Source organism: Populus nigra, chromosome 12 (assembly GCF_951802175.1).
Source record: "Populus nigra chromosome 12, ddPopNigr1.1, whole genome shotgun sequence".
In the NCBI taxonomy this organism is placed as follows: Eukaryota; Viridiplantae; Streptophyta; class Magnoliopsida; order Malpighiales; family Salicaceae; genus Populus; species Populus nigra.
This window is the reverse complement of record NC_084863.1, coordinates 13,216,841-13,288,929: the sequence shown is the minus strand read 5'-3', so window position 1 is coordinate 13,288,929 and position 72,089 is coordinate 13,216,841. Positions and strand designations below refer to the sequence as shown.

Here is a 72,089-nt window from a genome sequence, read left to right as displayed (position 1 = left end):
GTCAGACTTTCAGTGTATGCATTCACCAAGCTTTATAAGTGATTTGCCTCATCCCATTCTGCATGTTGAACTTTACATTATAAGCTGAAAATGTTCATTAGTAGTGTCATGTATTGAAGATCAAGAAATGGGTTGTAGCCTTGTTGGGTCCCCTGTTAAGGTGACTTTGGTTTGACTACAAAGTCACTACTTCTTACGGTGGATAGTTGGCCAGAACTCAACACACGGTCCACCCTTGAAATGATGCTAAGAAAAATGGCCTCCTAAGTTTGAATTGGTGGTGATTTTGTGTCATGTTGCAAAAACATGTGAGAAATTTATGGAATTCTACGTAATTTTCTTAGGAAAACTCAAAACTTCTGCTACTTTTTTGGTCATGTTGAGCTGATGGTATCATAGTTGTTTTCTGTCAATGCTGGCTCCAGCTATTTGAATGTGGCTGCTGTGCATGCTAGTGCACTTACTCATGTGTGATCCTCTATTGTTTGCACTTGTTCATGTTGCTGATTCCCTAGTTTCTTTGCTCAACTTTTGTCCTCTCAGTTGCTGTTTTGGCACTAGAAAACCTTAGATGTTATAGGATGGAAATGCAACCACATACCCAGGACCATCGTTTTTACTCTTAAATGTCCATGGTAATCTATGTAGCCATGATACTATGCCATTTATGGTGTAACATAGTTGATCTATACACCATGTAATGGTAAAAAATTCGAGAAAAATCATAGATCAGAAAATATAATGCCAAAGAAAATAAAAAAATTGTACAACTAACCAGGACTTTACCTTCACAATAACCTAAATAAAGGTTTCCTGCAAAGCCTGCCATACTAAAACATTGAAGTATACTCACATGGAGTGTTCATTGAGCACTATTATACATTATTCATCAGAATCAAAGCGACTGCCTTGTTTGTGACGTGCCGATGCTACTGACTAGCCTCCTCAGTTTCTAGAATCAAGTCATACTTTTCTTTCTTGTTTGTTGTATGTGACTGAGATATCATGACTACAAACTATGGTTACTTGCATAATGTTCACGTGGATAAAAATTTCACACCCATTTTCTACAGGAGAAATGCCATCAATGAAGCCGAGGAGTATGACAACAAATTATGTAACTAACAAAGTTTAGAATAGACTAAGAGAGGAGGTGAGCATTTAGGTTTTTAAAAATCACTTTTCCATACTCCCCTTTTCCTAGCATTTACTTTTAAGCATGTGCTAGTGCGTGCATTCACTTTCCAAGCATGCATATAATAATAAATTGTGTTGAATAATTTCTCAAGTGAATTAAGAATCTTCTATTGTCTGAATTTTTTTCATGTCCTCTTCAAGCATGATGTATCTGTTGTTCAAAAGAAAACAATTATCATGGATATCAAGTTTGGTGTTTCAGTATAATTTTTGCATCTGTGGATAAACATTTCAGATCCATTTTTTGCTAGCATATATAATGCTATACATCTAGAGGAAAAAAGAAAAAGAAGGCGAGATATCAGATCATAAGTGGCTTGTTTCACAATGTTAGTTATACCACTTTTATAAGTGGCTTGTTTCAGGCAGGGAAAGTTTTGGAAGCAAAAGAGCTTTTCAAGGATATACGTGCCCAAAGCCATTTCCCAGATTTAATGACCTACTCAACTTTGCTTGATGGCTTAAGAAAACAAGGATATCTTGATCAAGCGTTGGGACTATTTTATGACATGCAAAAAAATTACTTGAAGCCTCATGATTTGGTGATCTATGATATCATAATCATTGCCATGTGCAGATCTAGAGAGCTTAAAGATGCATTGGAGTTGTTTTCAGAACTCAGTCAAAGGGTTGCAGCCTGATGCTCGGGTTTGGACTTTAGTAATCAATGGACTTTGCAGAAAAGGATTGCTAGATGAAGCATACAAAGCTTTTAGACTAATGAAAGAGAATGGCCGCCCACCAGATAATTGTTCTTATAATGATTTTATCGAAGGATTTCTCCAGCACAAGGATCCAAGGGCAATGCAACTTATCAATGAGATGAAATGCTGAGGATTCTCAACAGATGTGCAAACAACAAAGTTGGTAGTAGATGATGATCAAGCCACCAATCACTTGCTTTTCTTTTGCGTGGTTGTTAGTTACGTGTTTGGGGACTAGCATTTGATTCTTGTGGGTTATAAATCGATACATGCGGATTTATGAGTCTGTCAACATGTGTTATGATAGATTTAATTCATGAAAGATATTCTAGTTTTCTCTTCATCGTCCGAATCAAGACGCCGCTTCTTCAACCAAATAAGAATATTGGTAAATTATTATTGAATCATTTCTTCATTCCATGGTTATTTGTCATGGTGCATTTCTGCATGGAATACTACCCCTTCATCTTTTTTCTTGGTTTTTGGATATTTTGTTCTGTTCATTTGGAAATAAAGATGATGTAGTTGTTTGAAAGAAATGTTAATATAATTGCTTGTTATATATATTTATACTAAATTGAATTATATGAGAATTTTATATAGAAAAATAACATATGTTTATAGAAAGGCTCACATGACGGTTGTTTAAATGATTCTTAGATTTGAGATCACTAAATCATCTTATATAAAAAATGTTATGCTATGATCTTGTTACATGTTATCTTATCTTGTAAATGATTTATCATTCTAGATGAATTTGAGAAAATGTTCCATCTATTCTCAAGAAATCCTTGGCCAAGATAGAATAAGATTTGAAAAAAGTTTCAAATTTTAATCAAACGATCAATGACTATTATGTAGAGAACAAACACGGTTTAACATGATAGACATACTCCATGCTTTAATGTTAAATCAGAACATTATTGATGAAAAGATATTAATTACACTAGGAAATCGGTCACTGAAAGGTTAAGTCAAACCACTGATGATTTTTCTAATATTGAGGGGATCATGACATGTTGTTAGATGATATACCTAATCTTTAAATATAAATTAATCAATTGTTGAATTGATAATAAATTAAATTGTTTCACTTATTCAATTCTATTTAGTTAGAATTGTAATTTATATTTGGGCCAACATATTAGGAACCTAATGAGTCATACACATTAAAAATCATTAGTCAGAAATTAAACTGTGATGATTTAATTAAGTATGACTTGATTAAAATATATTTTAGAAATTAAGAATTAGAATATAATTAATATAGAGATTATATTTTTAGATTTAGAGAAAAACAAGTAAGGACTTGATTGATTAAAATTTTAAAATTATCCTTAAATAATATATGTATATTATTTAAGGGAAAAATAGAGATTTTATCATTTATAGGGTTTTTAGAATTCCCTGTAAATATAAAGCTAAGCCTATTATTTTGTAATGAAAAAGAGGAGCGGGTGTCTGTTAGACATAAAAACTATGTAAATACAATATTAGAGCTAGTACTCTAGACATAAAAATCTCTCCCTTAGGGATTTATGAGATTTGTCACGGGTGGTTTCAGTGGATTATCTTTGGAGATCGGACAATTGAACGACTTCTGGTTTGTAACAACCCAATCTTTAACGAATTATTCAAACTTGAAAAAAATCAGATTTCAGGTAATAAATCTCTAAAAAACTTTAGATGTATCTAAATAGATCCTAGAAACTCCCGAATAATTTTATTTTATAATTTTTATTGCGTGTATAATATTCAGGAAACCAATAGTTGTATCAAAACCATCATTAGACAATAGAAGTTGTTGATTGCATGTTTTAATTGTTGTTGGTATTAATTTCAAAATAATTTTATGTGAACAAAATTAATTTTTTCCTTTTGATTTTGTTTTCAAAAACAATTTGATTATTGTTCCGGTAAATTTTTCCAAATCTTCTTCCTTATCGTCAGGGAAAATCTTTCAAGGGTATATAGGTAAAAACCAAGTCAAGACTGATCCAATTTTCAACCTTTTAGAAAGGATTATTTATATGACCAAGTGCGGTCTTGCTTCTCGAGCCCTAAAGAAGACTTCTTATTTAGGGCATGACCTCGAACCTTCAAACTTAAGCAGGGAAGACCAGTTATAATTTTCTTTTTAAATGGATGTACAGATATATTGATGAAGAGTATTGCATTTTTTTTTTTATAATATGGGTATAGTTAAAAGAAACTTCATTACATCTATATGAAAATCAATTTTTATATTACTTTTATAAATAAAAGAATTGAACTACTTATATTTTTATAATAAAAATCTTTATTCTCACCGCCAAAATTTTAAAACTCTCGGGTTTTAAATCACGAGCTAGGAGGAGAGGATTAATTTACATGGACATTATATATATTAAAATAATGTTATTTTAATAATTTATTTTTAAAAATATTAATAGAATTTTAATTGAGTTTTACCTAGAACAACCAAGTCTCAAATCATTTAAGCTTTTTAATTAGGTCAAATTAGGTTAATTGTTTTTTTATTATTCAATTTAAATGAATTTAAACCCAAATCATACGAGTCTCGATATGTCTGCTATGTAGGGGTGAGTAAAAAAATCAAAAAACCGATTAAACCAAGAAAACCAAAAACAAAATAACTGAAAAAACTAAAGCATGAAAAAAACCGATTAAATCTTTTAGAATATTTTAAAAAATATTTGGTTTTGTTTGGTTTCATAAGCTTGAAACTGAAAAACTGAATCGAACTGAATCGAAACCAAACTCATTAGCAAAGTCCAAAAAACCCTAAATAACAATATAGTTTTTTATTTTTAATATAAAATAACTGAATCGAACTGAAACGTAACCAAACTGAAACCGAAACTGAACCGAACCAAACCAAAACCGTTCGGTTGGGTTTTGGTTTTTAATATAAAATAACTGAACCGAACTGAAATTGTTTGGTTTGAACCAGTTTCAGTTTTATTTTTGTATTTTATAAAATTTTAATTTGGTTGTTTTTTGCAAGTAAAAACCCAAATTAAACTAAAAATAATCACCCCTCAGCTATGCATCATAAAAGATACGAGCAAAGGAAAACATTGTTTCATTAAACATGTAATGAAGACAATTTTTTATTATAAAAAAATCACCCAAGGCAACAATATATTTTATTTATGTTCATGAAAGTGATTGGAGCGAGTTTTCCACACGGCAAATGAGAGCACCCAACTCGATCTTAACTACGGTTGAGATGTATTGTTTTACTAATCAACTAGTGTTATTTATCTAATACTTCATATCAAACATTAATAATAAAATATTCTTAATCAACAATTTGAACCATTATTATGTTTAAAATCCGTTTTACATGATTTATGACTTCTAAAACCGTCGTTTTTAACTCTGAATCACAATTTAATATTATCTTTTCATAAATAAATTATCAAAAAAATTTGAGTTAAATTGATTAAAAGTATGTTTGACAAAAAAAAATTATATTAACTTTTTTTTTGTTTCTTTAAGAGAATTGATTAAAGTAAAATTTTGATTTTGATTTTATATATTTTATTTATTTAAATCAAATAATTATTTCTAATCAAATGTATTTATAATTAAATCTTCTTTCAATTAAGAGTTAAAAAATGAAATTTAAATACCTTCAAGAGAATAATGATGAAAACCAATTCACATACATGTAACAATATCAAGAAATTAATAGCCAATGGTAAATATTAATATGAAATAATATTTTACAAGAGTTCTTGGCTATGTGGCCTTTCTTCCATGTTGACCAACCTTGAGTCCCCAGTCCTCTCTCTGGTCATCACAAACCATTAATTGTCTTTCACATAATTCAATTTCGATCTCTTGAAGGTTCCAAGATGGAACTTTGAATTTTCCTTTCTTGGCACGAGAATGACTTTTTTATCATAAAAAAATCACGCCCACTGCATCTCAAATGATGAAAGGTGTTTTGGGAGTTCAGTTGAGTTTTTTTTTTTTAAAAAAATGTTTTTTATATAAAAATATATAAAAATAATTTATTTTATTTTTAAAATTTATTTTTAATATCAATATATTAAAATAATCTAAAAATATAAAAAAAATTAATTTCATAATTTTTTAAAATTTTTTACTAAAACTCCGTTGCAATGCAGCCAAAAGAACACTAAATATTTATTAATTAAAAAAATTAGAGACACATATTTACAAATTAATTTGTCATTTTCGTTCTAATGAATGCATCAACCACCGCATGTAAATAATTATAAATGACAAAATTTGATAGATATTGAAATATAGGTTTAACTTTAATTTTAATATATATAAATAATTTGGATTTAAATGAAAATTGATTGAGAATATCATATGGTAATAAAATAAAATAAAAATGATGGGGAGATGGCATTAGGAAAATGACGCTGAATGTGTCCAAAAGAAAGCTCGGTTGACTTATGGTTCAAAACAACAGTCTTTGAAGTTGCCTTTTCAAATGCTTACGTAGCATATTGAGACCAGGTCTTGTTTTCTCTCTTTCAGACTCTATTAAACTAGCTGTACATTCTTGCACCTCCAGCATCACAATCTTGCCTGCAAAATTCTTTGGCAGCGGCCATGGATGTCCGAAACAATCCATGGATCATGTTTTTTGTTATCTTTTTATGTTTTCCTCTCAACTCCCATGTCTCCTTTGGAGCTGATACAATCTCTGCAAACAGTTCTCTCTCTGGAGACCAAACTATTGTCTCAGCACGAAAAGTCTTTGAACTTGGTTTCTTCCATCCAGGTTACTCCTCAAACTACTATATAGGCATGTGGTACTGTAGAGATAAATTGTCTGAACAGACCATAGTTTGGGTAGCAAACAGAGACACACCCGTTTCTTATATATTTTCTTCAGAGTTAAGGATTTCTGGCGGTAATTTAGTTCTCTTTGATGAGTCCAAGATCCCAATTTGGTCCACAAATTTGATCTCTAGTAGGTCAAGTTCTGTGGAAGCAGTTCTTGGTGATGATGGGAATCTTGTTTTGAGAGATGGGTCTAATTCATCAATGTCACCACTATGGCAGTCTTTTGATTTTCCAGCTGATACATGGCTACCTGGTGCCAAGGTTGGATTGAACAAAATCACCAAAAGGAAAACACTTCTCATTTCATGGAAAAGCAAAAATAATCCTTCACCGGGTGTTTTCTCTCTTGAGCTAGACCCAAATCAGAATCGATATTTGATCTTTCGGAATAGGTCTAAATACTATTGGGATAGTGGATCATGGAATGGACAGATTTTCAGCTTAGTTCCTGAAATGAGATCCAACTATATTTACAACTTTAGTTATGTTAACAATACTAATGAGAGCTATTTCACCTATTCATTGTACAATGAAACACTCATATCTCGGTTTGTGATGACGGATGGAGGACAGATTCAGCAAAAATCATGGTTGGAGAGTACCCAGCAATGGTTGTTGTTCTGGTCTCAACCAAAGACGCAATGTGAGGTTTATGCTTACTGCGGGGCTTTTGGAAGCTGTAATGAGAATTCACAGCCTTTCTGCAACTGCTTGACAGGTTTCAACCCGAAAAAAAGGGAGGACTGGAATTCGGAGGTTTTTTCTGGTGGATGTGAGAGGGCAACAAATCTGCAGTGTGGGAGTTCTAGAGTTGTTAATGGGAAGAGTGACAGATTTTTCTCGAGAAACAATATGAAGTTACCTGCAAATCCACAGACAGTGGCAGCCAGGAGTGCACAGGAATGCGAATCCACTTGCTTGAGTAACTGCACTTGTACTGCCTATACTTATGAAGGCAGTCTGTGCTCAGTTTGGTTCGGCGATCTTTTGAATATGCAACAACTTGCAGATGACTCAAATGGAAACACTATCTATATCAGGCTTGCAGCATCTGAGTTTTCAAGTTCGAAGAATGATAAGGGGATAGTTATTGGTGGTGTTGTGGGCTCAGTGGTGATAGTGTCTCTCTTTGGCCTTGCTCTGATTGTATTTTTGACAAGGAGGAAAACAGTCAAAACGGGGAAAGCAGTAGAAGGTTCATTGATAGCTTTTGGGTACAGGGATCTACAGAATGCGACAAAGAATTTCTCAGAGAAATTGGGAGGAGGAGGTTTTGGTTCTGTTTTCAAAGGGGTGTTACCTGATACGAGTGTCATAGCTGTGAAGAAGCTCGAAAGCATCATCCAAGGAGAGAAGCAATTCCGCTCAGAAGTGAGCACAATCGGGACAATCCAGCACGTCAATCTTGTTCGCCTTCGTGGGTTCTGCTCGGAGGGTAATAAGAAGCTGTTGGTCTATGACTACATGCCGAATGGTTCTCTTGATTCCCATCTTTTCTCTGAGGACTCAAAAAAGGTCTTCGAATGGAAAACTCGGTACAGTATTGCTTTGGGGACAGCTAGAGGATTAAATTATCTCCATGAGAAATGCAGGGATTGTATCATACACTGCGATATAAAGCCTGAGAACATCCTTTTAGATGCTCAGTTTTTCCCTAAAGTGGCAGATTTTGGCCTGGCGAAGATTGTCGGCCGGGATTTTAGCAGGGTGCTAACAACCATGAGAGGGACAAGAGGTTATCTTGCACCAGAGTGGATTTCAGGTGTGCCTATAACTGCCAAAGCAGACGTTTACAGTTATGGAATGATGCTTTTTGAAGTTGTATCAGGAAGGAGAAACTCTGAGCAATCTGAAGATGGAAAAGTGAATTTCTTCCCAAGTTATGCTGCAAGCCAAATCAATCAAGAGAATGGTGAAATCCTTAGCCTATTGGACCACAGTTTGGAGGGCAATGCTGATCTTGAAGAGCTAACAAGAATCTGTAAAGTTGCTTGCTGGTGCATCCAAGATGATGAAGCCCAAAGGCCATCAATGGGTCAGGTAGTTCAGATCCTCGAAGGGGTTGTGAACGTGAACCCACCTCCGGTTCCAAGATCTCTCCAAGTGTTTGTTGACAATCAGGAGAGCATAATTTTCTTCACAGACTCATCCTCTAGCCAAAGTTCACAGGCACAGAGCCACACCTCCACTGCTTCTTCTCAGATCAAGAGCACCACATCAAACACAAGTTCCAAGTCTTAAAAAAGAGAACCAAGAAGGCATCTCGAGAAATCGGGTTTGAGTAACTGTATTGCTGCAGTCATATATGAGAATGCAAGAGTCTTGGGTGATTGTACTAGTTAAAATTATCCTCTTTAAATGGTTTGTATATTATTTGAAAGCTAATTTCAGAATATTTCTGAGAATGGAAAAAATGATATGGCTTCTACTGTTGTGAAAGCCTGCTTCTTAATATATTTTATGTTTCAAGCTTCATGACATCACCTTCAGCGTGTAACTGGTTTTTGAGATATGTAGACACAGGTATTTATATACACAATCTTTGACAAGGGCAAGCAGCGGCTGTTTGCAAGTCTAATCTGACCATTTCATCATCCTCAGTCCACATCTTACAAGCCTTAAGCCAAAACAATGCAATCCCGCAGGCTCATGTACCTTCAACAAAACCCTTGGTCTAGGTTCCTATACAAATGGTACTCTTTCAACTGAAACTCTCACTTCATCTTCTAGTAATGGCAAGCTACAAGCTCTCGAAAACATTATCTTGGGATCTGCTATTGATACTAGGAACACAGATGGGAATTCTCATATTGCAATCAAAGAAAATAACACCTATAATATCTATTCAAGGTTTGGGAAAGATGTAAGGCCACCAAAAAATCCACAAACTACTAAACTACTACCGGTTTAAACCTCCTTGGCTTATTATGTGAATTTGCTTGGCATTTGTTTTAATGGGGTTAAGCCCAACATTTCGAAAACCGATTTCGATGTGAAAAGTGATGAAGCCTTGTTGTAGAAATGCGTCAAAAAGCCCTTGCACCATTTTACTTTTTTTGCTGAAGAAACACGTCAAAAATGTTAGAATCCATGAGATTAATTTATGAGAATCTGCTTGAAGATAGAAACTTGTGACTTAGTCTTTAAAGTCACTGTTTTATAACAGATTCTGCTGCAAGTGTTACTGATTTTGTGTTATTAATAGTAGTCCAACAATCTCTCATAGTTGTTGAGATTTTTCAGTATTTATTTCAGTATTTTCAATTTGGTTGTAAATCTTTAAGTAGATATTCTCAATTTATGAAATCATTATCTTTCTGCCTCAACTCTTCTCTTTCAGAATTCTCTATTCTTTGCTGCTATTGTTATATATTTATTTGCAGCTTCAACAGTGCTATCAGAGCTTACTTCCTACGAGCTGTAAGGCACTTTTTATTTTTTTTGAGATTGAGTGCTAAACATAGTAAGGTTGAGTGCTAAACACAGTGAGAGTGAGTGAAAGTACTATTTAAGTTGAGTGATTTATTTTAGGAAGATTGTTGCGCAAACATGTCTACTTCCGGCGTAAGTTCATATGCAATTCCACTGTTTTATGGTGAACAGTATCATATTTGGGTTGTGAAATATCTTTTATTGAAACCTTGATCTAGTTGAAGGTTGTGTCTTCGGTGCCAATTTGATGAGAGTATTGATTAGCACAAAAGATATGGCCATTTCAACTTAAAATAATTGAAATTCATTCATGCTGCTGGTATGATGGAAGATATGTCTGAAATTCAAGTTAGTGTCCAAACTTGTGAAAACTGTGAACTTAGGAAGCAATATTAATAGTAGTCATTTCCTCAAAACATATCCAAAAGAGCTACTCGCAGGCTAGAGTTAGCTGATTCAAACATCTGCGAACATCTCGCATGTGCTTGCATGGTGTTGATGGCGGTTTCGTCGTTTGATTTGTTAGAAGTTATGATCTAGTTGTTTAATTCAAAGTCACTAAGAAAACCCAGATATACTAGTCTTGTCAAAGATTCAAGAGTAAGATACTAGTTATGGCTATGAAAGATATTAGCACCCCTATCCTACCTAAAGTAAGTTGCTCTATGATTTGATGTGGTTTAAAGATTTTGAAAGTTGTCTTGTCACTAGCCTATATTAAAAAAGAATAAAAAGTTCTTCTCAATAAGGAGATTCTTATCTTATCAAGTAAATAAAATCTAATAGTTCTAATGTTAATATGAAAACAAAATGAAAGTACCTTTTTATTTATTATCAGAAACATATCTTACGTATAAGTTTATGATTCTAGATATTAAAAGAAAACAAAATATTTTTTGGTATTTTTAAAAAAATTAACCAAATTCTCAAGGCTTTAATAAATTAGTTATTATATATATATATATATATATATATATATATATATATATATATATATATATATATTGAATTTTCATGTGAGAATATTACATCATATTCTTTATATTTTTAAGACACTTGGCCATATGTAAATCAAAACATTTAATTTTATCTTTTTAATTATTTTTATCTTTTTAATTTTATCATTTAAAAACATATAAAAAAAAGGACAAACACATGCACATAACTTTTCACTATGATTACTCGCACCTATAATTACATATTTAGAAGGTACCAAAATTTAAAATAAATCAAATAACACATCAAACAATTTAAATTTACAAAATAGACCTCTAAAAAAGTACAGGAACTTGGCGTCAAGGTGGCAGAAGGAAGAGCAACCTTGCTTGGCCGGAGGTCAAGAAGGCTGAGGGCGTTCCTGGTGTTGCAGAGAAGATATTTCATGGTGTCCGGAGGTGTTGGCGTGGCTAGAGGTGGAGAAAAAAAGGGAGAAAGTGAGGTTGGCGGAAGGGGAAGAAAAATCTGGAAAAAAGATGATTTTTGTCCAACTTTGCATATTGATTTCTTTCTCTTCTAGGAATGGAATCAACTTTTATGTAAAAGGGGTGGAAGAGGGACATGTGTTCTTTACTTTTGTCAAATATTGGACCTTCATTCGACATGAAATGATCCCAACTATTAGTTTAATATTGCTATTATAGCCTGAAAAAGTTCACTGTTAATGTGTGCTCGGGTTGGCTATAGGGAATGTTTCAAGGGAGTTGAAGGAAGATAAACCTTGCTTGGCCAGACATGAAGAAGGTTGGGGTACTTCCTGGTGTTGCAAATGTCATCACCCAATTTTGGATGATTCTCCAAAATTCACTTTTCTTTCAAAATAAAAAATAAAATAAAATAAAGGCTGGCAATGCGGAGAAAGCTGACAAAGAAAGGCTGCAAAATAGGCAAAAATCAAGCTGCAATTTTCGAAGGAATTTCAAGGCCTAATTGTACGTTGTTATGCCCAAAAATAAAAAAATGCAAATTCAAAGGTCAAATTAAATGAGTATTGGACGAATTTGCATAAAAATTAAATCCAATGACATAATTAAATTTTTAATGGGCCAATTTGATTTAATCATGGGCCGAATTAAATTTTAATTATGTTCAAGAATTAATTTGGGTCCAATTGAAGGAGTTAATTAAGTGCAAGGACTTAATTATACTTTAAGCAGGTCAAATTAATTTGAGGACTTAATTGGTGAAAAATTAAGTTTGGGAGCTTAATTTGGACTTAATTGAAAAGATCGGAATTTTAAGAGACTAAATTTAATTTTTACCAAGTGAATTGATTGAAATTAGGGGGCCAAACACAAAACTTGAGGGACCAATTTTGAAGCCCGAAAAAATATTTTGCCTATAAATAGCCTACAATTTCAGCTAAGAAGGGGGGGCAATTTTGACAAAAAAAAAAGGGGGAAGAGAAACCCTAAACCTATCTCTTTCACACCCAGCCGCCGCCGCCCACCAGAGATTTTTTTTCTTCTCTGCAAACAACCCCCCGGTGGCCTTCATTTTGCTGACCTGGCCGGTTCCACCGTTTCCTTCCCCTCTCCATTGTTATCCCCCTCACAGATCAACACACACCCGACCAAAGCCTCTCCATTTTCCTGTCAACCCGCAGCCAATCTTCTCCATTTCCCTCTGGTGGCTCCCTAAACACAGCCAGCCGCCCCTCCTTTGGCAAAGAAGAGAACTGGAGAACCAAGGGGCGCCGCTGGAACCTTCCCCTCTCTCGGCCGCTCACTCCCCTACTCCCAGCACCTTCCTTCTTCTTCTTGCTCTCTCGGCCAACCACCGTTCTTCCCTCTCTCGGCCGACCCAGCTCCAGCAGCAAGACCCACAAGACAACCCCGAGTCTCTTCCTCAGTCGCGGCCTCCCTCAGCTCTTTCCTCCTGAACCATTTTCCGGCATACCGCGGCGGCGCGTGGAGCAACGCGCCGCCACTGTTTCAGCACTGTTGCTGCTATTCCAGAAGTGTTCCTCTGCAATTCCTGGAGTTTTGGGAGACTATTTTGTAAATTTGAATTATTTAATGTAATTTTTATTTAGTTTTGAATTTTTGTAATTTGTATGATGGATGTAAAAAAAAGAAAAAAAGAAAAAAGAAAAAGAAAAGAAAAGAAAAAATATAGTAAAAAAATGTACATGTTTGAATGTTTTTTTGTATGGATATATTTTAGGATGAGATTGCAAAGAATAAAGAAGGATTTAATATTTTGATTGGATCACGGTGTAGAAGTACAAACTTGTACGGAAGTTGTATTTCTAAAATCCGGTGAAAAGACAAAAATTTTAAAACTTCTTTAACACATCATAGCCACGAAGCAGCTTACCTCAGGTAGGGTGCGTTAAGGGTGCTAATACCTTCCTTAACCACAACCAGTCCCTTACCCGCGAATCTCTGACAAAGACCAGTACACCTGGGTTTCCTAGTAACCCTCAATTAAATACTAGGTGGCGACTCCTAACAAAATCAATCAAACATAATAGAGAGAAAACTACCATCGCCAGGACAGGCCGACGCTGCGCGCAGATTTTGACGTGCGACAGAATGGCGACTCCACTGGGGAGGTACTGTTTCTAACAACATTGGACTAAGCTTTGTGTATTTGATGTGTTTAAATTTTGCCATTTTTGTCTTGTTTTGTTTTATCCATGCATTTTTAGAAGTGTTTCATGCATCACTTGTATTTATTTTTGAAAGCACACACAAGCTTCTAAGTTAGGTGGGGAGTAGCGGTCTGCCTCATGACTTTCAGTCAGGGTTCAGATTTGTGAAACATCCAACTATGAGCTGAGTGTTTACTCGGTAATGGCGGTCACATAGTGCCCCAACCATTCCTTGTAAACCCATATACTGCCTTTACGTGAGGTGGTCACTGGGCAGTTCATAGACCCTTTTGAGACCAGGTAGAAAACCTACCCATGTTCACATAATAAATAGAACATGTCCTTAGGTTGTATGTGCTATCATTTATTTGCATTGGGGCGAACCTTTCTTGAAGCATCTTGAACTCAAGACTTGTGGGTGACAGAATGATCGTCACTCCGAAAATTTTCATTGTAGAGTTTGGGCAAGAATCAAGATTCTTGTTTCATCATACAAAAGTTACGATCATATGTCACCCCTCGAAGGGCGAGCTCATCATATAGGTTTCATGTTCATACATTTGTCATGCATGCACCAGAATAAAAAGTGGGTCCCCTATAAGTCTACAACACCTAATGTTGAGCGAAAAAACATTGGAGATAAAGAACGTGCTCGTCGCAACACCTATTTTCAAAAAAAAAAAAAGAGTTTGAGTCTCTGAACAAAAGCTTGACTCACCTCTAGCTTACTCGAGCAAATATCGAAAAATATCTCTAGGGAAATTCCTTCCAACTGACCTATCATCTTTGTTCAAACCCCAACAACAATTCAACCCGAAGAAATTGGGGACAAACATGGTCAAAAGCCTCAACACAATTCGAAGGGGAATTGCACCACCATTGCAGAACAGAGCCTGTTCTTGTTCTGCCAAAAAATAAATACCTCTGTTTGATCATGCCTGCAAAAACTTCTTGATTTTATCAACCTATTCCAGTTTTTGTCGGTAATTTGGCTCAAAATTCCACAAGACTTTCCTTGTCCACTGAGCCTCACTTGTTAATAAGATCATGTGTTTTCTAGTGTCTATGACATGTCTTCATTTTGTTGTTGTTTTATGTAAATAACACATTGAACATACCCTTTAAACATGAAACCATTACGCCAAGAATCTTTGGGCGTGTTTCCCCTTTCTTCCAAAACTATGCATGTTTTCACAAGGATTTTTGGAAATTCAAAGTTTAGTACAAAACAGAAATCATGTTGGTGTTTGTTCAAACAAACAAGTTCTGAAAATTCTGGTGATTCCTTAGAGAGGTAACCATACACCTAAAAAACCTAAAAAAAAACAAACACCATGAAGTGACTCTAAAGCTGAGTTTTGGTTACATGAATAATGAGAAATCACTTTGCATATTTGCATGAAAGCAAGGCTTACCGATCCTAAATGCATGCATTTGAGATGAAGAAAGGCCATCTTTGATAATCCTCTCACAAGGCTGAAATATATCCTTTGCAGTCCCTTTTTTAGCCTGGTAATGTTTTTTGGAAATAACCTTGGCTAGGATCACACCCTACACTGGGGGGCAAGTGCCAAAAAAAATCCTTAATGATTGAAAGTGCCCAAATAACTCATAGGGGGCACGAAAAAGTCCTCAATGATTGCAAGTGCCCAAACAATACTGGGGGGCATGAATGAAAATTCTCAATCATCGAAGATGCCCATACAAAGCTGGGGGGCATAAAAAAAAATATCCAAAGGATCCAAAATTCTGAGCATAAAAAAAAAGCCAATGCAATGATGCTCAAGACCGAATGAGAAAAACAAAAACAAAGAGAAAGAGCCCAAACCCAACATTGGGGGGCACCGCGGACCATTTTACAAATTAATTCCAAGGTCCAGAAATGCACGAACAAAAAGTTTGGGATATAAGCACCAGTGATCCTTAGTCTTAAAGTCCCTTAAACACCTTTTGAGCCTATGAATATCCTTTTCTTCATAGCCAATAGCCCAAGCCTACATTACATGCCTAATCAAGCCCTTTCTGATCAAAGGCAAGCTATCTGGATCGGTAGGCAACGCTTTCTCATGCAAGCCAAATCATTATTCATGCAAATTAAATGGATGCTTTGAAAGACGATTCTCAATAACCCTCAAATCAAAATTTCAACCTTTTGTGACCAACCAGACGTCACCCTGTGTTCTTCACATTTTCGTCCAAAGACGGTTCTCAATAACCCCCAAATTGAAATTTAAACCTTTTGTGACCAACTAGATGTCACTTCGTGATCTTCACATTTTCGTCAAAAATCAAAACAAAAAGTTTTCAACACATCTGAAAACCTCTCCATAGGAATCACTTGAATTTCTTCAGAATGAGTTTGCTTTGAATCGATGTCAAAATGATTTCTGTGTCTAGAATAGCTTTGAAATTCCAAAAATTTTGCATGAAAACAACTCCTTGTAAATAGCCAAACCTTCTTTCACATAGCCTCATCCCCAATACTTGGGGGCATGATCAAGCTGGAGGGCAATTCACCAAAACACATAGGGTTGGCTCCATAATCCCCCTTCTAAGAAAATAGAAAATGTTGGGTTGAGCTGAAGATCTCTTCAGATAAAGGTTTGAGGGATAAGATGTATGTTGATGTCATATCCTGCCCGAGGGTCAAGATCACAAGATGTGACTCGAGTAAGCAAGAGTGAAAAGAGCCATCAAAGCTTACTATCAGAGACTCAAACTTTTGAGAAAAGGAAGACACCATGAAGAAAAAGGGACCTATATTTCTCAGGTAAGTATACATGCATATAGATCATGATGCATAACCTTCATCTTGACAGATTAGTGTCTCACAAGCACCTCTTTTTGAGTGGGCCTTCGAGCCCTCACACCTTAGGTAGTGTGTTTTCTAACCCTGCCTCTATTTTTTAGTGGGCTTTCTAGCCCTCACATCTTAGGTAGTGTGCTTTCTAGCCCTATCCACCTCTTTTTAAGTGGGCCTTCGAGCCCTCACACCTTAGGTAGTGTGTTTTCTAACCCAGCCTCCATCTTTGAGTGGGCTTTCGAGCCCTCACATCTTAGGTAGTGTGCTTTCTAGCCCTATCCACCTCTTTTTGAGTGGGCCTTCGAGCCCTCACACCTTAGGTAGTGTGTTTTCTAACCCTGCCTCCATTTTTGAGTGGGCTTTCGAGCCCTCACATCTTAGGTAGTGTGCTTTCTAGCCCTTTCTATCTCATTTTGAGTGCGCCTTAGAGCCCTCGACCACCTCTTGGTTAGTGCGTTTTCCAACCCTGCCTCTTCTTTAGTGCGCCTTAAAGCCACCAACCACCTTAGGTAGTGTGTTTTCTAACCATACCTCTTTTTAAGTGCGCCTTAGGGCCATCCACCACCTTGGGTAGTGTGTTTTCCAACCATACCTCTTTTTTAATGCGCCTTAGAGCCATCAACCATCTTAGGTAGTGCATTTTCCAACTCTACCCCCTTTTTAGTTCGCCTTCGAGCCACTAACCACCTTAGGTAGTGTGTTTTCCAACCCTACCTTTTTTTAAGTGCGTCTTAGGGCCATCCACCACCTTGGGTAGGGTGTTTTCCAACCATATCTCCTTTTTAATGCGCCTTAGAGCCATCAACCATCTTAGGTAGTGCATTTTCCAACTCTACCCTCTTTTTAGTGCGCCTTCGAGCCACCAACCACCTTAGGTAGTGTGTTTTCCAACCCTGCCTCTTTTTAAGTGCGCCTTAGGGCCATCAACCACCTTAGGTAGTGCGTTTTCCAACCCTGCCTCTTTTTTAGTGCGCCTTAGAGCCACCAACCACCTTGGGTAATGTGTTTTCTAACCATACCTCCTTTTGAGTGCGCCTTAGAGCCTTCAACCACCTTAGGTAGTGTGTTTTCCAACCCTGCCTCTTTTTAAGTGCGCCTTAGAGCCCTTACCTCTTAAGTAGTGTGTTTTCCAACCCTGCCTCCTCCTTTAGTGCGCCTTTAAGCCACCAACCACCTTAGGTAGTGTGTTTTCCAACCCTGCCTCCTTTTTAGTGCGCCTTCAAGCCACCAATCACCTTAGGTAGTGTGTTTTCCAACCCTGCCTCTTTTTTAGTGCGCCTTAGAGCTCTTACCTCTTAGGTAGTGTGTTTTCCAACCCTACCTCCCTTTGAGTGCGCCTTAGAGCAATCAACCATCTTAGAAAGTGTGTTTTCCAACCCAGCCTTCTCTTTTGTTAGTGCGCTTTCTAGCCCTTAAGAGGATTCATCATTCCTCAACAAGATGAGTCAATCATATCTCATCCTTTTTTTCTTCTTTACAATGCTTACTATCTAAAGCCTCTTACGAGACTTTTTACCATAAGCATTGTAAAGAGGGGGCCAACTGTCATCACCCAATTTTGGATGATTCCCCAAAATTCATTTTTCTTTCAAAATAAAAATAAAATAAAATAAAGGCTGGCAATGCGGAGAAAGCTGACCAAGAAGGCTGCAAAATAGGCAAAAATCAAGCTGCAATTTTCAGAGGAATTTCAAGGCCTAATTGTACGTTGTTATGCCCAAAAATAGAAAAATGCAAATTCAAAGGTCCAATTAAATGAGTATTGGATGAATTTGCATAAAAATTAAGTCCAATGACATAATTAAATTTTTAATGGGCCAATTTGATTTAATCATGGGCCGAATTAAATTTTAATTATGTTCAAGAATTAATTTGGGTCCAATTGAAGGAGTTAATTAAGTGCAAGGACTTAATTATACTTTAAGCGGGTCAAATTAATTTGAGGACTTAATTGGTGAAAAATTAAGTTTGGGAGCTTAATTTGGACTTAATTGAAAAGATCGGAATTTTAAGAGACTAAATTTAATTTTTATCAAGTGAATTGATTGAAATTAGGGGCCAAACACAAAACTTGAGGGACCAATTTTGAAGCCCGAAAAAATATTTTGCCTATAAATAGCCTACAATTTCAGCAAAGAAGGGGGGGCAATTTTGACAAAAAAAAGGGGGAAGAGAAACCCTAAACCTATCTCTTTCACACCCAGCCGCCGCCGCCCACCAGAGATTTTTTTTCTTCTCTGCACACAACCCCCCAGTGGCCTTCATTTTGCTGACCCGGCCGGTTCCACCGTTTCCTTCCCCTCTCCACTGTTATCCCCCTCACAGATCAACACACACCCGACCAAAGCCTCTCCATTTTCCTGTCAACCCGCAGCCAATCTTCTCCATTTCCCTCTGGTGGCTCCCTAAACACAGCCAGCCGCCCCTCCTTTGGAAAAGAAGAGAACTGGAGAACCAAGAGGCGCCGCTGGAACCTTCCCCTCTCTCGGCCGCTCACTCCCCTACTCCCAGCACCTTCCTTCTTTTTCTTGCTCTCTCAGCCCACCACCGTTCTTCCCTCTCTCGGCCGACCCAGCTCCAGCAGCAAGACCCACAAGACAACCCCGAGTCTCTTCCTCAGCCGCGGCCTCCCTCAGCTATTTCCTCCTGAACCAGCGGCCAGCTCGCCGAACGCCGGCAGAATCGCAAACGGCAACCACCCACAGGCCGGCGAACCCAGCATCACCGAGGACACCGCCGGTAACCCATCTCCGGCCGCCAGCCTCCAGCACTCCTCCTTGGCGCCAGATCCTTCACCGGAAGAAGGGAAGAACAGAAGACCATAACTAAAAAAAGGGACCCGAGAACAGATCTAAAAAAACAACAAAGAAAAATAGCTAAAATCAACTGCCTGTGTTGCGTTTTTGGTTGATTTTGCAGGTCACCACCAGCAGAGAAGAGGAGAGGAGCAGAAGCTGAGCCGAACCCACCATTTTCCGGTATACCGCGGCGGCGCGTGGAGCAACGCGCCGCCACTGTTCCAGCACTGTTGCTGCGATTCCAGAAGTGTTCCTCTGCAATTCCTGGAGTTTTGGGAGACTATTTTGTAAATTTAAATTATTTGATGTAATTTTTATTTAGTTTTGAATTTTTGTAATTTGTATGGTGGATGTAAAAAAAAAGAAAAAAAGAAAAAAGAAAAAAAAAGAAAAGAAAAAATATAGTAAAAAAATGTATGTGTTTGAATGTTTTTTTTATGGATATATTTTAGGATGAGATTGCAAAGAATAAAGAAGGATTTAATATTTTGATTGGATCACGGTGTTGAAGTACAAACTTGTACGGAAGTTGTATTTCTAAAATCCGGTGAAAAGACAAAAATTTTAAAACTTCTTTAACACATCATAGCCACGAAGCAGCTTACCTCAGGTAGGGTGCGTTAGGGGTGCTAATACCTTCCCTAACCACAACCAATCCCTTACCCGCGAATCTCTGACAAAGACCAGTACACCTGGGTTTCCTAGTAACCCTCAATTAAATACTAGGTGGCGACTCCTAACAAAATCAATCAAACATAACAGAGAGAAAACTACCATCGTCAGGATAGGCCGACGCCGCGCGCGGATTCTGACGTGCGACAGCAGAGAAGATCTTTAAGTGGTTATTGGTGGGAACGGTGGCTGAGGCGTGGTGGTGGAGCTAGCCAAAGTGGTGGTCAAGAGGGGGAAAAGATAGAGAAATGACAGAAATATCGGTCAGAGATGGTTTTTTCTCAACTTTGGCTTATGTTTTCTTCCTCCTCGTGCCATAAAATCCATCCTTATTTATAGCTGTCGCGGGTGCGCGACGTCGCGGCGATCGTCCACCCTCAAAGGGGTAACGGGGGGATCTATATATATGGTAAATATGGGGAGACAAGGAATTCTTTGCCTCTTAGCAATGAAAAATGGTGTGGGAGTCGCCACCTAGTATTTTGGTCACTAGGAACCCTAACTGGTCTCAGAGATCGGGCACGGAGACTGGTTGCGTAAAGGGAAGGTATTAGCACCCCAAATACGCCCTACCTAAGGTAAGCTGCATTGTTTATTTGTCTGATAAAATTCAAGGTCCCGTTGTGTTTCCTAGTTATTGGTCCGTGTATGGTTCAAGAAAAGTCCTCAATAAGGAAGTCCTTATCTTATCGGGAAAAACCTAACCGTTCTAATGTCTATGTAAAAAATATATTTTTAATATCAGGAATACGTTTTATGTATAAATTCATAATCCCATATAATAAAATAAGACAAAAAGATTTTTTTAGAATTTTTGAAATATTGGCCTAGTTCTCATGGCTTGAATAAACTGGTTATTAAAGCCAAAATGCATGCTAATACATATATCGTTTTGAAATTTTCTTTGTTGTGTGAAAAATATGATGTTGTAATATATATATTGGAGAGACTAGGCCGTATTTTAAAACAAAACATTTTTTAATTATGTATTTTTTTTGGATGTTTTGACGCAAATCGGGTACTTTAATACTGGGTTGGTATTCTTACGGTATAAAAATACAACCAAATATTAATCCACTTTGATAAAAATATGCAGAAAAATCAACAATATTTTTTAAGATATTTAGAAAATTTTTGAAAGCAAAAGACATTTTTTATTTTGAAAATCTTTGTTGTTTTGATGAAAACCGGGTATTTTAATACCGGATTTGTATTTTTACAGTATAAAAATACAAACCGATATTAATCAAAATACAATAATAAAATTACAGAAAATCACATATTTTTGAAATAATTTTTGCAGAATTTTCTTAAATTATATATATATATATATATATATAATACAAAACAATATAATATATAATATTAAATGGGCTGGGCGGGTCCGGCCTACCCAACTGGGCTGGGCCGGACTCAGCCCCAAAGGTGTTGGGCCGATCTCGGCCCAAAATGGATTGGGCCTATCTCGGCCCGAAAAATTGTCCTCTTCTGGGCCAGGCCCGGCCCAGAAGAGATGGCTGGGCCAGGATCCGCCTGGCCCAGCAACCCAAAACGGGTGGGGGGAATTAATTTCCCCCCACCCCTGCATGCAAAACGCTATTCGTTCTGCATGCAGATAAGGAAAAAAAACAAACGCCGAAGATATAAGGGAAGAAGGGTCACCTGGCGGGGCTGTGGCGGAGCGTTGTTGTGGAGGCTGCTCTGCTGGCGGTTCTGCGGTGGAGGCCGGTGGCGGGGTCAAGTAGCGGTGCTACCCTTTCGGCCGGCGGTGCAGGGGCTGTCTCCTTTCAAGTTTTTTCTACCCGTTTCTAGCTTTCCCTTCTCAAATTTCGGTTCCTCTCCCTTTCGGTTCGTCCACTCCTCCCTCTGGTTTTCTCTTCCTCCTTCGGGTCCCTTTTTTTTCTCTTCCTTTTCTCTCCTTCGTTCTCTCTCTTTCGGGTTCTCTCCTTTTTTCCCCCCTTCGGTCTTCCTTTCTTCTTTTTTTCCCCTCCCTCAGCGTTCTTGGGTCCTATTTATAGAGCCAAGGGCATGGCTTTTTACTGCTCTCTGGGGAGCAGCCGGCCGGTCGGCCATTGGGCGCGACTGCCCAGGTTCGGCCCCCCCCGGTTTTCTGGCAGGTGCGCGGCGGGTGGTCGGCCAGTGTGTTCGGTCGGTGGGCTCTAGGCGAGAGAGTGGCCGGCAAAAATTCAAACCAAAAGCATCCTTTTTCCTTCTTCCCCGCTGCATGTTCGGAGGGGAAGAAGAAAGATGAACAGTGTCGTTCAAAACGACACCGTTCTGCTCTCTCTCTTTTTTTTTTAATGCATGAAACGGCGTCGTTTTGTAGAAAACGCGTCGTTTCATTTAAATGTGGCGCCAGAACGCGCCAAATTCCAAATCAGCTCTTAATCATCTTTTTTTTCTTCAATTGCATCCCTGCCAATTTCGGTCTCCGCCCCTCTAGTTGGCCGCGTTTTCCACTTTAGTCCTTGGCCTCTGATTTATGCAATTGAGCCCTTAATTGATCAATAAACTTCCAATTTCTTCAATTAGGCCCCTGAATCAATTAATTCCAGCCACTATACTTACGCACCTTCTTCAATTTGGTCCTTCGTTTCGGATTTCTTCAATTAAGTCCCTAATTGGCCCTTAAACTTCAATATTTATGCAATTAAGCCCCTGATTTGACTTAATAAATTCCTAAAAAATATATTTTGGCCCCAGAACTTAAATTTCTTCTAATTAAAGCCCAAATTGACTTAAGAATCAATTTTTCTTGCAATCAAATCCCCTATAAATTCATTTAAAAATCCAATTAAGTCCATAAACATCTAAATTTGGGCTTTTCTCCTCAAATTTCAAAATTTTCCTTCTCAACAGGGCTCTCCTCCTTCAAGAATATACTGTCAAAAATCCAATCTTTGTATTTTTAACCTCATTGACCAATTTTCCGACAATTTTCTGAGCGCTACTGCCTCCTGTTATTTTTTCTTAACCTCCTTTGGCTATATATATATATTTTTATATATATATTTTGTGGGGGACCCAAAAATGGGTTACAACAATAGCCTTTGTCGTAACCCAATTTTTTATCCTTTTTTTTAATTATTATTATTATTTTATTTACTGAAAATGATATAAAAAATGATAATGAAAAAAAATAATAATAATGAAAAGCAAGTAAAATGAAATAAATGAAGAATGAGTTAAAATTTGGGTTAAGGGCAACATAATTGAAAGTTTTGAGGTTTAATTAAATTTTGAAATTAATCTAATTAACCCAATCAAGGGTTTAATTGGTGAATTGATAAGTTTTGAGACTTATTTAAGCTTGAAATTAATTTAATTAATCCAATCAAGGGTTTAATTGGAGAATCGACAAGTTTTAAGACTTAATTGAGCTTGAAATTAATTTATCTAGGGACTTAATTGAAAAACTATCAAAGTATAGGTTTGATTTTGGTCAAATTTGCAAGAAATTAAAATTCAAGGATCATTTTGTAAATGGTGCTAAAATACAGGGTTCCAATTACAATTTACCAAGGGGCTTGATTACAAAACTTCCAAAACTTCAAGGACCAAAATGCAAATAGCCATTAACATTTTGCTGTTCATCTCCTCCATCCCGATTCAACAGAAACGGCAGAGAACGTGGTAACGTCTTTCGCCCACGATGTGCCATTAATAGATGCTATCCCAGCGGCTGCACGATCACTCTAGGAGTTGCAAGGGCGTTCTCTTGCCTATAAATATCGAGCACAGCAGATGAACATAGAGGGGAGGGAGAAAAAGCCTAGAATGGAGGAAAAGGAAAAGAAAAGCCAAGAACGAGAGAAGAGGAAAGACTGAAGAAAAAGGCCAGGCACGCGAGAAGAAAAATGAAGAAAACAGAGGAGGAAAGACAGAACCCAGGAGAGCTGACAGATCCAGAACAAGAAGTTTAAAAAAGAACGAAACAGGGGACTAGCAGGAGAAGCAAGGGGCAGATCACGAACCAAAAAAAAAAGAGGACGCACGAAGACGAACATCACAAAACCAGAAGACGAACGAGCAGGAGAACAGACCGAGAGAGAGAGGACAGACACAGACAAAAAAAGGAAAAACAGATGAGATGACGTGAACAAAAAGAGAAACCAGGGGAGCGAAGAAAGAAAGACAAGGAAAACAAAAGGAAAGCGCAAGCAGAAAACACAGAGATCAATATCAACATCACCATCGTCTTCACTGTTTCCAGCAGACCAGAGAAAGACAAACACACCAAATAGAGAGAAGAAAACAGAGCAAAAACAAAAAGAAGCAAGAGGACGTGCAAAGGAGAGAATAGACAGAGATTATACAGGGCGTGAACGCACAGAATCAAACCAGAAAATAAAGAAGAGAGAGAGAAGAGAACAGCCAGCCGCCACGCCTTCGTCATCGTCTTCGTTCCTGCGTCCAGGTAAGCTTCCCGTTCCCTACCTATTATATTTGCATAAGTCAAGTATATTTGCATAAGTACAGTGAGAAGGTAATTTTAATTACCTTCCCACTGTGCACAGCATGCGTGAGTAGTTCACGCATGCGTGCTTCAGCCAGTCGGGTCACTGGCTTGGGCCAGTGACCAGGCTGGGCCGGCTGGGTCCAGCCCAGCCCCATGGGCTGAGTTGGGCCCAGCAAAAAAAAAGAACATAGAAAAAATTGAAAAAATAGAAAAACAGAAAAATAAAAAAGATAGAAAAAATAAAAAAAAGTGTATGCATGAATAAAAATAATGTAAATTTATTGGTTTATTCATTGACGCCAGAGTCAGGAATAAAAATACCGGTTTAAATTTATATTATTTTTATTCGTTATATTTTATTTTATTTAGCTAGAAAAATAAAAAAAATATGTGCATGCGTAAAAATAAATTTATTTTTATTTATTTATTCATTGGTGCTACAGTAAGGAATAAAAAATATTGATCTAATTTTATTTTCATAGCTACGAATTTTTACTAATGCTAGAGTTGGAATTATTCGAGTTCGAATATTCACTGACGCCAGAGTCAGGAATATTATAAACAAATCATCATAGCATAAACTAATAAATATTTAGCAATTTAAGACAAAACCAACAATGCAGTCTGCCTCAGGCAGAACGTTTAAGGAGTGATAATATCTTTCCTTTTACGTAACCAATCCCCAGCCATAGAATCTCTGATTACCAGTTAGGGTTTCTGGTAACCGTAATACTAGGTGGAGACTCCTTAGACAAGACATTTTCCCCTAAAAGAACAAGATGCGAGAAATCTGTTCTTTTTCCATTAATCGAGGATTATTTTTAGAGCCGCCGCGATGTCGGGTGCGACAGCCTCTATGAGTTGTCATTTCAGAAAAAATTGAAGAAGAAGATGAACAGTAACCAAAACGTCGTTGTTTTGGTAATGTTCATTTTGGTCCATTGATTTCTGATTTGTCTCGTATACACCCCTAATTGGCTTTAAACTTTCACTTTTATGCAATTGAGTTCCTGGCAAAATGTCAATTTTAACCCCAGATTAGCACGTCTTTTTCAATATAATCCTTGGTCTCGGATTTATACAATTTAACCCCTAATTTACCATTAAATTTTTAATTTTTTCAATTTAATTTAGGTAGAAGAAAATTGCATAAAAAAATAAAATTTGCTATGCTTTTAAAAATAAGTTGTTAGAGCTTATCAAGATAGGCTAGGTAACTTTCGAGGATATGTCTAATGTTAGTTCCAACCCATTACCTAAACATGTTGCAGGTAATAGGAGTGGGTATGGTAAAAATCGGGGATAAAAGCAAGGTGTTGAGGGTATCTATGAAGAAGTTGTATGACATATTGGTACAATTGTTTTACTAATCAACTAGTGTTATTTATCTAATACTTCATATCACACATTAATAATAAAATATTCTAATCAACAATTTGAGCCATTATTATCTTTAAAATCCATTTTACATGATTTATGACTTCCGAAACCGTCGTTTTTAACTCTGAATCACAATTTAATATTATCCTTTCATAAATAAATTATATAAAAAAATTGAGTTGAATTGATTAAAAGTATGTTTGACAAAAAAAAATTATGTTAACCTTTTTTTTTTGTTTCTTTAAGAGAATTGATTAAAGTAAAATTTTGATTTTGATTTTATATAATTTTTTTATTTAAATCAAATAATTATTTCTAATCAAATGTATTTATAAATGTTCTTTCAATTAAAAGTTAAAAAATGAAATTTAAATACCTTCAAGAGAATAATGATGAAAACCAAAATATTATAACTTAGGGACAAAGTTTACCACCTTGATATTATAAGAGCCACGACCCTAATAATTAAGTAGTGTAAAAAAAAAAAAAGTAGTAAAAAATATTAATTTTGAGGGATGTAACTTAACTGATCAGATCTCGGGTTTGCTCTTTAAAAGTCACTAGTTTGAGTCTCACAAACCTCAAGTCATTGAAAGTTTACATTATCGTTAACTTTAGAGGTCGTGAGATTAGTTGAGGTACGCACAAGATGAAGGTTACTAGTTCGAGGGCTACTGGAGGCTTACATGGTCGTTAACTTCAGGGCTCGTGGAATTAGTTGAGGTACACGCAAACTGACTCGAACACCTATATTAATTAAAAAAACAATTAATAAAAAATGCAATCAAACTCCCCCTCGGTGTGAGTATGTTGTTAAAGTATTTTAACTTGTTTTTCCCATTTAAGCATTTAATTTTCCTTCTCGAAAAACGTAAAATAGATGTTGACAACGAGGTGGTCTTTTTTTTTTTTTTTTATCGATTGTCGTTTAAAAAAATAACAAGTTACTATCTTAAAAGAATAAAATAACATAGAAATATATACTGCAAATCTTCATAGCTTATCGATTCAAGAAGTTAGATCGACAGAATTGAATCAAATTAAACAACGTTCCAAACGTGCATAACCGGCTTAGCATGAATGAAGGAATTGATGAAAACTACAAATGAAATCTTTTAAAATAGTTAAAGATTTTATTAATATTTTATATATATATATATTTAACGAGTAAGATCTTGAACAATTTATATTTTATATTTAAAATTTTTTGTGAAGTATAGACAATTTTAATTTCATAAAGCTGACAAATATTTCTTATTTAATTTTGAAGCTTTTGTTAAATAAAAATCTTGAATCATTGTACAAGTAAACCTTAATTTAAGTCTGTTTTTGAAATACATTCTATTTATGTCACTTTACACTTTAATATGATTATGAGAGGGAGAGACCTCACATTTAATCCCTAACATATTATATAGTTATCAATTCACTCTCAAACTTTAGGAGTCAATTGATAAATTACACAATATATTAGAGTTAAATTGAGAATTAATTTTCCTTACTTTTAACTATCCTTTTCCACCAAGTTAAATCCAAAATCCAAAGTGCAATTGCCAGGTTTCGCCGACCGTCCATCACTCCATCTTTTTTTCATTGTTGTGCTTGTTTTATAGTTTGATGAAATCTAAGAGAAAAACTAGATATAAGCTTGCCGTTTCAAGTCAAAATCATAATGGATTTTAAATGAATTTCATGATTGGTTACGGCATACTGTATTTTTTTCAAAGACGAACGCTTCTTTTCTCAATTGAGAAACAAGAGGTTACAAAGATGAGAGAATTAATGTTGTGGATATGATAAAACATAAAAAAAGAAAAAAAAAAGAAAAGAAAAGGGGGTTTGCTCCAACAAAGTTATAGATATTGAAGATCTTGACAGTTCAATAAAGACCACACCCTATAAGTACTTTTAATTGAAAGATTTCACCGTATTTCCACCTTTTTAATTTTATTGGTTTTGATGAAAGAAAGTTTCGTTTTTTTTTAAAAATCAAAACTAATTATCAATATAATTCAAAAAACATGGGATGTAAACATTGTTTACTGAACAGTGAATCCTCTAAATGTTTTTTATTTTCATTCGTATTAATTTTTATATAACCTAGTTTTTTTTTTTTGAATTTGATCTTTTCATATATATAAGGTTGATTTAGGGTTGAGCTTTGTAATTTGTTTCGGTTGTCTTGGTATGAGGTCCTCCCAATATCAGAAAACAAATCTAATGATTGATTGATGCTTAATTCGGTAAAATCAAAGTCAAGTTCGATTAAATCCTTCCAAGTTCCAAGTTATTAAGAACTCTAATAATATAAAAATTTAGGAAACATGTATTTCTCTTGTAAAAATTCTCTTTTATTTATTTATTTTGAAAAAAAAATTTTAATAGTACAATTATTTTAACAAAAACTTAAAGCAACCAAAATAAATATTTGCGCAGCTCAAATGATTTAGATTAAGCAAGGGAAAATATACATTCCTATATCCAAAGTTTCATTCTTGTTGTTTGTTGATTATTTTGGTTGAGGTGTTGTTAAATTTGATGGAAATTAGAGTCATTAAATATACCTGCAAAGTAGCGTTTATAAGTTGTCATTACAGATAAAATTGAAGAAGAAGATGAACAGTAACCAATTTTGATAAATTTCATTTTGATCCTTTGATTTGTGAGTAATATCATTAACACCCTTGATTAGCTTTAAACTTTAATTTTTATGTAATTTAGTCCCTGGAAAACTTCAGTTTTAACCCCAGATTTTAGCACCTTTTTCATTTTAACTCTAGCCTTTTTGTTTTTGTTTTTATTTTCGAAAGAAAAATATGTAATTTTAGAAAATAACCTAGAAATGGGTTATAAGACTCTCAATGGCACGGTAGAAATTATTTTGGTCACCGAAAGGTGCCGCACCCGTCGCTTAGAGGGAACACACTATTCCTACAAGTTGGCGTGTCACTCTCCTTTTCTTCATATATTTTATATTTATTCAAATATCAAATTACACCTTACCCAACTTAATTATTACCCAAAAAAAAATCCGTATGAAAAGAAGAAAGTGCCCCTAGACTCCATCTCTAAAATTTTTGCATCCAAAAGTATTTTAGTCATTTTATTGTGCTTCTAAAATAGGAAAACAACAAGTTACCTCTGAGCAATATGATAATGACTAAATTGGTCTTGTGCAATGACCATCATGTCCTTAATAGCCAATTTAAAATTTTTTTATAGGGAAGACAAATCTATCATTACACTGTTCTAGAGAAATTGTTTATAAACCTATAAGAACATTGGTTTTTTAAACCCTAATCACTTTTCACATTATTTATATAAAACCCTAGATATTCAAGATAATTTAAGTTGGTATTCATGAAGTTTAGATTAAACTATCATCATATTCCCAAAGCTTGGTTAGGTATTACACATTCGACCAAATAAATATTTTGAGAATGATGAAGCAGATAAATTTATATGATTTTTTGAAAGCCTTAATGAAATTTGGCATCTTTCTAAATTATTTTCTATATTTTTCAATTTTTTTAATATTTAATGTTTAAGAAAATATTTTAAAAATAATTTTTCTTGGCCTCAATTTTTAAAAAAAGAAATTCAATTTTTATCAACATATTTCAAAACTTGCAGCTTAAAATATCAAAAATTGAATTTTAAAAAGGTTTTTACATCCAATGATATTTTAATCATTTTATTATGTTTCTAAAGTAGGAAAAGAATAAGTTACCTCCGAGCAATCTAATAAAAACCAAATTGGTCCTATGCAATGACCATTATGCTGTCAATAGCCAATTTAAGAAATTTTTGTGGGAAAGACAAATTTGTCATTCCATTGTGTAAGCGAAAGTGTTTATGAACTTTCATGAACATATATATAAATATATAGTGGCGGAGCCAAAGTTTTTTAAATGAAGAGGAAAATTATTAACAAATATTATATTATATAGACATGTATTAAAAATCAATTCAAAACAAATATACTAACTCATATAAAATAAAATTAATTTAAAAATACTTTTAAAATGAAAAAACTTACATTATAATTGTTCTCTTTAAGTTTTCATAATAACAAAATTCAATTGAGTTACATAATAATTGTAAATCTTCCATATGAAATTCATAATAAAATACAGATTAATTCATCAAAATCCATTTCACATCCCCATTACCATTTATCATGTTGTACATAATACATGGATATGGATCAGGATTGATAGTCTAAATTTATCATGACAAATTATTTTTAAAAACAAAAAATTGTTTTTTTTCTTTTTTTAAGAAAAAAACCAACATGCATTAATTAAAATCAGGCTTGCACGCACGTGTTAATTCTTCTCTAGCAAAACACAAATTGTTTAACGAAAACAAAAATGAGAAAAAAAAACAAATAAAATATGAATTATTTAATCATTTGTCCTAATAATTTTATGGAAAGGCACAAGAAAATTAACATCATAAAAATAAAAAGGACGAATCTCAAGCTAAAACAATTATAATTATGCAAATATTAATATTTACTTGCTGACCACAATTTGAATGTTTGCTTGTTCATCTCTTGAAGAAGTTTAGTTCCATATCGTAACCAATTCAATTGGAAATGATATAACCTTTAATTAATTCAAAACAATCAAATCAATGTTTATTATTCAAAATCTTGCAGTCTAATCCTTTATTATTCATCTTTAATTGATTCAAAATATTATATATATCAAAACCTCTAAATTATTATACATCCTAATATTTTTAATAACTAATTATAAAAAAATAAAAATAAAATTAAATAATGAAATAAATAAAAAAATTAAAAAAATTTCCCTAAAGTTGCTTAACTGGACTTTAAAAAAAATTTGTATAAGAAAGAGAGCAGCTAAAAAAAAAGTAGAAAAGCTCTTGAATAGTTAACGGAAAAAAAAAAAGAAAAAAAAAAGGGAAAATTTTGGGGAATGGAGAAATAAGCTGGGGGTGCTTCACATATATTATATACATTATTTATTATATTAAGATACAAGTAAAAAATAATAATTGTGTGTATCAACCCCTCACCATATTATTATATTAATATTCTAATATAAAAAATATTAAGGGGAATTCTCTCTCTCTCTCTCTCTAAATATATATATATATATATATAAACCCTAGATATTCCAGATAATTTAAATTGATATTCATGAAGTTTAGATTAAACTATCATCATATTCCCAAATATTGGTTAGGTATTACACATTCGACCAAACAAATGTTTTGAGAATCATACTAAGACGAAGCAGACAAATTTATATGATTTTTTCTAAGCCCTAACGAAATTTGGCATCTTTCTAGATTATTTTCTATAATTTTCAATTTTTAATATTTAATGTTTAATAAAAAATTAAAAAAATATGTTTCTTCTCCTCAATTTTGTTTTCGAAAGTAAATTCAATTTTATCAACATATTTAGCCGTTCGAAATATATCAAAAATTGAATTTTAAAAGGGTTTTTGATTTAATGATAATTATCAAATAAAAATGGACAGTATTTACTTACAATATTATAATTCGGGGACAAAGTTTATGGATATCGTTTTCAAAGGAGATTATGCATATCTTCTTCTTGTTTTACATTAAATTCATGTGCGTTTAGAGCATCATGAGCATGTATGCAACTTTCACCCCAAAAAAAAAAAAAAACAGCACCTGAGGAAATCTTTTAAGCCATAAGTTGCTGTTAACCGGTGAATTTATGACCACAAAAAATTGTTATAAAAATCAAGCAATCGGGATCCTTTAAGTACTTTTAATTGAAAGATTTCACCATATTTCCATCTTTTTAATTTTTTTATGGATATTTTATTGGTTTTGATTAAAGTATTTTTTTTAAATAAAAAAAATCAAAACTAATTATCAAGTAATTAAAAACGTGGGGCATAAACATTGTTTAATGAACAATGAATCATCTAAAGGATTTTTTTTCATTTGTCTTTTTTGTTGTAACTTGAATGTTTTTTAATTTGATCTTTTTATATTATTTTAATTGAAGATTGAGCTTTATAATTTATTTTGGTTAGTTTAGTATAAGGTCATCGTGGTATCGAGAAACAAATTTGACGATCAAATGATATTGATTAAGCAAAATCCAAGTTAATTTTGTTGATTTTTATTTAACCAATTGAATCCTTTCAAGTTATTAAAAACTCTAATGATATAAAAATTGAGGAAACATGTATTTCTCTTGTAAAAAATCTCTTTTATTTATTTTTTATTTTGAAAATGATTTTTTGAATAGTATAATTATTTGAACAAAAACTTAAAGCAACTAAAATAAATATTTACACAACTCAAATGATTTAGATTTAGTGAGGAAAAATATACATTTCTATATCCAAAGCTTTGTTCTTGTTATTTGTTGTTGCACCCAATATCATGGCAACTCACTTTCTTTCCATGAAATATAAAGGAAATGAGTCTTTTTAATATGTTGAGATGGGGGAAAATATTTGTAAAAGAATCACCACCAAATATTATAATTATAATAAATCTTAATTGATCTTTAGAGTTTTGTGGTATGAGAGACTGATTATATAAGAAAAAAGATATTATTATCCTAAAATATCATACTTAAAATAAATTGTATTATTAAATTTTTTTAAAATTACTAGTGGTTTATTCTAAGGATTGATTCTTTTTTTCTTTTCTAATAACTCAGTAAATTAACAACTTTAAAATAAGTCACCTTAGATCCAAACCTAAGGCATGTCAAGGAATTACTCATTCTTAATGAATTATTTAGGAAAGCGATGCAAACTATTTTCCATAAAAATTCAATTTTTTACTAAAAATTAATTTTTTTTATGTTCTTAACAAGTAACTAAAAAAAAACAGCATTTCTTGTTGACGGGAGCAAATCGCCCCAAGCAATTAAGACACATTTTCTTTCATCAATCCTTTTTTTAAAAAAAAATTTAAGAAAATCCTACCTCTCGAAAAGCACATTTTATAAGCTTAAATAAGTGAATAAAACTCTAATTATTTTAGACTCTTATAAAAGATACACATCCTAATTTAAATTCAAAACCCACTATATAAATCTTAAATTCTTTACCATCACTTACGCCTATTCATACCTTCACCAATCTTTTCGCTTACAGTCTAATCATGTAAAATGGCAAATCTAAAGAAAAAAGGTGCAAATTGGCAACATGATAATTCATAACGAATTTAATTATGAGAAGTGATAGCGTGGGGACAGGGTTAGGTATTAGGTGATAGACCACTAGAATTATATTATTATTATTATTTATCATAAAAATCTTTGACACAAATTATTTCAAATTAAGATTTGAATCCAACATTTTTGCTGTGTTATAGGTAGAATCTTTTTTATTATTATTAATATAAGTATTTGGATTAACTTGTATATATATAAATTAATTATACAAATTCTAAAATTAATAATTATATAATTCTTTAATTATTTTAAAATTTATAAAACTCGAACTCGAATTAATGTTTTTTATAAATAAACTAATAATTGTCCGTTCACTTTTATTTGCTTTCCATTATTGATTTTCTTATCATGCATTTGCCAATGTCTTGATAAAATCATATTCTTTTAAGTATATGCAAGCTTAACAATCTTGGAATTCGGTATGGAGTGCAAGAGAATCGAACTGAATCAATACAAAACTAATTACTTATAAAATTAATTGTGTGAAACTTAAAAAAAAATACATTAAAATATTCAATTTTGTACTTGAAACCCAGGAAACAAAGCGCATTTGAAGAAACAAAAAAACTGAAAATACCAAGCACACAACATGTTGCACTTTGAAAACAGATTCCTGTAATGGAATTTTTCCTTTCAATTTTTTTTATTGGATAAAGTTGAGAAATTAAGCCTTCTCCGAGGGTAGAGTACGTTTCACTACTATAAATAGGAAGAAAGATCTCTTGAGGTATCACAACATTCACTAGCATATATACTACTTAAAATCAATGGAGTTGATTAACGAGGAAAGTGCTAGTGAGCTACTTCAAGCTCAAACTCATGTGTGGAATCATATATTCAACTTCATAAACTCCATGACTCTGAAATGTGCCGTTCAACTAGGCATACCAGACGTGATCCAAAAACATGGCAAACCCATGACCCTCTCGGAGCTTGTTTCTGCCCTACCAATCCACCCATCAAAAGCTCAATATGTCCACCGCCTTATGCGTATTCTCGTGCACTCTGGTTTCTTTTCCCAGCAAAATCTTAATGGCATTCACAACCAAGAAGCCTATTCCCTTACCCAATCCACTCGTCTCCTCCTCAAGGACAATCCCTGGAGTGTGAGACCTCTTTTACTTGTGCTGCTCGACCCAGTTCTGACAAAACCATGGGATTGCTTGAGCACTTGGTTCCAAAATGATGATCGCAATGCATTTAGTGTTGCCCATGAAAAGACATTTTGGGAGTACGCTGGCCAAGATGCAAGACTCAACAATCTCTTTAATGAAGCCATGGCTAGTGATAGCATACTGGCTAGTAAGTTGGTTGTAAGCAAATGTAAAGGCATCTTTGATGGGGTGAATTCCTTGGTGGATGTCGGGGGAGGCTTAGGAACTATGGCCAAGGGCATTGCTGAAGCATTTCCCCACATGGAATGCACTGTGTTTGATCTCCCCCATGTGGTTTCTGACTTGCAAGGCGGCAAAAACTTGAAGTATGTAGGAGGGGATATGTTCGAGGCAGTTCCTCCAGCAGATGCACTTTTACTCAAGGTAAATTAATTGTAACAGTATTCTTATACTAACACTATATATTAGTTTTTCTTCTATTATGAGTGATTCATAGGTCTCTGCGTCATATATCAACCCTTTCATCCCTAAATGTATTAGAAATGTTAAATATAATTTGTAACCTTCAATGTCTTTTATTAGTTTTTATGATCTTCATTAATTGAGCTTTGTAGTTTTTTTACTCTTCCTTGTACTATAAAATATGAGTAGAACAAGGAAATATAAAAAGATTTGCTTCTGGTATTGAGGTGCAGCTCTACCATTTATCCTTCCAATTCCTCATTCTTCTTTGTTTCCGCTTTTATTTCCAACAAGAAAATCGGAGTTAGGCAGGGGACTCCATGTATTAGAAAAAAAATTATCCCCTGTCTTCATTTATTTATTTTATATATCTTATGGCAAATGAAAAACAGTGGATACTTCATGACTGGAGTGATGAAGACTGCGTGAAAATACTTAAGCGATGCAAACAAGCAATTACGAGCAACGGGCAGCAGAAAGTTGGGAAGGTGATAATTATAGATATGGTGAGAGACAACCGGAATGGAGACGAGGGGTCAATTGGAACGCAGTTGCTTTTTGATCTAGAAATGATGGTGGCTCTTAGTGGCATGGAGAGAAATGAAAAGGAGTGGGCTCAGCTCTTCTTTGATGCTGGTTTCCTCAATTATAAGATACACCCTGTGCTAGGCGCAAGAGCTCTCATTGAGCTTTATCCTTGATAAGATCTTAGTAGTGTTTTGTTTTGTTTTGTTTTTGTTATGTTTAAGTGCGAAAATTCATGATATTATGGGTATTCAAAACCATGTTCTGTGCTTAAGTTCAGCTATGAATTGCTGCGAGTGACATCAAATAAAATTGTGTGACGTTTTCTCTCTAGCTTAAATAAATTTGTGTAATTTGTTGGGGTTTATAGCGATCATGTCTTACCAACTGCTCGTATCAAAATCTGTTTTTCTAAAAGTAAAAAATTAAATTCTTCAATAAAATGTGTCAGAGAGACGATGACAAACCGAAGGAAAAAGGATGGGCAAGATGATAATTCAGAGCGACTTTCTTTATTTATTTATAAATTCTTCAATAATAATTATGTTCACAAGAATTATTATTTATTATTTTTGTTATTATTATTATTATTTCATTATTTGTGGTTCTATATACTCTGTGAATTGACCATGATCTTATCAGATTATTTATTATTTTAACACTACTGCACTTTAAAAAAAAACATCAATTATTTGATTGTGTCATATTTTTTTTATGTTGTTTGTTATTACCTATTTTTGGGTTCCCATAAAAAAAAAGAGAAAATACAAAATATATATATCAAAAAAATATTCGGAAGAAATCCAAAAAATAATAGGAGCAAGAAAAGGATGTTGGAATACCGAAAAAAGGCTAAAATTGGTTGAGGAGGTTCAAAAATGCAAAAGGGTGAAATTTGACAATATATTTTTGACTGATGAGAGCCCTGTTGACAAAGAAAATTTAATTTGAGGAAAACAAGTCTAAAATCATATGTTTATTAACTCAATTAAATTTTATCTAAGGTTTAATTGAATTTATGGAGGGTTTTATTGCAATAAAAATAGATTTTTAAGTCAATTTAGGCTTTTATTTGATGAAATTAAAGTTCTGGGGTCCAATTATAATTTTAAAAAGTTGATTTAGTCAAATCAGGAGCTTAATTGCATAATTATTGAAGTTTGATGGCCAATTAGGGACTTGATTGAAACAATCCAAACCAAAGACCAAACCGGAAAAGGCGCTAAAATCAAGGGATCCAATTACAATTTATCCGAGGGCTTGATTACAAAATTGCAAAAACATCCAAAGACCAAATCAGAAATATGCATTTTGAATTAGAAAACGACATTGTTTCCTTGACAACTGTTTATCACCTTCTTCATCCGCAACGGTTTCGACAGTGAATGAGCGCCATCAATGGAGTCGTTTCAGTCTGGGGGGGCATGTTTCACGTCACCGTGATGCATGTCTGTCGTTACCAAGAAACGCCTGCGTCCTCTAGCTATAAAGCCAAAGGAGGAACCACACCAGAAGGAGAGGAAGAGAAAGAGAAGGAGCAGGGGGAGAAAGAAAACGAGGAAGAAGGGGGAAAACACAGGGAGAAAGAAAACAGGGAAGAAGGGGGAAAACACAGAGAGAAAGAAAAGAAAAAAAAGGGAAAGCGTGAACGTAAGAAGAGAAGAGAACAGGGAAAGGAAAGAAAATCTGAGAGAGAAAGAGAGGGAGGGAAGTGAATGAAGCACAAGAGAATGCAGGAGGAGGAAGAAGAAAATACAGAAAAATAACCAAAGCAGCATCCTCAATGTACCACAGCCCGTCCTTCTCTTCGCCGCCACCAGAGGCACCGCTAGCACCAATAACACCTCCACGAAGCCACTGCAGAAAGGCAGGAACACCGTTGACAGGAGGGAACAAAAAAAACCGAGTAAGCAGACAGCATAACCGAAACAGAGAAGAGAAAAAGAAGAAGCAGTGTTTACCACAAAGCCACCGTGAACTACAGCACCTCCACTCCAGGTAATCCTATTCCCTTTTGTTGAAGATCATCAGCCTTAATCAAGGCCTTTCCATATATGTTTTTGTCTATTCACAATCACAACCACAATCATATCTAATCCCTTCCTTATCTCTTGCTCATAATTATGTAATACTTTACCTTTCTTTTTCATGTTATGCATTACACATCAGATGTATATAAATATAAGAACACTCACCACCAAATGTGTGGCAGTTTCAAACATTCTCATGGTATCAAAGCTTCCATTGGATTAACATCCCACGATCATAATGGCCTCTAACTCATCTGATTCTTCTCCTACCCTTCTTCCCTTCAACACCATGATTCACATGGTTACAATCAAGCTCTCCTCCTCCAATTATCTTCTATGGAAGAGTAGCTTTTTCCTCTTCTTGAAAGTCAGGTGGCACTCTTGTGCCGCTACCACCATTTGATCCTCCCACCTCTCAGACACTAAACAACAGTCACCTAGCATGGAAATCAACTGACCAGCGTCTCCTCAGCCACCACTCCAAGGCCCGTGAAATTCTTCTCAAAGATGACCTTCAATTGATGAAGCGTGACACTCGTACAGTCACTGTCTATGCTCGTGCATTCAAAGCTTTATGTGATCAGCTTCATGCAATCAGTCGCCTAGTTGATGAAACCGACAAAGTTCACTGGTTTCTTCGTGGTCTCGGGCCAGATTTCTCCACTTTCTCAACTGCCCATATTGCACAAACTCTTCTCCCTGTTTCTCTAATCTCGTCTCTAAAGCTGAGAGTTTTGAAATTATTCAAAAATCTCTAGAGACTTTAGCGTCTCTAGTTGCAGCGTTCACTACCAACAGAAGCTCTTCTCATCATGGAAGCAGCTCCTTTTGCTAAAATCATGGTCGTGGATACGGGTCCAGTAACAACTCTTCCTATTTTTGACAGAGCTGTACTCACACCAACCAAGGTCGCCGCCCACCACGCTACCAAATCTGCTGACTGGAAGGACATTATGCAGATCGATGTAGGCAGCACTATGATCGACATGAACCCATAACATATCTTACTGAATCTGATTGGCTCTTGGACAAAGGGCTTCGGCTCACATGACTCCAGATCATTCCATATTGGAGCAAACCACAGCTTACACGGGTAAGGAATGTGTAATTGTAGGGAATGGTGCGTCCCTACCCATTACCCACATAGGCAATCTTCCCCCCCCTCTCCATATCTCAAATTGTTACATGTTTTAGTTGTTCCTCACCTTACTAAAAATCTTTTGTCCATCAGTAAACTCATAAATGATTTTCCTTTATCAGTTACCTTTGCTAATAATTTTTTCACTGTTCAGAATTGCCTAACAGGAAAGGTGGTGGCAACCGATAGACGTGATGGAGGCTTATATGTGCTAGAGTGTGGAAATTCTGCATTTATTTCTCTCCTTAAAAATAAATCTCTTCATGCTTCATATGATTTATGGCATGCACGCCTTAGACATGTGAATCATTATATTCGTGCTTTATTAAATAAAAAAGGACAACTTCATCTCACTTCTTTATTGCGCCATCTCCTAAGTTATGTGATACATGTCAACGTTTAAAAAATAATCGCTTGCCTTATTCTTGTAATGAACACAGGTCATCAAATGCATTAGATCTAATTCACTGTGACATTTAAGGTCCTTCACCTATAAAATCTAATTTGGGCCATAACTATTATGTTTTGTTTATTGATGATTATTCTCGCTTTACTTGGCTTTATCCTTTGAAATTGAAATCTGACCTCTATGATTCCTTTATTCAAGTTCAAACATTTGTTGAAAAACAATATTCTTCTCGCATAAATTTTTTTCAAAATGACGGTGGTGCAAAATTTACAAGTAAATGCTTTAAAACTCACCTTCATACCTCGGGTATCCATTATCAGCTATCTTACCCATATACTCCTGCCCAAAATGGTCGCGCTGAAAGAAAACATCGTCATGTGACTGAAACTGGTTTGGCTCTTCTTTTCCATTCTCACACTTCTCCTCACTTCTGGGTTGATGTCTTTAGCACTACAGCTTACATCATCAACTGTTTGCCCACATCACTTCTCGGAGGTAGGTCCCCCTTTGAACTTCTATATGATTCTCCTCCTAATTATGAGAATTTTCATCCTTTTGGTTGTCGTGTGTATCCATGTTTACATGATTATATGCCAAATAAATTTTCCCCTCGAAGTATTCCTTGCTTTTTTATGGGCTACATAACTTCTTATAAAGGGTTTCGTTGTCTTGACCCCTCTACATCTAGAATATATATATCACTCGACATGCTCAATTTGATGAAAATTACTTTCCCTTTTTAGATACCTCTCAGGCTCAACCCATGTCTTCCCTCCAATTTTCTAATTTTTTAGAACCAACTCCTCCCTATACAAACATGCCCACTTCTTCCCCAACGCCACATTCCCAGTATATTACACAGTCCGGATCTAACTCGTGTATTCTTTGTACTGATCTTGTAAATGAGTCTTTGCATATGGACAATTCTATTGCTGGTTCTTCTTCGCAACACTCAGAACCTAGTTCAACTTCTCTTGCACCCACTGAACTGGCTCCTACTATTCTAGTTGTTGCCTCTCAGATGAGTTCTCATCCTATGCCCACACGAGCCAAAGCTGGAATTTTTAAAACTTGGCAACTGGCAAATCTTTTTTTTATGATCTTCTAGTCTTCTCTCAGCTCTTTTGGCATCCATTGAACCAAAAGGATTCAAATCAGCTGCTAAGAATCCTTCTTGGCTCGCCGTCATGGATGAAGAAGTTCAAGCTTTGCAAAATAATCACACTTGGAATTTGGTCCCTCGACCAGCCAACACCAACATTGTGGGTTCTAAAGGTCACTAGCTTGGGCCAGTGACCATGCACAGGTGGCTGGGTCCAGCCCAGCCACATGGGCTGGGGGGCCCAGCCCAGAAAAAAAAAATCTTTTCAAAAATCTGTGATTTTCTGCAAATATTTTATTGTATTTTGATCAATATTGATTTATATTTTTGTACTGTAAAGATACAAATCCGGTATTAAATATTTGGTTTTCGTCAAAAAAGAAAAAAATACTTAAAAAAATGAAAAAATAAAATAAAATAAAATATTTTGTTTTCATACATATGGTCAAGTCTCTCTAAACAAAATTTAAAAAAATCATATTATATCTTCATAAAAAAAAAGGGTTTTAGCATGCATTTTGGCTTTAATAACCAGTTTATTAAAGTCATGAGAACTGGTCAATATTTCAAAAATTTGAAAAAAATTAATTTATTTTCTTTTAATATCTGGGGTTACAACCTTATACGTAAGACGTATTTTGGATATTAAATTTTTTTATTGATGTTAGAACGGTTAAGTTTTACCCTATAAGACAATGACCTCCTTACCTAGGAGAACTTTTCTTAAACCATAGACGGACCAACAACTAGAAAACACGACAAGACCTTAGATTTTATCAAACAATAAACAATGCAGCCTACCTTAGGTAAGGCGTATGTGGGGTGCTAATACCTTCCCTTTACGCAACCAATCCCCATACCCGATCTCTAAGATCAGTTAGGGTTCCTAGTGATCAAAATACTAGGTGGCGACTCCCATTCCATTTTACCACTAATAAAAGACAAGAATTCCTTGTCTCCCCACATTTGCCACATTAGATACATTTTGAGGGTGGAAGTATTCGCCGCGAAGCCGCACATATGCGACACTGTTGTCGATGAGTTAAGTTAGTGTAAAAAATATGAATTTTATTCTCGTTTTTCTTTTCACTTTGGTTTTGAAACATGGAATTAGTTTCACACTTCTATAAGGGCTTAACACTTAAAGATAGACAAATGATGGAATTGATGTGCAATGTAACTTTTGAAGTTAAAGACCCTTATAATACAATGGAGTGCCTAGATTTGATAGTTGAAAATACTCAAAATTAGGATATTGCAGGCATTTATGAGGCACTGAGTAAAACTCAGCCCTATACATAAAGTGGTAACATGTACGACCTTAGAAACAATTATAGCCTTCAAGCTAAATTTGAATCTTTAGCTAAAAAAAATGAGGCACAAGAATTGGAAAAAAAAAATGGTCAGTTAAAATCTATTCAAGAAATTGTGTGTCAAATCTGTGAAATTAATTAACACTCAACCAATGATTGTTCAACTTTTTCATCTTTTAAGGAATGTCTTTATTAACAAGTTAATGTTTTAAACACTTTATAAAGGCTTAATCCATAAACGCAAACTTAAATCCTATTTGGAGAAATCATCTAAATTTTATTTGGAAGAGTAGTAACAATAATGCACAAACTTTATAGTCACCCTTTCAAGCACACCATAATTTAAAAAAATTTCAAGGATATGCACCTCCATATATTCCCTCTTCTTAACCATAACAAAATTTCAAAGTACAATATAACCTAAGTATAGGTAGCTTAAGAAGCCAACATATAATAAGTCAAATCAGTCATGACTCTTCACAATGATAAGGCTATTGAAAAACATGTTTTAAAACCTTATAAGAAAGATGATGAATCAATTTCTAAAGGTTAAAAAGATGTTGAACTTGAGCATTGCAAAGAAAAGATTGATTCCTTACCAGTACTTCCATTTCTTCATGTCATGACTAATCAAATAAAAGTGAATCACAATTCTAAAATTTTTGAAATTTTCACACAAATAAATATCAATATACCTTTATTGGATGTTATTAAATAGGTACCCTCTTATGCCAAAATTTTAAAAGACTTGTGCACTGTGAAAACAAAACTGAATGTTAAATAGAATGTTGTTTTAGCCCAAGAAATATAATTCTTGAAAACAATAATGCTTTGAAATATAAAGACCCTAGTTGTCTTATAATTTCATGGCTTATTGGAGAACATAAAATTGAAAAAGTTTTACTTGATCTTGAAGATAGTGTGAATTTACTTTTATATTCAGTTTTTCAAAATCTCAATCCAATTGAGTTAAAACCAACTTTTGTAACTCTTTTACTTGTTGATATATATATATATATATAACCTATAAAAGCAGTTGAAGATGTGTTAGTATAAGTTGATAAATTCATTTATCATGTAGATAGTATTGTCTTGGATGCACAATTCGTTAAAGCATGCAATTCAATTCCTATTATTTTAGGACGTTCATTTTTTACAACTTTTAATGCATTGATTAATTGTAGGAATGAAGTAATGAAGTTATCCTTTTAAAACATGACATTGGAAATGAATCATTTACTGTATTTCTAACAGGAAATCGGTAAGTCTTACCCAAGTTATACCTAAGTAGTCTGGAGCTATTATGGTATGTTACTTTATAGGCTCTTTTATGAGAAACCTTGTTACTTACTAGTGAAACTTGAACATAAAGCTTATAGGGCCTTTGATATAAGAATCTAAAAAATAAAAATATTTTTAAGGTGAATGGACATCATTTGAATGCATACTTTAATGATTTTTTATTATGAAAATAAATCCATTGATTTGAATGATCTTGTTTGTAAAATTGATTTTTTTCTCACATTGTTTTATGTTTCATTTTTGTGCGACTTTCTAATTAGGATGATAAAGTAGGTAGGACTTCTACTCCTAACATGACTCTTAAAATCCATCATAATAAATATTTTACAATGGTTATTAGTAAAATTCATAACAAGGTTTTATCATACGCTTCATTTTGAATTATTCAAGTTTACAAACTCTTTTGTTGTTATCACTTAATTCTGCTCATGTACTTATTTAGAAAGCATTCATAAACCATTTTTTTCACACACAAACTAGTATTCATAAATCCTAGTTGGGTTGGTTCTTGTCAAATTGGAACACCATTTGATTTTTGAGTTATAACTGGAGTTATCGATCTTGGATTCAAATGTGGTTTGGCTTGATAAAAAGCTAAGATGCAAGCTTAAAACATTCATGAAAAGCCCAAAACTCAATATTGTTGTTTTTAAGTTCAAATCTTAGCAAGAATCTATCTTGCAGCCTTGACATTGTTCGATGTTCAACCTATATATGGAGTTATAAAAGCCCAAATAAACTCACTCTTTTTGGGTTGGAAAGCGTAGACAAATATCCACAACTTTCATGAAGACAATCTAATTAGATTATGATTTTATTAATGACGTTTTGTCCAATCATCAAATTAATAGTTAGTCATCATATCAATAATTCTAGATTTTAGCCTATAAAATGAGGCATTTACCATTCATTTAAGATATATTGGTTTTGAGATCAAGATTCATTATCTTGCTTTATTCATTTGCATTTATAATATTCAAGTTTTATTTCATGTTATATTTTCATTGATCTCTTGTTTATACTTATTATTTTTCTTATTATACTTAGTTAATTTCTATCATACTCTCGTCTTATTTATTTATATTTTTCTTCTTAATTATGTTTAGTTAAGTTTCTTTTTGACAATGTCAAAAGGTTACACTAATTGTGTAAGAATAAGTATCGTACAAACTCAACATGGACTTTAATGTTTGAATTCAAGAAAATTTTCTATTAAAATGTGTTGTAATTATTATCTTAATCAATTTTAATATCTTCCTTGTTAAGTGATGAGTCTTGATTTATAGTGTATAATCATTGGCACAACAAATACTTGATTCTTTCATAGCTTACCGCTTGGAAAACCGACACCTATACTATGAAAGGATCTTGATTTGTTGTTGAAATAAATTAGCACCATTAATACTTGACAACATTTACAAACGTTGGTGTTATTCAAATAAGATAATTAAAGATAATTAATATGATAATGTTAATAAATTAAAATGAGCTATTAATGATAAATCATCTTATTGAAATCTCTTTTGTGTATGGTTTCTAGTTGAGTAATGGAAAAAGTTTAGACTATTTACTTGAAATACTATTAGTGGATTCTCTCAGTTGAGCTATTAAAATGTATTGTTAATTTTTTTTAATTGTGATATTGGACTTGTGTGAACTTTTTTTTTATTAACGTGAGTGTCCAGGTCAGCTTGTGCGCACCTCGACTAATCCCACGAGCCCTGAAGTTAAAAACCATGTAAGCCTCCAGAGACCATCATATTAGCAACTACAGGGTTAGAAGACTTGTGTGAACTTTATGTGTATTGGCTATGTATATAAGATGTGAATTTATCTTGGATGCATAATAATTGTTATGGTCCATAAAGTTAACTCGGGAAAAATGAAAGGATATTGATTCGTGGAAGATAAGATTGCATGGTGTGTGATTTGACCTTTATTGTATTCAAAATTATCCTAAAAAGTTTATATACTTTTCTTTTTTTAATTTTGATGTCTAACAATTGTTTTATTATTTGTGAAGCTAACCTGTTATAAATGAACCATCTGGTTGTTGCTAAAGGATGTTGGAAAGTGAATAACAATAACTATTAATATGCTACTTATTATTTTAAAATAAAACAAGAAAATTTATTATATCCATGCGAATCTATTTTCATGTGACGTTGAGAGAATTTAGATCGAATGAATGTAATCTCACAAATGCTTTTTATTATATAATCTGTGATCTCACAAATGCTTATTGAAAGTAAGTAGTGATTCTCAAGCCCATTTCAAATATAATATGAGAAAGAAGTCAAAGCTTATTTATTATTTACCATCTATTTTAGTCCCAACACACATATTTCAAAAGTGAGGACTAAATCATGTTATCAGTCCTAAATCTCATATTATTATCTTAAGTCTTAGTAGTTCTTTATCTTCAACAATAAAAGCACATATATTAGTTTAGATAAATTCTTAACATGTAAGTATAATATATATATATTTATCATAATAAACAAATAAACATAAAGCAACTTACCTTATGTAGAATTTTTTTAGGTACTTTTCATTTTTAATTTAGTATAACTAGTCCTTCAATCAAGAATCTCTAAAAAAACAATTAAAGTTTTTAATTACCATAAAATTAGATGGTAGCTTATTTTTCTATTTTTACTATTTGTATTTATTAGTTCTCTAAGATGTCCCTTACGACAGAATGGTAACTCTGCTATGAATATTATAGCTAATCTTTGTTTGCTTGTTTCTCGATGATAATATGTTTCATGTGTTTCTACACATGCTCCGAATACCTTTGATATGCTTCCGAATACCTTTGATATGCTTGTTTGTGATTAATGTGTGTATAGTATTTTGATTTGGTGTTTATATTTTTTATTTATATGATTATTGTATGTCAGTATTTCATTCATCATTATTTCTTATAGGATTGAATATGTATTTATACTAATGCACACACAAGATAACATTGTTTTTGCGTACACAACATAAAGGGTAAGGTTTTTAAAAGCATATAATATAAGATAGGTTTAACGTCTAATGAAAAGAATTATATATATATATATATATATATATATATATATATATATATATATATATATATATCACCAAAAACAAGTTGGTGTACACTAAAGATAAAGATTTTAACATGAACCTGATGATTTATTTCTGGTACTTCAAAGATCTCTTTGTTATCCAACCACCAACTGCCGCGTCCATGTTGTCCTCCCCAGACTCTACCAGACAACAAGGGTAACTCCCTTTTTCAATCTCTCTCATCTCAGACAGGATCATACTAACTAATTTGCCTGAGGAACTAACTAGCGGTTCCTTTGCCAACTAGTCCCTTCTTGTCAAAGATCTTTGGATGACAAGTAATGAGCTAAATAAATGTTGAAGATGTATAGAGATTGGATTTTTTTTATCTTTTTTCTGCCTACATAAAAGGATTTTTATTATGGGACATCAAAACCCTATATGGCATAAAGCCTTAAATTAAGGGAGCCTAAAGGGTTATTCCCAGCCACAGCCCACCAAGTCTCATCACTTCACATCACCTTGCAGCCATTAATTAGAAACAACTGCAGTAACAAGATGCAATTGTGTTTTTTGAACAAAGAATAGGGAAAGAACAAAAGGCAGAAGACTTTTACAGCTACAAATCACAGGTAAAACCTTGCATGGAGAAATAGTAACAAGAAATTATGAAATTGACCGCTACTGGTTAGTATACTTGATTGGGTGAGATGAGAGAGTCATGTGAAACCTAAATTTTAGCTTCCATTGGATCAAAATTCAATCTAAACTTGGACAAACAATGAAACACATCTATATCTACTTGTGTCTTGTAATAAATATGATCTTGAGAGCTCAATTTCGAGTAGTATACATGTAATTCAGCTTTGAACATCGTCCCAACCATTTTTTCAGGAGCCACAAACTTTAAATGCAAAGCAAACTAAAATTTGTAAGACCTTCAATAAATTTGCTTACATCAAGCTACAAATCTAACCATTATCTCCATTTCAACACTAAAACCTGGCTATTTACTTGACAGCTAAACTGCATAATTAAGATAATTAATATGACAAATACTAAAATCAACTGGATCGTGAAGTGAAATAACCCACTACAAAATATGAGAAAATACAGCACATAATAAATAAATAACACCTTAACAGCATAATAAACGACACAAAAACAAATTAATGTTGCTCAAATTGAGGCAACTAGTTTCTCTACTAAATATCAGACCCATTGTTCATCATGAGTCCTTAACAGGATGATAGCAAAACTCCTTGTGCAGAAAATAGAAAGTACACACTAAGCCCTAGAGCAATCAACATACAAATGACACAAGGTCAGCAAGTTGATAGCAATCAGCAGCCTTACAAACAAGTAACAGTATTGATAGAAATAGCGAAACTGAGGCTCCAATCAAGAAGTCATAGGTAAAGGCAATTTCCAAAAACAGACTGATAGCTACAGGGACATCGGAGGCAGATTGAAAGATTAATTTGATGAACATCGCTGTCAATATTCTTAAGACCACAGATGCTCTCAAAAATGGTCTTTTTGTATTGTTTTGACTAATGTAGAAAAAACCAATGTAAAGAATTTAATTAAGGGTTACCACTTCAGAAAATAAAAAAGATCTTAAAGTTCAGAAAACAAACCCGCATAAAAAAAAAACGGTGTCAATATTTTTTGTTTTTCTCATATATATTTTTAAAATCTTATGGGTCTTATTATTTAAGCATTTAATTCTTATCATTTAAGCATTTAATTTTCCTTCTCGAAAAACATAAAACAGATGTGGTCATTTTATTTTTTTTTATCAGTTGTCGTTTAAAAAAATAACAAATTAATCTTAAAAGAATAAAATAACATAGAAATATATATTGCAAATCTTCATAGCTTATCGATTCAGTGAAGTTAGATTGCCAGAATTGAATCAAATCAAACAACGTTCGAAACGTGCAATTGCTACTTATATCACTTTTACACTTTAATCTGAATACAGCCGGCAGAAACCTCACATATAATCCCTAACATATTATATAGTTATCAATTCACTCTCAAAATTTCGTATTCAAGTGATAAATGACACAATACATTAGTGTTAAATTGAGAATTTTCCTTACTTAATTTTAACTCCTTTTCCACCATGTTTAAAATCCAAAGTGCAATTGCCAGGTTTCGCCGACCGTCCATCACTCCATCCTTTTTTCATTGTTGTGCTTGTTTTTAGTTTGATAAAATCTAAGAACAAAACTAAACATAAACTTACCTTTTCAAGTCAAAATCATAATGGATTTTAAATGAATTTCATGATTGGTTACGGCATACTGTATTTTTTTCAAAGACGAACGCTTCTTTTCTCTATTGAGAAACAAGAGGTTACAAAGATGAGAGAATGTTGTGGATATGATAAAACATAAAAAAAAGAAAAGAAAAGAAAAGAAAAGGGGATTTGCTCTAACAAAGATATAGATATTGAAGATCTTCGCAGTTCAATAATGACCATACCCTTTTGGATGTTCTTGTTGAGTTAAAATGTATTATAAGATTATGGATATCGTTTTCAAAGGAGATTATGCATATCTTCTTCTTGTTTTACATTAAATTCATGTGCGTTTAGAGCATCATGAGCATGTATGCAACTTTCACCCCCAAAAAAAAAAAAAACAGCACCTGAGGAAATCTTTTAAGCCATAAGTTGCTGTTAACCGGTGAATTTATGACCACAAAAAATTGTTATAAAAATCAAGCAATTGGGATCCTTTAAGTCCTTTTGATTGAAAGATTTCACATTTTTTTATGGATACTTTATTGGTTTTGATGAAAGAAAGTATCTTTTGAAGAAAAAAAATCAAAACTTATTATCAATATAATTAAAAAAAACTTGGGGTGTAAACATTGTTTAATCAACAGTGAATCATCTAAAGTTTTTTTTTTTATTTGTCTTTTTTTAAAACTGATTAGTTTTTTAATTTGATTCTATTGATCCTTTAATGGATAGTGAATCATCTAAAGGTTTTTTTTATTCATTTGTTTTTTTTTTCTGTTTTGTAACCTGATTGTTTTTTCAATTTAATCCTTTTTATATTTGATTGATTTAGAGTTAAAATTTATAATTTGTTTTGATTGGCTTTCGTATGAGATCCTCACGGTGTCGAGAAACAAATCTGATGATCGATTGATGCTTGATTAACAAAATCAAAGTTAATTTTGTTGTTTTTTATTTCATGATTAAATCCTTCCAAGTTATTAAAAACTCTAATATATAAAAATTGAGGAAATATGTATTTTTCTTGTGAAAAATCTCTTTTATTTATTTATTTATAATTTTTTTATTTAAAAAAAAAAAGATTTTTGTGTAATAGTACGATTATTAGAACAAAAACATAAAGCAACCAAAATAATGAAATTTAAATGCCATATGTCCCGGGACAGGAAAATCGATGCTACTTTCACCGTCTTCTGGCCTGAATTTCTACGCAGAGAGAATCAGGAAATTGACCTAGAGAAGGATACCGTAGGCAGTAACGTCATCTGGGTAGCAAGAGATGATGGGATTTATTTGAAGAGACGAGAAGCTTTTTTTTTCAGTTGTATGTTCTCCAAACCTCCCGTGAAGAACTTTTTGTAAAAAAAATGGGATAAAAATGATAACCATACGGCTCATAATTATGGAGTTAATTTTCAAATTAAATAAGAACTACCTTTTAATCTTATTCCCTTCATAAACTCTTCCCCACGTCAGAAATTAATTCCATGCATTCTAACTAACTTCATCTTTTTTTCTTCATAAACTCCATGACTTTAAAATGTGCCGTTCAACTAGGCATACCAGATGTGATCCAAAAACATGGCAAACCCATGACCCTCTCGGAGCTTGTTTCTGCCTTACCGATCCACCCATCAAAAGCTCAATATGTCCACTGCCTTATGCGTATTCTCGTGCACTCCGGTTTCTTTTCCCAGCAAAATCTTAATGGCATTCACAACCAAGAAGCATATTCCCTTACCCCATTCCACTCGTCTCCTCCTCAAGGAAATCCCTGGAGCGTGAGACCTCTTTTACTTCTGGTGCTTGACCCAGTTCTGACAAAACCATGGGATTGCTTGAGCACTTGGTTCCAAAATGATGATCGCAATGCATTTAGTGTTGCCCATGAAAAGACACTTTGGGAGTACGCTGGCCAAGATGGAAGGCTCAACAATCTCTTTAATGAAGCCATGGCTAGTGATAGCATACTGGCTAGTAAGTTGGTTGTAAGCAAATGTAAAGGCATCTTTGATGGGGTGAATTCCTTGGTGGATGTCGGGGGAGGCTTAGGAACTATGGCCAAGGGCATTGCTGAAGCATTTCCCCACATGGACTGCACTGTGTTTGATCTCTCCCATGTGGTTTCTGACTTGCAAGGCAGCATGGGGACAGGGTTGGCCATGATAATTCATAACGAATTTAATTAGAGAAGTGATAGCATGGGGACAGGGTTAGGTATTAGGTGATAGACCACTAGAATTATATTATTATTATTTATCATAAAAATCATTGACACAAATTATTTAAAAATAAGATTTAAATCCAACATTTTTTGTTGTGTTATAGGTCGAATCCTTACTGCTTGTGGTAATGGTTGTTGGGTTTTCACTTTTATTTGCTTTCCATTATTGGTTGTCTTATCATACATTTGCCGATGTCTCGATAAAATCATGTTCTTTTGAGTATATGCAAGCTTAATAATCTTGGAATTCGGTATGGAGTGCAAGAGAATCCAACTGAATCAATACAAAACTAATTACTTATAAAATTAATTGTGTGAAACTTAAAAAAAAATACATTAAAATATTCAATTTTGTACTTGAAACCCAGGAAACAAAGCGCATTTGAAGAAACAAAAAACTGAAAATACCAAGCACAAAACATGTTGCACTGTGAAAACAGATTCCTGTAAAGAAATTTTTCCTTTTAATTTTTTTTATTGGATAAAGTGAGAAATTAAGCCTTCTCCGAGGGTAGAGTACGTTTCACTACTATAAATATGAAGAGAGATCTCTTGAGGTATCACAACATGCACTAGCATATATACTACTTGAAATCAATGGAGTTGATTAACAAGGAAAGTGCTGGTGAGCTACTTCAAGCTCAAACTCATGTGTGGAATCATATATTAAACTTCATAAACTCCATGACTTTGAAATGTGCCGTTCAACTAGGCATACCAGATGTGATCCAAAAACATGGCAAACCCATGACCCTCTCGGAGCTTGTTTCTGCCCTACCGATCCACCCATCGAAAGCTCAATATGTCCACCGCCTTATGCGTATTCTCGTGCACTCTGGTTTCTTTTCCCAGCAAAATCTTAATGGCATTCACAACCAAGAAGCCTATTCCCTTACCCAATCCACTCGTCTCCTCCTCAAGGACAATCCCTGGAGTGTGAGACCTCTTTTACTTGTGCTGCTCGACCCAGTTCTGACAAAACCATGGGATTGCTTGAGCACTTGGTTCCAAAATGATGATCGCAATGCATTTAGTGTTGCCCATGAAAAGACATTTTGGGAGTACGCTGGCCAAGATGCAAGACTCAACAATCTCTTTAATGAAGCCATGGCTAGTGATAGCATACTGGCTAGTAAGTTGGTTGTAAGCAAATGTAAAGGCATCTTTGATGGGGTGAATTCCTTGGTGGATGTCGGGGGAGGCTTAGGAACTATGGCCAAGGGCATTGCTGAAGCATTTCCCCACATGGAATGCACTGTGTTTGATCTCCCCCATGTGGTTTCTGACTTGCAAGGCGGCAAAAACTTGAAGTATGTAGGAGGGGATATGTTCGAGGCAGTTCCTCCAGCAGATGCACTTTTACTCAAGGTAAATTAATTGTAACAGTATTCTTATACTAACACTATATATTAGTTTTTCTTCTATTATGAGTGATTCATAGGTCTCTGCGTCATATATCAACCCTTTCATCCCTAAATGTATTAGAAATGTTAAATATAATTTGTAACCTTCAATGTCTTTTATTAGTTTTTATGATCTTCATTAATTGAGCTTTGTAGTTTTTTTACTCTTCCTTGTACTATAAAATATGAGTAGAACAAGGAAATATAAAAAGATTTGCTTCTGGTATTGAGGTGCAGCTCTACCATTTATCCTTCCAATTCCTCATTCTTCTTTGTTTCCGCTTTTATTTCCAACAAGAAAATCGGAGTTAGGCAGGGGACTCCATGTATTAGAAAAAAAATTATCCCCTGTCTTCATTTATTTATTTTATATATCTTATGGCAAATGAAAAACAGTGGATACTTCATGACTGGAGTGATGAAGACTGCGTGAAAATACTTAAGCGATGCAAACAAGCAATTACGAGCAAGGGGCAGCAGAAAGTTGGGAAGGTGATAATTATAGATATGGTGAGAGAGAACCAGAATGGAGACGAGGGGTCAATTGAAACGCAGTTGCTTTTTGATCTAGAAATGATGGTGGCTGCTAGTGGCATGGAGAGAAATGAAAAGGAGTGGGCTAAGCTCTTCTTTGAAGCTGGTTTCCTCAATTATAAGATACACCCTGTGCTAGGCGCAAGAGCTCTCATTGAGCTTTATCCTTTATAAGATCTTAGTAGTGTTTTGTATTGTTTTGTTTTTGTTATGTTTAAGTGTGAAAATTCATGATATTATGGTTTTCAAAACCATGTTCTGTGCATAAGTTCAGCAATGAATTGCTGCGAGTGACATCAAATAAAATTGTGTGACGTTTTCTCTCTAGCTTAAATAAATTTGTGTAATTTGTTGGGATTTATAGCGATCATGTCTTACCAACTGCTCGTATCAAAATCTGTTTTTCTAAAAGTAAAAAATTAAATTCTTCAATAAAATGTGTCAGAGAGACGATGACAAACCGAAGGAAAAAGGATGGGCAAGATGATAATTCAGAGGGACTTTCTTTATTTATTTATAAACTCTTCAATAATAATTCTGCTCACAAGAATTATTATTGTTATTATTATTATTATTTTATTATTTGTGGTTCTATATACTCTGTGAATCAACTAAGATCTTGTCAGATTATTTATTATTTAGATATTTTTGTACTTGAAAAAAAACCTCAATTATTTGATCGCGTCATGTTTTTTATGATATTGTCGATGAGGTAAGTTAGTGTACAAAATATGAATTTTATTCTCGTTTTTTCTTTCACTTTGGTTTTAAAACATGGAATTAGTTTCACACTTCTATAAGGGCTTAACACTTAAAGATAAACAAATGATGAAATTAATGTACAATGGAACTTTTAAAGTTAAAGACCCTTATAATACAATGGAGTGTCTAGATTTGATAGTTAAAAATACTCAAAATTAGGATATTGCGGGCATTTATGAGGCACTGAGTAAAACTCTGCCCTATACATAAAGTGGCAACATGTACAACCTTAGAAAAGATTATGGCCTTCAAGCTAAATTTGAATTTTTAGTTAGAAAAAATGAGGCACTAGAATTGAAAAAAAATGACCAGTTAAAATCCATTCAAGAAATTGTGTGTTAAATTTATGAAATTAATTAACACTCAACCAATAATTGTCTAAAAATATCTCCATTAACAAGTTAATGTTTTAAACACTTTTTAAAGGCTAAATCCTAATCCATAAACGCAAACTTAAATCCTGGTTAAGAAAATCATCCAAATTTCATTTGAAAGAGTAATAATAATAATGCATAAACTTCATAGCCACCCTTTCAAGCACACCATAATTTTAAAAAAATTCAAGGATATACACCTCCTTATGTTCTCTCTTCTAGAAACAAATCTTGAGGAAACACTGCATGCATTCATTGAAAAGCCAGAGTCAATCAATACTAAAAATTCTCAAACTATGATAGATTTAAAAGATACTCTTGCAAATTCACATCAGCTTTTATTTTTCAAGAAAAAGGTAAGTTTTCTTCTCAACCATAACAAAATTCCAAAATACAACACAACCTAAGGACATGTAGCTCAAAAAGCCAACACATGTAAAGTCAAATCAGTCATGACTATTCACAATGACAAGGCTATTGAAAAACATGTTCTTAAACCTTGTGAGAAAGATGGTGAATCAATTTATAAAAGTAAAAAAGAGGTTGAACTTGAGCATTGCGAAAAAAAGATTGATTTATCACCAGTACTTTCATGTCTTCATGTCATGAAATTTTCACACAAATAATAATCATGGATCACAGATGGCATGAACTGTCAGTGTGATGATTGCCCTTTATGTAAGAGTGGTGGTGGCTAGGTTGGGAGATAAAGGTGGCTAGGTTTTTTTTCTTTTTTTATTTTTAATGTTTGTTCTTTGTATCTCGTTCTCCTTTTTGCCTTCTCTTTTCTTCCATGCGGATTTGTATTTATAAAGCATAAGAATTCCAAATCCTAATCAACTCGTTATTTTTAAAATTTAAATTTAAATTTGAAAAGGATTAATTGAATATGTTAGTAATTTGTTTCAACTAAATATCAAAAGAAAAATAAACATCTATTATAATTCTCATTTCTTTTATACATTATCTAATTGCATTTTTAATCAAAATAAATTTTTAATCTTTTAATTTATAGTCTTTAACATAATAATTTTAAATCATGTTTGACCATTATAACATATCTCGATTACAACTTTATACTCTAGACTCTATAGTTCATGCATCCATAAAACTCCAAGCAACTCTTATTTTCCAGAGTATAATTAAAATTAGTGGGATGACAGCTAACCATAATAATCGTTATAACCCATTATTTATCCTCAATTTTTTAATATATTTTTAAAATATCAAAAAAAAATTATGAGGTTATTTTTTTATTTTTGACACTTCTATATTATATAAGTTTTTATAATAAAATAAAAATAAAGAAAAAAACAAAATAAAAGTTTACAAGTTAATGTTTTAAACACTTTTTAAAGGCGAAATCCCATAAACGTAAACTTAAATTGTAGTTGGAGAAATCATCTAAATTTTATTTGGAAAAGTAATAACAATAATGCACAAATTTTATAATCACCCTTTCAAGCACATCATAATTTTAAAAAAAAATTTAAAGATATGCACCTTCTTATGTTCCCTCTTCTAGAAAAAATCTCGAGGAAACACTGCATGTATTCATTGAAGAGCTAAAGTCAATCAATACTAAAAATGCTTAAACTACGATAGATTTAAAAAAAACTCTTGCAAAATTCACATCAACTCTTAATTTTTAGGAGAAAGGTAAGTTTTCTTCTCAACCATAATAAAATTGCAAAGTACAATATAACCTAAGTATACGTAGCTCAAGAAGCCAACACATGTAAAGTCAAATCAGTCATTACTCTTCACAGTGACAAGACTATTGAAAAACATGTTCTTAAACCTTGTGAGAAAGATGATGAATCAATTTTTAAAGGTAAAAAAAAGGTTGAACTTGAGCATTGCGAAGAAAAGATTGATTTATCACCAATACTTCCATTTCTTCATGTCATAACTAATCAAATAAAAGTGAATTACATTTCTAAAATTATTGAAATTTTCACACAAATAAAGATCAATAAACCTTTATTGGATATTATTAAATAGGTACCCTCTTATGCCAAAATTTTAAAAGACTTGTGCATTGTGAAAACAAAACTGAATGTTAAATAGAAAGTTTTAGCCGAAGAAATATAATTCTTGAAAACAATAATGCTTTGAAATATAAAGACCCTGGTTGTCTTACAATTTCATGGCTTATTGGAGAACATAAAATTAAAAAAGTTTTACCTGATCTTGAAGATAGTGTGAATTTACTTTTATATTCAGTTTTTTAAAGTCTCAATCAAGTTGAGTTAAAATCAACTTCTGCAATTCTTTTACTTGTTGATAGATATATAAAAGTGTCTAGAAAAGCAGTCGAAGATGTGTTAGTACAAGTTGATAAATTCATTTATCATATGGATCTTATTGTCTTGAATACACAATTTGTTAAAGCAGGCAATTCAATTCCTATTGTTTTAGGACATCCATTTCTTACAACTTTTAATGCATTGATTAATTGTAGGAATGAAGTGATGAAGTTATCCTTTGAAAACATGACATAACAAATGAATCATTTACCATATTTCTGATAAAAAATTGGTAAGGCTTACCCAAGTTATACCTAAGTAGTCTGGAGCTCACTTTATAGGCTACTTTATGAGAAACCTTGTCACATACTAGTGAAACTTAAACATAAAGCTTATAAGGCCTTTGATATAAGAATCTAAAGAATAAAAATATTTCTAAGGTGAATGGTCATCATTTGAAAGCATACTTTGATGATTTTTATTATGAAATAAATCCATTGGTTTGAATGATCTTGTTTATAAAATTGATTTTTTTCACATTGTTTTGTGTTTTATTTTTGTGGGACTTTCTGCTTAGGATGATAAAGTAGGTAGGAACTTTACTCTTGACATGACTCTTAAAATCCATTATAATAAATATTTTACAATGGTTATTAGTAAAATTCATAACAAGGTTTTATCATAAACTTCTTTTTTAATTATTCAAGTTTACAAACTCTTATACTATTATCACTTAATTCTGCTTATATACTTATTTAGAATGCATTCATAAACCATTTTTCACACACACACACACACTAGTATTCATAAATCATAGTTGGGTTGGTTCTAGTCATATTGGAACACCATTTGGTTTTTGAGTTATAACTAGAGTTATCGACTTTGGATTCAAGTGTGGTTTGGCTTGATAAAAAGCTAAGATGTAAGGCTAAAATATTCATAAAAGGCTTAAAACTCAATATTGTTATTTTTAAGTTCAAATCTTAGCAACAATCTATCTTGTAGTCTAAACATTGTTCGATGTTCAACACATATATAGAGTTATAGAAGCCCAACTAAACTCACTCTTTTTTGCGGCTAGGTTGGGAAAATCATGGGAGATAAGGGTGGCTAGGTTTTTTTTCCTTTTTTATTTTTAATGCTTGTTCTCTGTATCTCGTTCTCCTTTTTGCCTTCTCTTTTCTTCCATGTGGATTTGTATTTATAATTAAAGCATATAGAATTCCAAATCCTAATAAACTCATTATTTTTTAAATTTAAATTTAAATTTGAAAAGGATTAATTGAATATCTTAGTAATTTGTTTCAACTTAATATCAAAAGAAAAAAAACATCCATTATAGTTCTTCATCTTTTATACATTATCTAATTGCATTTTTAATCAAAATAAATCTTCGATCTTTTCATTTATAGTCTTTAACATAATAATTTTAAATCATGTTTAACCATTATAACATATCTCAATTACAAGAACTTTATACTTAGACTCTATAGTTCATACATCAATAAAACTCCAAACAACTCCTATTTTCCATAGTACAATTGAAATTATTGGGATGATAGTTACCCATAATAGTCGTTATAACCCATTATTTATCCTCAATTTTTTAATATATTTTTAAAATATCAAAAAAATAATTATGTGGTCATTTTGTTATTTTTGACACTTCTATTTTATATAAGTTTTTATAATAAAATAAAAATAAAGAAAAAAAATAAATTTAAAGTAAAATTAATATATTAGTGGGTGAAATAATAGGCAATAAAGAAAAGGTGGATCCAACATGAATCACAACTTGATTCATCCTTCAAATATCTTGTATGTGTTCTTCTTTTTATAGGATTGAAAAAGGCGCATGAAGAGCACACATCTCCATTCTCAGTCACTCGTCACCGTGCGTGCATTGCCTTTGTCACTTTTGTTCTAGCAACCTTTAGTCGATTCCAATAATCCCAAAAATCAATTTTAAAACCCTAAACAAGTTTTTGTGTATTTGTTTTAATAAATTTTGATGTATTGTTAATTTTTTTAATTGTGATATTGGACTTGTGTGAACTTTTTATTTAATTATTAACGTGGGTGTCTGGGCCAGCTTGCGCGCACCTCGACTAATCATGTGAGCCCCAAAGTTAACGACCATGTAAACCTCCAGTAGTCATCATATTAGCAACCACATGACTCAAAGACTTGGGTGAACTTTATGTGTATTGGCTATGTATATAAGATGTGAATTTATCTTGGATGCATATTAATTGTTATGGTCCATAAAGTTATCTCGAAAAAAATGAAGCAGTATTTGTTCATTGTTTAAGGATATTAATTCGTGGAAGATAAGATTGCTTGGTGTGTGATTTGACCTTTATTGTATTCAAAATTATCCTAAAAAGTTTATATACTTTTCTTTTTTTAATTTTGATGTCTAACAATTGTTTTATTATTTGTGAAGCTAACCTGGAATAAATGAACCATCTAAGTCATTGTTGAAGGATGTTGGAAAGTGAATAACAATAATTATTAATATGCTACTTATTATTTTAAAATAAAACAAGAAAATTTATTAGATCCAAGTGAATCTATTTTCATGTGTTGGTGATATCCTTTCTTGACACGTTGAGAGAATTTGAGCCGGATCGATGTGATCTCACAAATGCTTGTTGAGAATGAGTAACAGTTCTCGAGCCCATTTCAAATATAATACGAGAAATAAGCCAAAACCTTATTTCTTATTTATCATCCTTTTAAGTCCCAACACACATATTCTAAAGGTAAAGACTAGATCATGATGCAGGCCTAGATCTCAAATTATTATCTTAAGTTTTAGTAGTTCTTTATCTTCAATAATACAAGCACATATATCAGTTTAGATAAATTCTTAACATGCAAGTACAATATGTATATTTTTATCATAACAAACAAACATGAAGCAACTTATCTTATATAGAATATTTTTGGGTACTTATTATTTTTAATTTAGTATAACTAGTTCTTTAATCAGGAATCTCTAAAAAAACAGTTAAGGTTTTTAGTTATCATAAAACTAGGTGGTAGTTTTTTTTTCTATTTTTACTTATTTATTCTTTGAGATGTCCCTTGCAACAGAATGGTAACTCCACTAAGAATATTATGCCTAATCTTTGTTTGCTTGTTTCTCAATGATAATGTGTTTCATGTGCTTATACACATGCTCTGAATACTTTTAGTATGCTTGTTTATTTAACTTGATTAATGTGTGTTTAGTATTTTGGTTCAGTGTTTATTTTTTCTATTTATATGATTATTGCATGTTAGTATTTCATTCATCGTTATTTTTATTGGTCTGCATTGAATATATATATATTTATGCTCATGCACACGCAACATAACATTTGTCGCGTACACATTACTTTAGGTTAGTAAGGGAAAGTACTGGTGCTCTTCAATCCGGGTAACATTCGTGAAAACACTGAAATCTTGTAGATAGTCTACTTGATCATGATTAGTAATTGATATGGCAATGCTCCGGTCTATATTTGTTTTGCACCTTGTAGTCCATCAGGTTCATATTACAATCGTTAGTGAACACCAACTTGTTTTTGATGACATGTGTCGATACACGACGTCGGGCGACGGCTCCTTTTTTTTTGTTTATTTTACAAAAAAGGGTATTTTCTCGATTGGGAGAAACAAAGATTTTATTGGAGTCGCCATCTAGTAATTTGAGGGAACTAGAAATCCCAAATTAGACACTGGTCCCAGAGATTCGGGTACGGAGTTAGTTATGATTAAGGGAAGGTAGACACCACCCTTAAAACATCCTTTCAATAGAAAGGTTACCCTTACTTATGTGTTTTCTATTTGATTCAAATGTGATTATATTTTGGGCTTGTTTGTAATTATTTTTAATGATTAAAGTCGGTCCCTAAAAATAGGAGACACATTAAAAATGACATCAGTCCCTAAAAATTAGGAGACTCGTCTAAAATATTGACGTTTGTCCCTAAAAAGGAGAATTACGTCTGGGTTACCAAAAGAAATAATGGATATAATCCATTATATTTTGGGTTTATTGGTAATTTTTTTTTTAAAAAAAATGATTAACGTCGGTCCCTAAAAATAGGAGACGCGTTAAAAATGACATCAGTCCCTAAAAATTAGGAGACTTGTCTAAAATATGACGTTTCAACCCTAAAAAAGAGAGTTACGTCTGGGTTATCAAAAGAAATAATGGATATAATCCATTATATTTTGGGTTTATATTTTTGACATCGGTCCTTTTTTAAAAAGAGACGTGTCGACAAATAATATTCGTTTATAAAAACAAATTTTATTTTGATATTATTGAGAAATGGATATAACCATATTTAAGAATTGGGCTTTGGATCCACGAACAATAATATGATAAAATGGGTGTGGGAACCACGTTGTTTTTTTATATTTTTTTGTTTTATTGCTTTTTACATGCAAGAAAATTTATATACAAAATAAAATAAAAACAAATGTTAGAAATCTCAAAAAATTTACCTGAGTATCACTGTATAGGTAAAAGACTGAAATACCCTTGAAATTCTCCGAAAATTACGAAAATGCCACTGGCGGCGCGTGTGACTCACGCGCGGCTACTATTGGCGGCGGCGAAATTGTCCGGCGAGATTTCTGACCAAACGATGGTCGATCCTGGTAGATCTGATGTCGAGGATTCTGATGGTGGTGGTCTAGATGGCCGTTGATGGCTGACGAAGGAGAATCGACGACTTGAAGCTTCGGTGGCCGACGAAAATCGCGGCCTTTTTCCGGCCAGATGAGGCGGAGGAAACGCTGCAAACCACCGGGGTTTTTCTTTACAGCAGGGGATAAACCTTTCTGTGGTGGTGCGGAGGCTGGAGACGGCCGGAAAGTGGAGATCGGATGAGAGAGAGAGCGTCGCTGGCGAGAGGAGAGAGAGGCTCCGAGATTACGCTACGGTGTGAACGCGTGTATGGTACACCGGTACCGCTGAACACTGTACGCCGTTGGATCTCGGATGAAATGATCGGATGGCTGTGATTGGCTAGATTAGCAGATTGAACGGACGGTCTGGATGAGCGGAGCGTTGATCTGGTGTGTCGCGGTGCACAGAAATCTCGGTGCACCGGCTGACGTGGCGCAACGGGATCAAATCTTGGAATATTTCAACGGCTGAGATGTGTTGGGATATATTTGGTATTTTTCAAATTGTTTTTTTTTTAAAAACAATATCCTACTCTTGTGAAGAAAAACTAGAAAAAAATACAACAGTTTCACAGTTATTGCGATTCTTTCTTTTTTTCTTTCGTTCTTTCTCTTTTCTTTTTTTCTCTCTCCCGCTCTCATGGCTATTTATAGCCAATGAGTAGGGGACAAATCACATCCACCTTCCATCTACCCTAAATAAAAAAATATATTAACATAACTGCTACTTGCATAATTAAACTGCTCCGTTGAAAAAATTTACTTTTGAATTATTGATTTTTTTTTATTATATATAATAATAAATATTTATATAGGTAAAATTAAAACTCAAATCAGTATTAGAAAAAGCCCGACTTAACCGCTAAAAATCAATTTTAATTACCGAAAATTATGTTGAAACATAAAAAAAAACTTTCAAATGATATAAAACCGATGGACCGGGTTTTAACCAAAAAAAATAACAGTTTTGACCCAAAACGGCATGAAACTCATTTTTTTATCTTGGTCGACATGGTTTGACCCGTATTGATCCGGTGAACTCAGTTTTGGTCAAAAATGACGGTTTCGACCCGAAACTCATTTTTACCCTGGTTGACATGATTTGACCCGTATTGACCCGGTGGACTCGGTTTTGGTAAAAAATGACGGTTTTGACCCGAAACGGCTCGAAACTCATTTTTTACCCTGGTCGACATGGTTTGACCCGTATTGACCCGGTGAACTCGTTTTTGGTCAAAAATGACGGTTTTCACCCGAAACGGCTCGAAACTCATTTTTTACCCTGGTCGACATGGTTTGACCCGTATTGACCCGGTGAACTCGGTTTTGGTCAAAAATGACGGTTTTGACCCGAAACGGCTCGAAACTCATTTTTTACCCTGGTCGACATGATTTGACCCGTATTGACCTGGTGAACTCGGTTTTGGTCAAAAATGACGGTTTTGACCCGAAACGGCCCGAAACTCATTTTTTACCATGGTCGACATGGTTTGACCCGTATTGACCCGGTAAACTCGGTTTTGACGGAAAGATGTGGTTGACTCGAGAAAAATATATTTTTGAATTTTCCTTCTTCTTAATTTTTTTGGATTTTTATAAATAATAATAGAAATAAAATAACATTCAAGAAAATCTTGGTGAATCCAAAATTAGGTTACAACAACATGTACTAAAATTTTATGCGTTCCTAAAGGAAACAAGTTTTAGAGGCTACTCGGGCAACCTGTAGCTCTAGCTCATGTATGGAGTCAAATGTTCAGCTTCATGATCTCCATGGCTCTGAAATGTACTAAAAGCAGTCTCCCGTTCAGCAAAAATTATACGTTCCTGAAGGAAACAAATTGGCTCTCTTTGTGCTGGATTATTGTGCTTTTGGAGCATTTCTAACATGTTCTTCCATGCTGGTAATGGAAAATCTTGAAACTAATCAATTATAGGCTAAAACTTATCATATATACTTCCATAGTCCTCCACAGACTCTACCACACAACAAGGGTAGCTCCCCCTTTCAATCTCTATCATCTCATACAGGATCGTACTAACTAATTTGCCTGAGGAACTAACTAGCGGCTCCTTTGCCAACTAGTCCCTTCTTGTCAAAGATCTTTGGATGGCAAGTAATGAGCTAAATAAATGTTGAAGATGTATAGAGATTGGATTTTTTTATCTTTTTTCTGCCTACATGAAAGGATTTTTATTATGGGACATCAAAACCCTATATATGTATAGAGCATAAAGCCTTAAATTAAGGGAGCCTAAAGGGTTATTCCCAGCCACAGCCCACCAAGTCTCATCACTTCACATCACCTTGCATGTCCATGTATGAATGTTCTCTCAATAAATAGTCTTTAACAGAGCAATTGTATATATTAAGTTCGACCAATATAATATATCCAGATCACAAGAACTCTCTGCTCTAGACTCTAGTTCATGCATATCAGCAAACCTCCAAGCAACTCCTATTTCCTATAGTGCAAATGAGATTATTGGGATAACGATTAACCATAATAGTTGTGAAGTGTACAAAAGGATGGAACAAAGATTTTTGAAGTACATCCAAGAGGAAAAGCTACGGAGGAGGCAGCATACAAACAAAATGCATGTCAGAATGGTAAAACTGATAAGACAGAAAAAATCACATAAGCACATCCTACAATCCATAGGTATCTAGGAGTCTTCTATCATCCGAGTTAAGAAACTAAAAGGTGCCACCAGGCTGCATGGGTTAAAATGCCACTGATCCTCTGGAAAAGACAGCGAGATTTTTTAGGGAATAATACATGGAAACTGGGGCTCAATGATGTATCTGGTATGTAGTAGTATCGAGAAAGTTCTGTTCTTGTCCACGTCGATGACTTCAATGTCGTAGGAACTCTGCAAAACCACATTCATTCAAAGTGAGTTGTGCTTTAAGCTCAAAACACCAGATTAGAACAGAATTCAATACATGACCAGAAATGAAATTAAGCTTTGCAATGGTACGCAACTCAATGAATACTGGCTTTCAAAGTGGCTAAAACTTATTCCCTAAAACCTGGTCTATTTCAGTGTTATCTACTGCAATTGTGCGGCGTCAATTCTGGTTCTAGTTGTATAATATGTTTCAAAGGTGTTTCGGTCTTCCACGTATAGCATGTCAGATCATTGCAATTATTTGTGGAGGTAGAAGGTTCCTAGACATCAGTTGAAAACAAGGCAACATGACTTAGTCATCAATAAGAAACAACTGCAGTAACAAGATGCAATTGTGTTTTTTGAACAAAGAATAGGGAAAGAGCAAAAGGCAGAAGACTTTTACAGCTACAAATCACAGGTAAAACCTTGCATGGAGAAATAGTAACAAGAAATTATGAAATTGACCGCTACTGGTTAGTATACTTGATTGGGTGAGATGAGAGAGTCATGTGAAACCTAAATTTTAGCTTCCATTGGATCAAAATTCAATCTAAACTTGGACAAACAATGAAACACATCTATATCTACTTGTGTCTTGTAATAAATATGATCTTGAGAGCTCAATTTCAAGCTGTATACATGTAATTCAGCTCTGAACATCATCCCAACCATTTTTTCAGGAGCCACAAAATTTAAATGCAAAGGAAACTAAAATTTGCAAGACCTTCAATAAATTTGCTTACATCAAGCTACAAATCAAACCATTATCCTGTTAAGGACTCATGATGAACAATGGGTCTGATAATTAGTAGAGAAACTAGTTGCCTCAATTTGAGCAACATTAATTTGTTTTTGTGTCGTTTATTATGCTGTTAAGGTGTTATTTATTTATTTATTATGTGCTGTATTTTCTCATTATTTGTAGTGGGTTAGTTCACTTCACTAAAACCTGGCTATTTACTTGACAGCTAAACTGCATAATTAAGATAATTAACATGACACATACTAAAATCAACTGGATCGTGAAGTGAACTAACCCACTACAAATAATGAGAAAATACAGCACATAATAAATAAATAAATAACACCTTAACAGCATAATAAACGACACAAAAACAAATTAATGTTGCTCAAATTGAGGCAACTAGTTTCTCTACTAATTATCAGACCCATTGTTCATCATGAGTCCTTAACAGGATGATAGCAAAACTTGTTGTGCAGAAAATAGAAAGTACACACTAATCCCTAGAGCAATCAACATACAAATGACACAAGGTCAGCAAGTTGATAGCAATCAACAGCCTTACAAACAACAGTATTGATAGAAATAGCGAAACTGAGGCTCCAATCAAGAAGTCATAGGTAAAGGCAATTTCCAAAAACAGACTGATAGCTACAGGGACATCGGAGGCAGATTGAAAGATTAGTTTGATGAACATCGCTGTCATTCTTAAGACCACAGATGCTCTCCAAAATGGTCATTTTGTATTGTTCTGACTAATGTAGAAAAAACCAATGTAAAGAATTTAATTAAGGGTTACCACTTCAGAAAATAAAAAAGATCTTAAAGCTCAGAAAACAAACCCGTATAAAAAAAAAACCCACTTTAAAATGAACTTGGATGGACACTTTACCCAGGTCATACCAATATCAAAATGGGAAGTGTATAATTTCGATTAAAAACAAGTATAAATTGGTATGGCATGGGTAAAGTTTCCATCCAAGTAATGCTTAAAGGGGTTTTCTCATAGGTTTGTTTACTGTAATTCATCTTCCGTGGTTTGCTATGTCCAACCCTACATTGAATTCTTTATTTTGTATTTACTCAACAAAATCATGACTTCGTCATCAAGATGGCATGTCAACATGGTAAACTTTTTGGAGAGCAAGGTTTCTTGCTTCAAAAGGAAATATTTACATCGAACTGAGCCTTCAATTCGTCCTTAACACAACAATTGCAATCTACATGCTCTTGAAGACCACATTTTCCTTTGCCTAAGGCTTCTCTATAGGGATTTCAGACTCTTTTCTCTTTCAATACTAGTACAGGTTTTAGTCTACCAGTCGATCTCGTGTCATCGAAATGTTAAATACTAAGGGGATTTCTATGTACTTGATCTCTACAAAATTAAAATCACTAACATCCATGTTAAAGGGAACCCAATATCCAAAGGAGAATGTGCAATTTGTGATGTTATTTTGGTTTCATCATGTATTTTGTTCTCAAGGAGTTCTTTACCTCCCATAAAATAAGATGCAAAAGCACTGCAATTATTGATGTTATGATAGCATAATTGAGTCATGAATTAGCAACAATTGTGCTTACAATATGCAGGTTTTCAAATTGAAATTATATGACAAAACCTTATACAGCAAGAGCAAAAGAAATGCAGAAGAAGTCTATGCCTACATATCCTCTCCACATGTAAAACCCTTATACGGAAAAATAGTAGATAGAAATTATACAATTGAACTCAAAGGGATTTGAATGTAAAGCTTCATTGAGTGAGATGAGCAAAACCTAATTTTTAGCTTCGACGGGTCCAGAAGGAATCTAAACAACTTGAGATTTTGAATACAAACACTAAACTTTCATACTTACAACCAAAACCATACCTACTTGCAATAATTATAGTCCTATGAACCCCTATCCCCAATTTTTGAAACACCAATAATTTCAACTGCAAAACAAGTTTAGATCTTCAATAAAAATTTGTTCTATCAAACTAAATATCTATAACTAATTCCATTTCAAGATCAAACCTTTAAATGCTATTTACTTTGCAGCTCAACTACAGAATTGTCATCACGCTAGTTAAACTTATCCACAAGTAAAATATCCCAAAAAAATGTATCACTAAAAATATAAATCAGAAACCACATAACATAAGCAAATATGACTAGAAATAAAGCAATCAAATACAAAGCAAGGAAAAAACAAGATCAAGATTAGCAAGAACCATACCATCCACTTGAACCGGGCCGATTGCCACTGGATAGGGGTCGATTTACGAAACCCAGATTTGATTCATCAAATCTTCTCATCATCTCAAACCCACCTGACTTAGGCCTCCCTTCCTCACCAAACCGATCCGGAGAACCAAAAAACTGCTGCTGCTGCCTTTGACCCACCTCCTTACCCCTAAAAACCTCCGGTCCGGGCTTTTCCTCTCTCCCAACAAAACCCGGTCTAAGATGTGGTGGCACAAACTTATCCGATTTAGGCGACCCCACACTAGACCCAACCTCCTTCTGCTTCTCCTGCCCATGAACCGGAGAAGAAGCAATCGAACCAGCCCCGGTTCGACCTAAAGGACGTAGAGAAATCCGGTCCGATTCCGGTTCAGCCTCTGTTTGAACCGGGATTTGAACTTGAGCTTGATGGGTAGGTGGGGTTTTCGGTGAGGGAGTCAGTGGTGGTGTTTGGATAGAGGGTATAGGTTTAGGTGTGGTTCGGGTCAGAACCAGCATCCGGCCATGTGTACGGGTTGATGAGGATGGAAGATGGCTTTTGTAGAGATTGTTTGGGCTATTAGGTGACGATATAGTAGAGTAAAAGGAAGTGGAAGATTGGTGCTTCGATGGGTTGTTGTTTGTGTTATTAGAAGAGGTGGAATTGCTTATGTTTTTGTCATAAACATGGTTAAAGTTAACAGAGGCATATTTATTGGCTCTTGCCATCCACCACCAGCAACAACCACTACGTAGTTTTGTTTGCTTGTTTGCAGAGAGCAAAGGATGGGTCTTTGGCTGTTATTTTATTACTACAGAGGAAAAGGTGAGGGAAAACACAAGGATTGGATCTTGAAGATGAAAGGAAAAGGAATGGAGAGATGAGTACAGGTGTTCTATTTTGTGCTGTTGGACTTTTGTGCACGTGACAGTGCTGTGGAGGTTTTTAAAAAAAAAAATTGAAATATATTAAAATAATATATTTTTTATTTTTTAAAATTTAATTTTAATATAATCATATTAAAATTATCTTAAATAAAAAAAATTTAAATTTAATAAAAAGTCAGTTGAACCGTTACTCCATATATACCTACGAAGTGGTTTTCTGTTGCTTACGTGGGGAAAAGTTAGTGGATTATTAAAGAGGATGAAGTGGCGAATTCAAACACTTGTTTTTCTTGTACTAGGTGGTTTGCTGGACAAAAAGGTTTCTTGGCTTCCGTACGGTTCTCATTATGTGCATGCGTTTGTTTTCGAAGTTTAACTATTTTTTAAAGTATTTTTTTAGATATTTACTTGAAAATATTATTAAATTAATATTTTTTTAGATAATTTTGATATAAATATATCAAAAAAAATTAACTTTAATATATTTTTAATTAAAAAATATTTTACACTACAATATCAAATATATATTTATATAAGCATCGTTACCATTAAAATAATTTCCATAATAATCAATTTTTCATTTTATTATAGATCTTAAACTTGTTCGTTATGATCCAAACTTATAATATAATTTAATGAATTTTACTAAATTTAATCCAAACTTGACTTGATCATACCAAAGAAAATTAAAAAAGAATATTTTAATAAAAATAATTAACCCAAATTAATATGATGACTCACAGGTTAATCTTAATTTAAAATTTTATTGTTTAATATTTTATCTAATTAAAAATCAATATTACAACTCTTCTATGCTGTCTATATAGTATGAAAACTTTCTTAAACAAAGCTAAAAAAATAATAAAAAATATATAAATTAAATAAGAAAAAACAAGTCCTAAATCAATTAAGAAATATATTGCAAATCCCAAACAGTTATATTTATACCTTATTTTATTTAAAGACCTTCCTGACCTTGGATGGTATAAAATTTTAACTCAATAGAAAACATAGCCTTTAGAATTTCCTAACAAACTTTTAACCGATTCAAAAGCGCCAGATCAAAAGTTAAACTTGTTAGTATAAAGTTATGTACTAGGAAAAATCCCCTATATCAGTCTTCTTAGATAAGAGAGAATTTGTTCTTTCAAATTGCTTTTTTTTTCATCTTATGATTGTCCAATCAAAAGTTTCAACCATTTACATGCTTAGTGTTTTTTGTTAGAAACATCGCACGTGGTAACAAAAAAGTTCAACCTCCCTAAAAATATAATCAATCTTAAACATTACATGAAAGATCAAATGCAAAAACTCTTGCAATAGTCTTCTAAAACTCTAACTCAACTACAAACTTAATTCTAAAAGGACCAAACAATCTCTCCCCATATTTTTTATATCATTACTAACATGATATGCACTAGTTTCTTTACTATAAGAATATTTAAACATCTACTACATGATTTTTATCTGAAATTTAAGAATATCAATTTTAACCCCCATCAATTCTAGAATCCTCATAAAAACACATTTGAGGCTGTACAAGAGCTTTTTTTAGTAAAATCGATATTTTTCTTAATTAATTTTTTTTTTCTTATTTTTTTTTCTATTTTATATTATTAAGTTTTTCTAGTGTTTTTTTTTCTATTTGAAGGTAATAGTTTTCCAACTTTATTTTTCTTATTCAGTATTATTAAGGTTTTTTTTATTTTTACCATATAAAGAGTTGTAATATCTTTTTGGCAAGTGAGACATGCATAAATAAAAATTGAGTATTTTGGATGTCTTCCTATATTATGATGTTATTAGTCTTTGAAGATTTTAACTTATAATAAACTTCATTATCCTTTGCTCTTGTTTGCATCAATTGGTATCCAAGCTTAACAATTCTTCATGATTTTGGTTAGCAGTGGTAGAGAATGTGTATTAAAGCTCAATAATTCTTAATGGTTAATTATATATTATGTGTTGCTGAATAACCATGACTAGAATAACTCTATGATTCTTCATGGTTTTGGTTTGAGGTCGTAGAGAACTTATATCAAAACTTAACAATTCCTAGTGGTTAGTTATTGTGTGTTGTTGAATAACCATAATTGAAATAGATTATAGAATAAGACATGCTTGTGAAGGATGGGATAATGAGGTTACTCCTTGAGAAAAAAAAAAACATCAAAGAAATAATGTGTTAGTTTCATCTACATCAATTGTTGTTGTTGAAAACTCTAATGGTGAGATCCATGATGAAGTTGCTCACATAAAAATATTGTGTTAAAGATCCATGATGGGGTGTCCCACACAAAGGTGTTGGGGATCTATGATGGGTGGCCCACAAAAAAAAATGATGTTTGTAGTGGAGGACAATTTTCTGACTATAGTTTGAACTTGAGGGAAGTTCCTTCTAACCTGATGAGACTAATGCAAAAGCTTTTTTTAGAAAACTAGATATTTTCCTTAGAAAAATTATTTTTTTCTATTTAGTATTTTTATTATCATGCTATTTTATTTTTTTTCTTTTTTGAATGTAACAATTTTCCTAGTTTATTTTTTCTATTTAGTATTGCTAGGGTTTCTAGTTTATTTATTTATTTTTAACACTTTATTAAAATGAAGCATAATCCTAAAATACAAAAAACAAATCCAAAAGAAATAAGGTTTTAATGACAATATCAATAAATTTTCATAACAAAAAATAAATTGATAATGCTATAATCATTAATTTTCCTTGCCAAACATTCATGATTTGATATTACTCATCAGGTTCCTCTTTTATCATCTGAGCCGGTCATAATTAATTTTGCTTGTTCAGAGTATTCACAAGCCCTCAAAACTACCATTTTCTCATCACATACAATATCTTTAAATATCAATGCATTCACGCCCTCACCGTTGATATTTGTATGGTTTGAAAGATGGTTGGTGTTTACATTGAAGGTGTTTGTATCTCCTATGAAGGATATCCAACCATACTTGAATAACATAATGACATGTTTTGTAAATGCTTTACATGCCTCAGTATTATTCCCAACTGCTATTGAATGGTAATCACATTTCTTTTCAGGCTTTTACTAGTAAAGTTAAAGTGGTTGTAATAAATAGGAAAAACTTGACCTAGCTTGATTAAGTGCTGGTATAGCCTTTATAAAAGCATTGAAATGGGTGGTAGTTTCCTCTGATTATGGCTTATTTTTTAGATGTTTTGATGATAAAGGTAAGGTGAAGTATTTTAGTGGTATAGACGTAGGTTGTTATTAAAAGGTTGAGTGTTTCGGTAATAAAGTGGTTGGTTGTTTTGAGGTGGGGGCTTAGAAAAACATGTTGACAATGGTGGTTGTTGGGTTATTTAGTGGTGTAAGATAGGCATGATAAGGTGGAGTGGCATTAGTCATATCATTTTAAGTGAAATGAGGGTGAAAAGGTATCTCAAATTTGTTTATATGTCCTTTTTTTAATGATAAGTATAATTGATCATGTGATGCATTTCTACTTTTTTTTTTACTAAAATTTCCTTCTTTTTTTAGCCTTGACTAAGTAGTTTCATCAATCCTTCTAGCTTTGATGACTTGCTTGACTTATTCAGCCACAAGTATAATCTTAATGAAGTTATTTGATCTATTCCCTAAAAAGTATTCTTAAAACAAACTATTGAAACCAACTCTTTTTCCTATAAAAATGGCTGAATATGAGTCGTAACTTCCTACCAGCACTAAGCATAGTCTTTAATTGATTTCTTATGTTTCTTCTCTATCGCTTATATTGATGTATGAATACCTCATCCAAATCTTTTTTATTTTTTTATTTTGATTTTATCCAAGCTAATATACCATTACAGAGCAATAACACTTAGACTTTCATGGAAGAAATGAATGAGCAACTTGTCATCCTTGATCATTTATGACATCTTACTATAATAAATTTTCATATGGGTCTCCCAGCATTTAACTCCTATATACTTGGTGAATTCTGGTACATTAAATTTCTTAGGGATAACTATATATGTCACCAAACACGTCTCTGATGTCCTTATAAAATCGTACAAAACCATGCCTTGGATAATTTTTAAATGTTTTTCAATCACCAAGAATTTGTCAGGCTCTAACTTTTCTTTAGGCTCTCTTCATTACTACTTTTGTCATAGACTTTAAAATAGGGGTAGACATTGCTTGTGGCAATACCAAAAAGGGTGTAGAGCTCTTAGAAATTGATTATTAGTTGGAAATCCCTAGTATAATAACTCAATGTGAAATACAACTTTTTGATGAGAAATTCTTGATATTGATGAAAACCTAGAAGTAAATCCAGGTATTTAAGAGCAATAAGGATATGTTGTGGGGTATGTATTTCTATATCGTTTTCAATTAGAGGGTCGTTTACTAGATAACATGTTCTAAGAACTTTGTTCAAGCAAACTAGTGATTCTAACTATCTTACCCTTCATTAGATTAATCCTTTTCAGGCAGTTCTGCTTTAGAAAATCCCTCTATTCATTCTCCATTTTCTTTCTGAGCCTAGTGTTGTAGCTTCATAAGGGAAGTTCAGCTTTGTAAGGGCGAGCTATAATTTTTGCTTGACCAAGTGAGAATGCACAGATATAAACACAAGAATAAAAAAGACTAAATTAGATTGGATATGAATTAGCTTTCCATGAAGGGTGAAAATAATTGCTAAATGTTTGATGTTGATAGATAATCCATTTTAATTTTTTTATAGAGAGAGATTTTATCTAATTTTGGCATGATGTTCAAAATCGAGATTAAGGATATGAATACTTCTTAGTAGATCCAGATAGTTGATGTACAAGTAATTCTAAGAGTAAAAATAAAAAAAAAAATTCATTCATTTGAAACTGTGAAAAATGACTTGACATATTGTCCATATATTAGGGGAAGGTAGTTTATAACTTTCCTTCATCCAAAAATATGTAAATAATTCAATGTATTAAGCTTTACATTTTAAGAATAAAGACTCAAGATTCTGATTCATCTAAAGATGGGGAAATATATACAAAATACATCATTAATTCATTATACAAATCAACTCCACTTTTTCTAAGTGATAATAATGGCATGTTCTCAAGTAGATTTTAATTGTTTTATAACCTAATCTTATGAGATTTCATCACATCATACTTTCCCAATGACATTACAATGAGACATTCTAAGGGAAGGTTCTAACTATTACACATAGGTAGGTTGACTAACCTAAAGATCTTTATATAGTTCCTTATCGTTTATGTAAACAAACCTTAAAAAGAACCTGACGCCTACTAAGTGAAAGAAATATAGACGGAAGCAATGACATGTCGACTACTAATCATAACCATATAGACTTTCAATGAGAGTCTAAGGTTTCTTATGTG

At 33.5% G+C, this 72,089-nt stretch overlaps 5 protein-coding genes and 1 pseudogene across 5 annotated transcripts; 5 read left to right on the top strand and 1 right to left on the bottom strand.

Annotated features, from left to right (window-relative positions):
- The window catches only part of LOC133669716 (uncharacterized), a 4,910-nt pseudogene extending 2,602 nt beyond the window's left edge, over nucleotides 1-2,308 (top strand).
- Nucleotides 2,309-6,365: 4,057 nt separating this feature from the next.
- Nucleotides 6,366-9,188, top strand: LOC133669524 (G-type lectin S-receptor-like serine/threonine-protein kinase At2g19130). The gene has a single exon (XM_062089699.1). It carries the CDS (start codon nucleotides 6,498-6,500, stop codon nucleotides 8,973-8,975), a length of 2,478 nt encoding a protein of 825 aa, XP_061945683.1. The 5' UTR covers nucleotides 6,366-6,497; the 3' UTR covers nucleotides 8,976-9,188.
- A 24,637-nt stretch (nucleotides 9,189-33,825) lies between these two features.
- On the top strand, nucleotides 33,826-35,523 carry LOC133669562 (trans-resveratrol di-O-methyltransferase-like). The gene is made up of 2 exons (XM_062089756.1): nucleotides 33,826-34,615; nucleotides 35,047-35,523. The coding sequence occupies exons 1-2, from the start codon at nucleotides 33,845-33,847 to the stop codon at nucleotides 35,353-35,355; spliced, it is 1,080 nt and encodes a 359-aa protein (XP_061945740.1). The 5' UTR covers nucleotides 33,826-33,844; the 3' UTR covers nucleotides 35,356-35,523.
- A 13,754-nt stretch (nucleotides 35,524-49,277) lies between these two features.
- LOC133669024 (trans-resveratrol di-O-methyltransferase-like) lies at nucleotides 49,278-49,955 on the top strand. The gene has a single exon (XM_062089039.1). It carries the CDS (start codon nucleotides 49,296-49,298, stop codon nucleotides 49,953-49,955), a length of 660 nt encoding a protein of 219 aa, XP_061945023.1. The 5' UTR covers nucleotides 49,278-49,295.
- A 447-nt stretch (nucleotides 49,956-50,402) lies between these two features.
- On the top strand, nucleotides 50,403-52,254 carry LOC133669559 (trans-resveratrol di-O-methyltransferase-like). Its single transcript, XM_062089751.1, has 2 exons — nucleotides 50,403-51,358; nucleotides 51,790-52,254. Exons 1-2 carry the CDS (start codon nucleotides 50,588-50,590, stop codon nucleotides 52,099-52,101), a joined length of 1,083 nt encoding a protein of 360 aa, XP_061945735.1. The 5' UTR covers nucleotides 50,403-50,587; the 3' UTR covers nucleotides 52,102-52,254.
- A 10,227-nt stretch (nucleotides 52,255-62,481) lies between these two features.
- On the bottom strand, nucleotides 62,482-66,750 carry LOC133670032 (uncharacterized). Its single transcript, XM_062090430.1, has 2 exons — nucleotides 65,859-66,750; nucleotides 62,482-62,872 (listed from the first exon to the last, which is right to left on the bottom strand). Coding segments are annotated over exons 1-2 (717 nt in total). The 5' UTR covers nucleotides 66,575-66,750; the 3' UTR covers nucleotides 62,482-62,871.
- Between the last annotated feature and the right edge of the window lie 5,339 nt (nucleotides 66,751-72,089).

Bases quoted from the DNA above. Each gene is read 5' to 3' on its own strand.
- LOC133669562 (XM_062089756.1), top strand. From the start codon at position 33,845: ATGGAGTTGATTAACGAGGAAAGTGCTAGTGAGCTACTTCAAGCTCAA. The intron at 34,616-35,046 runs GTAAATTAATTG...AATGAAAAACAG, and splicing joins CAGATGCACTTTTACTCAAG to TGGATACTTCATGACTGGAG.
- LOC133669024 (XM_062089039.1), top strand. From the start codon at position 49,296: ATGACTTTAAAATGTGCCGTTCAACTAGGCATACCAGATGTGATCCAA.
- LOC133669524 (XM_062089699.1), top strand. From the start codon at position 6,498: ATGGATGTCCGAAACAATCCATGGATCATGTTTTTTGTTATCTTTTTA.
- LOC133670032 (XM_062090430.1), bottom strand. From the start codon at position 66,574: ATGGCAAGAGCCAATAAATATGCCTCTGTTAACTTTAACCATGTTTAT.
- LOC133669559 (XM_062089751.1), top strand. From the start codon at position 50,588: ATGGAGTTGATTAACAAGGAAAGTGCTGGTGAGCTACTTCAAGCTCAA. The intron at 51,359-51,789 runs GTAAATTAATTG...AATGAAAAACAG, and splicing joins CAGATGCACTTTTACTCAAG to TGGATACTTCATGACTGGAG.